General features: G+C 42.0%; 1 protein-coding gene across 1 annotated transcript; it reads right to left on the bottom strand.

The window, feature by feature from the left end:
• Positions 1-14,611: 14,611 nt before the first annotated feature.
• CCN1 (cellular communication network factor 1) lies at positions 14,612-17,950 on the bottom strand. Its single transcript, XM_083359479.1, has 5 exons — positions 17,389-17,950; positions 16,799-17,015; positions 16,072-16,419; positions 15,706-15,908; positions 14,612-15,593 (listed from the first exon to the last, which is right to left on the bottom strand). The coding sequence occupies exons 1-5, from the start codon at positions 17,449-17,451 to the stop codon at positions 15,294-15,296; spliced, it is 1,131 nt and encodes a 376-aa protein (XP_083215605.1). The 5' UTR covers positions 17,452-17,950; the 3' UTR covers positions 14,612-15,293.
• Positions 17,951-67,325: the final 49,375 nt, after the last annotated feature.

Below are 67,325 nucleotides of genomic sequence, written 5' to 3'. Positions count from 1 at the left end.
AAAAGGGGGAGAGTGGGTTATGTAGCTAGCCCTTCATTGTTCCAGGGCACACAGAAATACAAAAACAGCAGCCAAACTTTTTAATGGTTTTCCAGCTTGTTTATTAGATTAACTGCCTGTTCAGAGGATCCCAAGGAATAGGAATGTGAAAATCATTTATATGATTGAGCCCACAATCTGTTTAAGAAAGTATGATCGGCACTCGCTTTAAGTGATTCCCCAGTATTTTACTTGGAAGCTTTCATGGAGATAACTGCTCAGTTTCGTAATACTTTTAATTAATAATTGGGACCCATTAAGGCTGGAGGGTGGGAGGGTCAGGTCTTGCCTCTGACTCATCAAAAGTATTTCTTGACCATCTAATGCTAATGGAACTGTGGTCCTTGTTTGTCAGATCTTGCAGAGGGAGAGACTGAATAAACTGGTCCTCCTGTTGATGAAGTCACTTTTGAACTCACTTGAAAGAAGCAGTATTTGAAATGAACTGAAAAATAATTACAGTATTACATAACTGGAAAAAAAATGGGAGTATCATCTACTGTAACATTTGCTGAACCACCCAGATGTGGACCATATGAGCACCTTCCCCATCATCCCTTTTGGGTTACCTAGTATGGGAAAGCCAAAATGATACGGGGATTGGAGAGAGATTGAATAGCAGCACTGCTGCTTACCCCTTGTAACATTTCAATAGTATTACTATTATTATTGATAGTAATAGCAGGCTATTACGCAACTCGCTATGCTGTAAGAATTCCCTTATCCTACCAAAACAGTACACAAATACAATCCACCACATCAAATTTTCAAAATACGTTTTTTAAAATAGGTGTTCAATTTATTTTTAAATAAAGTCAGGAACTTTTTTAAAAAAGGTACTGAAATGCTTATTTAATTTTATTGAATTTTCAAATTACTTTCTGAGCTAACTCTTCAAGTTTTGATACCTAATTCTGCCTCTAGTAGTTTTACCTCCATCTTTTTTGTTTCTTTTAAACATATTGTATGTACAATTAATATATCTCACTAGTTATAGTAGGACACAAAAATTGGTGGTTTAAGTATAACCATTTTCTCAGGCCAAACATGTAGCTTTTCTCTTAATAGATGCCATTTGTAATTTTTATTTTGGAGCAATATTCATGAAATAGATGCACAGTGATGGGAATCTGTGTAAATCGAATTAATGCAAATTAAAGCCACATAACAGTATTTTAGCAGAAAGTTGCAAAGAATCCTTTTATAACCAGTGATGCTACTCAGTTCAAGCTGTTTTGCATTCTTCCTTTTATGTTCCAAGCTATTTCCCGGAAAACATTTTAAAAAAAAAAATAAAAAGCCACTCATTTTTATTTATATGGTTGCTATGGAATTTGGTTGAACTGCATGCAGATGCAGATTGTGTTAATAAGATGGGGAGGGGGGAAATTGTGTATTCCAGCGAACAAAGATTAGTCTGTATTTGTATTAGAATGTTGCTATGGAAGAACATATGGTTTTATTTCATGAAGATTTGCAATGAAATGGAAGGAAGTCAGCATACAAGAGAAACAGATAAGAAATTACAATAAATGCCACAGAATGTCAATGTACAAATTGATTGCTCGGTCACAGATGATCAAGTAAAGAAATTATCATTTGGATTAGATAGGCTGTTTTCTGCTGAATTGTATGATTGGGTAACCAGCCTCTTAATTCTCCCTTGCCCCATATTACTTTACAAATGGCTTCTTCTTTTGTAATACTTTGGTTGTTAAATCAGCAGTTCCCATATGAGCTGAAGTCCCTGGTTGTATTGGGTCCAACATGCTTTTTCCTGTCATTTCACAATTTGAAGTTAACATAATCGTTACTACTCTAAAATTATTCCTCCCCTTCCAACACAATGCTGTCTTTCTATAGAAGTACACAAGAGTGCAGATACTCCTGCCTAATGGTTAATACTAGCAGGCCATTGAAGTCACCACTTTATATTAATAGACAAAGAAAAGAGTGTACTATTGTCTATCAGATGTTTGTGTTGAACTATGAGACATTGGCATCCTTCCAAGTCTGCTTTCTTCTGAATAGTAATTGAACCACAGGTATTTACATTCTGCAAGTTATCTTTAGCAGGCCCTATTGAGAAACATACACATTTGCTTAGTATACTTTCTGATTAAAACAACAAACTAATTTATAAATGTTTATAGTAATTTATGAATGCTTATAAACTAAGATGCAGATCATTTTTCTTAATTCCCTCTATAACCATTAGCAGCAGATTTCTGGGAATTATCAGAATTCCCTTCATACTTTTTCTATGATAAGATTCAATATATTTCTTAGTCAAATAAGCATACTCTCCAAGTAATGCTGGAAGAATGCAGTCATAACTATGAGGTTTCACACACTCTTCAGGCAATATGTATTGTCTTAGGAAAAAAGAAAGCATTGTCTCAGTATGTACAAATCATTCTTTGCATTAATAGTCTTGGCATAATCCCCTAACTAAAATGGAATGTATGTATATTGTTCCTCTACATTCTTTAATGTTCATTTGAGTACATACATCACACTGTCATGTAAAGATATAAAATTAACTATGTGTAGTTTGCTTCCATAAACTGTGGAGGTTCATAGAGCCATTCAGAAAGGTTGGGTTATGCATACTTAGATTAAGTTGTATCTAATATAAGGGGTAATAGGAAAAGCAAGAGACACTTGTACCAGTCTTTTTTTTAAATCACAGAGAGATACTGCTCTTTGATCCTGGTATACGCACCTAGAATTTGGGAAGCCATAGAAAGCAGGACTGTTGAGAATATGGCAGTCCCTAACTAGAAGATTAGTAATGTGGCTCAGAGCCACTTCTTCGACCTTTCAGCTTGCCCTCTGATACCCTATCTTTGTATGTTTTTCTGGGCTGTTAGCCATATTTCTGTAGTATGTATTCAACTGTACCTACATGTCATTTTTATTCTTCCTAATCCACGGAGATGTTAGAAATAATTATATGGATGGGCTCAGAATTTTTTCTGTCGGTCAGCAGAATAAGTCTCCCAAAACTTAACATAACTTTATCAGTTTGATATGAGAAAAGATGATCTTCACCCCAATGCCAAAATAACCTGAGTTCTGAGAGCAGTAAAAAAAACAAAACCCACACCTGAAAAAACCTTATATCCTTATAACATAGTTAATTAGGCTACTATGGACTATTCCTAACATGACTTCACCTGAATATTGCAGCCTAAGTCGTCCCTCCATCCTACTTTTCTGGTCCCATAAACCAGACCAGTATATGAAAAATGCTATGTTAAATCAGTGTATAAAAAATACATGGATACAACATGAGGACAGAACACACACACACACCCTGCTTACATCCAACAGAAGTTCACAGAAGCAACACATGCACACACATTGATTAGACACTCATACAATTAGGCAGCACCCTGATTCACAAAACACATACCTTAAAGCAGGCATGTCAAACTCGCGATGTTATGTGACGTTGCACGACGTATCGGCTTTTTCCCCATTGCCGGCAATGGGGTGGGCATGGTTTCAGTATAATGCATCCGGCTCATGGGCCAGCAGTTTGACATGCCTGCCTTAAAGAGTGATGCTACCTGCACGTGTGTGTGTGTGTGTGTGTGTGTGTGTTCTGCTCGAACATCTCACACTCTCCCCTAAGATGCTGAATGTAGGCCTTTGGTCACATGGCTAGAGTTCTATCATTCCAAGATAGAACAGAGCCTTCTGTTTCTCCCAAAATGCAGAGACACAAAACCTTGATTCACCAGTTAGGTTTCCCAGCTCTGGCTAGTCTCCAATTCTCCTCCATCCTGCTGTACAGATTCCAAAGAACAAGGCTCAATGCATCCAGTTCCATTATAGGCATGATTACCTATAACTTCACATGTCATTTTTTAAAATAAGAGTAAGCAGACTGACTGCTTCAGAGGTTTCAGCACAAACATAACCATTTCACATTATATTTCTTTTATTCCATCCTTCTTTCCCTCCATGATTGGCTTATTTCAGCAGCTGGTGTACATTTTAATCTGTAATTTCTACAATGCAGATCAGAAGAACTCACTAACAGCTTTGATTATTTTTTGTAAGCCAAACCATTTTATCAGTAGCTGAGAGTCAGGATACTAGGTTCCAACAAACGTATCTCATTTCCAAAACAATTGTCACTCGCTATCCATACATAAAACAACTTTATGTGCTGGAAAGCATCAGCATCTTTGCTAGAATAATTTGGAAGTGCTTACAGCTACTCTCCTCATTATCATCTAATTGCTAATTCATTCTTAATTTGGTATAGACTGCAATGATTGATTTGTATGATTTTAGTTTTCAGCAAAGGCCGAGCCCTGTTCCCACAGTTAACTGGGTCAGTGGGCGGTGGAGGTGAGGATGTGTTGTGGAAACATCAACAGAATAGGGAAAGGCTGCAGAATATGGCTTCTGGAATTCTTTCCAATCCCTTTTCCAGCAGTGACCAAAGTGGAAGTCTGTATTTTCTTCTCTGCTGACAAGGCTTAGAACAGGGGTGTCAAACTCAATTTCATTGAGGGCCGCATCAGCATTGTGGTTGCCCTCAGGGGGCCAGGTGGGTGTGGCCTGGGTGGGCGTGGCCTACTGGGTGGGCGTGGCTAGAGTGTGTATGGCCTACTGGGTGGGCGTGGCCAGCTTTACTTCGTTCGCATCAAGGGTGCCTATGGGGCCCTGGGCAGGAGTGGGACAGATCTGAGGGTTTCTGGCAGAAGGAGGGTCTCTGGGCCAGGGCCAAGGCAGTGGGGGCCGTTCCCTCACTGTTTCCAGGATGGCTTCGCGGGCCGCATGAAACCACTTCACGGGCCGGATCCGGCCCCCGGGCCTTGTGTTTGACATGTCTGGCTTAGAATAAGCCATTTCAAGGGATTTCCATCAAGAATATTTTTTCCTCTGGAGTTCCTGGACAGGTCTGGTTGATTGTCAAATTCAATTTTTCCTTTGTTGATTTCTCCCACCACACCACATTTAGTCCAATCCTGTTCCAATTTTTGGAGAGTCATCCTGCTCACCGTCAGAAACAGTCCATTTATGTAATTATTTTCAAAATTTTGTTGGGTTGGAAGGAATAAAAAGGGGTCCATTGGTCCACCAGACTAATTGATCTTTTATAGACATCATTGCCAAGATACAAACACACCTTACTTGACTCTAACAAGTAATCCTGCAGTGCCTATTACTATTTCCTAAGCCAATCAAAAAAGAGGGAATGAAATAATGTAATGAAATCTTGCCAGTATTCTCTTCGAACAAAGGCTCATGGGATACTGCCTCTCCTTGAAGAAAGTAAGTGGATATCCTGTTCCTAAAATGGTAACTTTTAACACAGTCAAGTTAATGAATGATGAATAAGTAAATTGTGAAAATGGGACCAATATCAAATGAAGCCCATACAGGGTGTGGGAGGGCTGGAATTCAAGTACAAATGATTTTTTGAAACCTGCTTCATATTTTATTATTGAAAAGATGCTTATAATTTTAACTACTTTTGCAGAATAATAATAGCAATAGCACTTTAATTGGTTCCAGTAATTGGTATATAGTTACTTTTGTATTGCAGATGAAATAAATCTGTCTTCTTGCAGTCATCTGACAATTTGTATAGATTGCCTCCAGTTTCTTTTCCATTGTTTGTGCTTATCCAAAATAAATTTGATTAAATGTCACTGCTTTTTTCATGTTCATTCATTTTGAAGCTTTTTCTCTACCAGATTCCAGGGGATTTGTTCCTTTAGTGAGACTTTGCTAACTGCTCAATGTGATTTCAGTTAATTTAAATGCAGAGTGACTTCTGTCATTGCTATGATTATATTAATATCAATATTTGTTGTAAAAAATATACTGACAGATTTTTTATGTACTATTAATTTCTGGATTTTATTTTCATTTTTCTGAAATGCCCCAAACATATGAAAGAGGATAAAAAAATAACCTTATATCATGACTATTATGATTCAGACATCATGATTCATCATGATTATAGTATGAAATTAGGAGATGTAATTCAGAGCCAATTTCATCCAATTTCCAAATCAAGCTGACTTCAAATTGGAAGATGAAATAATCAGATTGGATGCATTTTCATTTTATCAAATCAGTTACATTTTCCAAATCAATTTGGGTCAGACTGAATGAACCCTGTGAATCAACAATTTGAATCAGATCTGCATGTATTTGCTATTTAACTTTTTTTTTTAATCCCATTTATATCCCGCCCTTCTCTGAAGACTCAGGGCGGCTTACAATCTAAGAAGCACAAATCAATGTGCTTAGCAATAGCTTGTGACCAATTTTACATAGTTTACAGTACAAATATATCAAAATTAAGACCAACTATAACCAACCATTAAAAATTTATGTTTTATATTTATTTTATACCCATAAATGTATCTTAACTTTGAGATTAGCTCAAAGTTACCCAGTAATTCCTTGAACCTAAGTCTCCCCACGTGCAGTCTAAAACCTTAACTACTACTGAGTTTGAATCATGGCTAGGTAGAGTTACTTTTAGTGCTTTTGCCTCCAACTCAGGGCAAAGATTCTGGAGATGAATTTGGTCTTCACAGACCCTCAGCTATCTTTCTCAGCTAGATCACAGCTCTGCAACACGCGGCTCCGGGGCCGCATGCGGCTCTTTCAACTGTCTCCTGCGGCTCCCAGTCCTCTGCCATGTGCAGTCCAAAAAAAAAGAAAAAGTGGGACTAAAAAAGTTCAACCAACCAATCAATTCAAATATGCAGGGTAGGTGCATATCTCACCTTGGCTCCACTCTTCAGTCAAACCCTGTTCTGCGCATGCGCGCACGTACACGCATGCGCACACATTTTTTGCGGCTCCCAGTTTTTCCTTTTGTGAGGGAACCGGTTCCGAGTGGCTCTTTCACTGTTTCAGGTTGCTGACCCCTGAGCTAGATCATTTTAGCTCTTAGTTGTTCAAGGTAGAGAGGCGGATATTGAATTGCCAAAACTTGTTCCTTACCAGCCTCTCTCCCCTCTGATACAATTTTACATAAATCAATACATTTGCCATATTAACCAGTCTGAATAATTTCAACACTATCTGGTGTCTTGTTTCCTTGAAAGCATGTACAAAGATGTAACGTACTGCAGAGGTTTAATAAGGTTTAATAAAGTAAGAGATTTACTCTGTTGTGACCAAAATGTTGGAGACAGCACAAGTGATGTGTATGGATATGATTGTGGATAAAACAATTGAGCAAGTGAAGGCCTGGGTGTTCTGGTATTGTGTGTTTTTTCCTGTTTAGCCTCTACAATGACAACATGAAATTCTTCATGTAATTTGTAATCTTGGGAGGAAAGAACGGAGGGAGGAGGGAAGTCCCTGCTATTCAATGATGTCATATAAACACCCAGTAGTAAATCACTGTGTTCCTTCAACTGACATGATTTAGCACATTGCCTTAATGAGAAGGCTTCTCTACTCACTTTGTTGCAGAACAAGGGTAGCCCTTGTGGCTCCCAGCCAATTCAATATTGAATAGAATATTCTCATTTATCCTTAGAACTGAAATCCAAACCCACTCTTACTCCCAGAATTTCCCTTCAATCAGCCCTACACACAGGAACTAAGGCCTCACCCAATGTTAAAAGTATACATCAAATATTTAATGCTTGAAATTGCTTTCCTTCCAAATACTCTTGGGAATTGCAGCTTGGTGATGATTATTACCTTAATCCCTCATAGAATTATAATTCCCAGTTAGGAAGTAAGAGTTAAAACATTTCCAAAATAAATATATGCTATAGGTCTAGAACAATGGGGAAAGGATTGAAGTCAAGATGATCAGAAGTGAAATAAATGTAAGAAGATATGTATTTGAGTGTTGAGACAAGAAGAATGGCATATAAATAATAGGAGAAAACTGCAGGTTGCCATTCTAACCTCAGTGATTTTTTTTCCTTCAGGTGCATAATATTGAGAATGTTATCTGTGAATCTGCTGTTGATTGTAGGAGGTAAAAAGCAAACTATGCTTGCTTAAATTTCAAGAGGGATTGATCTATCGCAGGGGTGTCAAACTCCCAATGTCACCTGACGTGTCGCGATGTATCGTGACTTTTGCCATTGCTGGCAATGGGGTGGGCGTGGTTTTGCTAGGATGCATCCGGCCCATGGGCGGATAGTTTGACACCCTTGATCTATGGGGTTTACGTAGAAACAGAACACCTGACATAAAAATAATTCTTGCTGATCTAAAGTTAGCATGCTAGATGACCTGGCACAACCCAGCTTGATGATAAAGATAGTCCTTTGGTGTACCACAGTTGAAGTACTGGGTTATTTCTCAAAACTCTAAACCAGAGGTGGGGAACAGTGGCCCCTTTATGATTTGTGGACTTCAACTCCCAGAATTCCCGAGCCAGAATGGCTGCATCGGGGATTCTGGGAGTTGAAGTCCACAATTCATAAAAAGGCCATCGTTCCTAAGCAATGACCTCTGCCTTTGTGAACCTTGTCTAAGTGGCCGTGGAACAGGGATATCCTATGCTTCGTGACTTTCTGGGCTGCATCTTCTACTTCTTACAGCAGGGGTGTCAAACTCAATTTCATTGAGGGCCTCATCAGCATTGCGGTTCCCCTCAGAGGGCCAGGTGGGTGTGGCCTGGGTGGGCATGGCCTACTGGGTGGGCGTGGCTAGAGTGCGTATGGCCTACTGGGTGGGCGTGGCCAGCTCTACATCGTTCGCATCAAGGGTGCCTATGGGGGCCTGGGCAGGAGTGGGACAGATCTGAGGGTCTCTGGTAGAAGGAGGGTCTCTGGGCCAGGGCCAAGGCAGTGGGGGCCGTTCCGTCACTGTTTCCAGGATGGCTTCGCGGGCCGCATGAAACCACTTCGCGGGCCGGATACAGCCCCCGGGCCTTGTGTTTGACATGTCTGTCTTACAGTCACTTTAGTGTAGACAAAAGTTCTTCAATCCTGTTGGCTTAAGCATTGCATGATAGCTGAGCATACAGAGTATCTACGTAGCTAAGAGTAGGAAAGAAGGTTAAAGCTCCTTTCCTCCATTCCCCAACTAGGGTACCCCTCTTGGTTTGTGAATGTTAGAATTGTGTCTGATTTTTATGGATGCCCTTGTTTCTTGAAGGGCCAGTAGTCATAGCATCAGTGAAAAGGCAACAGGACTTGTGGGTTATTAGCCTTTCAGGAACAGCAGTTTCTTGAAAGATCATGCCTCTTGCAAGCCCCGGTGATATTTTCTTTCAGTATAGAAGCAAAGGTATTGGATCTTTGAATTCTTGACAAATACAATTGCTTGGCATTGAATCAATGAATTTTTTCAAGAAAAGAAATGCCTGAAATGTCAGAGGGTCAGTTAAGTGTGGAAATAATTGTAGATACACATGCCATGTGACTTCAGGTTACCTGCTCCAATGTAGAAGAACATTTGCAAGTGTACACATTTTCCAGTTTTATCATATGGTTGCTAATAAACAAAATGATGAAGAAAAACTTCTGCAAAATAATTTTTGACTAGGCCAGCAAGAAACCTTTCAAACTTGACAATCTAGGAAAATCTGGCTATAATATTAAACATTCAAGAAAAGGATGTATTGTTTTTTTAAAAAATGTGCATATTTTTATCTTGTTCCTTTGCCACGCTTCACAGTGTGTCATTATATTGTCACAATGCTTGTGTAAAGCAGATTAAGTTGATAATATGTGGGAGTTTCAGACATCATGGGTTTGTTTTGGTTTTCTGTACTAATCTCTACATTATGCTAAATCTTTGGTAAATTGGTTTTGTGCATGTTATGCACTACAGGTAGTACTTAACTTACAGCCATTAATTTAGTAAATGTTCAAAGTTATAACTACTGAAAAAATGACTTATGACTGTTGCAACATCCCCATATTCAGGTGATCATAATTTGGATGCTTGACAAGTGGCACGTATTTATGATGGTTGCAGCGTCCCAGGGTCATGGAATCACTTTTTGTGATGTTCTGACAAGCAAAGTCAATGGGGAAGCCAGATTCACTTAATACTCATGTTACTAGCTTAACAGTGGCAGTGATTCACTTAACAACTGTGGCAAGAAAGATTGTACAATGGGCAAAGCTCATTTCACAACTACCTTTCTTAGCAATAGAAATTTTGGCCTCAATTGTTGTCATTAATTTGAGGACTACCTATACAATCTTACATAAGGATTGTACAGCTATGCTTAAGTGTGTACTACTCTATGCCAGATTAATTAAAGATATCAGAACAGAATTCTGCAAAATGCCAACACTTACGATAAAACATTCTGTTGGGAAATTATTATTTTGGCATGTTGGCTGAGGAATTCTGAGAGTTGAAGTCCACAAGTCATAAAAGGGCCAAGTTTGAAGACCTCTGTTTTAAAAGATGCTGATACAACCAAGCCTAGATTTTATTGTATTCTTTACAGGTTTAATTTGAGAAACAGGGTTTTACTATTGTTTGTTCCTGCTAGAATGAAAACTAATCAAGGCTGTTTTGCCTGGCAGAAAGGATTTCTTCCGATTATTTATCTCATGGATTGTTTTGCTAGGACTGTACAGATATTGTGAGGTGACATGAATTTTATCGAAGCATGAAAGCTAGGAAAATGCATATTTTAACTGTATTACTTGAGATTTGCAACCTACCTTTTTGCCTGTGGGAGGCACTGAGAGCATTGCAATTACTAGGACATCAGCTTTGTCTAAAAGGATATCAAGAGCAGCATAACCATTTTTCTGACAGAGTGGTTACAAAAACCCAGCAACTTAAACAATCACATTTCAACAGACTGAATCTCTGTGCTGAAAATCCCAGCTTATCCATAAGCATGCTGCCTTGTTTAATATATTTCTTTTAGAACAATCCCTATAGTGAAATATGAACATCACCCATACATGTTTTTCAAAAGACAGTGTCATAAAGCAGGAGAGTCCATAGTCCAGCAGGGGATCAGTGAACACTTTAGGTTTAGCCTCTTGCACTTCAGGTTTTAATAACATTGCAGATAGTTGATCTAGGACAGGGGTCTTCAAACTTGGCCCTTTTATGACTTGTGGACTTCAACTCCCAGAATTCCTCAGCCAGGCACGCTGGCTGAGGAATTCTGAGAGTTGAAGTCCACAAGTCATAAAAGGGCCAAGTTTGAAGACCCCCGATCTAGGAAATGCCTCTGCTGAAAACCTTTGGGAGCCATTTGCAGTCTAAATATTGGGCCATAGACCAACTGCTGATCTGGATAAGCAGATTATTGTAGCCCTTAAAGGATTCCGAATTCAGCTCCTGTACATAACAATTTATTCTTTGTTACTGATACATTGACTGCCAGTAAGATTCAGCTATAGAACAGGAAGGCAGAGTTCATTGCTGCAAGGTATGGGTGAAAGAGAAGTGTTTTAATTTAATCTGAAATATAAATTAGATTAAGTGTGGAACAGAAAGTCACAGTGACATTCTATGATTTAACAAACTGCAAAAATTGAGCCAACAAATTCATCCATGTTGTCATAGGAAACCAATTCACAAATAGATCAACATGCAGAACATGTTGTATTTTCATTCTTGGGATTAAATAGAAACCCAGCATGATACGTTCCAGTGAATTTCATACTTCCTTTGTTATCAAAATGTTGCACAGTTTCAGATGCAATTAAAACTCAGGGCCAGATTATCTTGGTAATTCCAGAAATTACCAAATAACCCTGATCACTGAATTAAATGTTATGGAAGCGAGATAAACAATTGAATTGATGGCCAACTTGGTTTTGGTTGGTTTGTATTTCATATTTCCAAACTGCCTATCTCCCTCAAAGAGCTTGTAGCTTGATTTTAAAGTAAGTATATCTAATTAGGTTAACATACACCAGGAATGCATATATCCAAAAAGAAAATCACTGTAAACGTTAAGTGGAGTATTACAAATGTTAGTTGATGTTTTAAGACAATAACATTCTGAATCGGTAGCAACATGTCATGTCCCTATATATAGTAACTGATATGATGCTATGCAGAATGTTAGGTTGGCTAGGTTTAAATAGCCATTGAGCCAAGCAGAGCATGGGGGGAAAGGGCTTGAACAACTGCTGTTGTTTTGAGTCCAAGTTTCTTTATCACACTGGAGTAGGTTTTTTAAAAGTGTATGCTGTCTAAAAGTTTCATGGGAAGACGTTGTAGTATATTTTTTAAGGTTGGAAGGAATTACTTGCTTTCCAGTAAGAATTGTTCCCAACATGGGAGGTGCATTCATTCATTCTTTTTGAAGGAGGCATTCTTTCAGTGATTATTTTAGATTAGTGGGATCCTTAGACAAAATGTTGTCAGTGAGCCCTTTCCCTGAATGTAAATAAGGTAAAGGTAAAGGTTCCCCCGCACATGCATGCTAGTCGTTTCCGACTCTAGGGGCCGGTGCTCATCTCCGTTTCAAAGCCGAAGAGCCAGCGCTTGTCCAAGGACGTCTCCGTGGTCATGTGGCCGGCATGACTAGACGCCAAAGGCGCACGGAACGCTGTTACCTTCCCACCGTGGTGGTCCCTATTTTTCTACTTGCATTTTTTACATGCTTTCGAACTGCTAGGTTGGCAGAAGCTGGGACGAGTAACAGGTGCTCACTCTGCTACGTGGCACTCGGGATTCGACCCGCCAAACTGCCGACCTTCTGATCGACAAGCTCAGCGTCCTAACCCACTGAAGCTCAGCGTCCTAACCCACTGAAGCTCAGCGTCCTAACCCACTGAGCCACCGCGTCCCTCTGAATGCAAATAGATCCTCTTAATTCCTGCTATTCCTCCTTCCATATCTTGTATCCTGCTCTAGGGATGAGTAATCCACTGACCAGGAGAAAGGATAGGGCAAGCAATTACTATCCCTGTTTGCTCTTCTTGAGAGAAGGCAGTGAATAGGCAGCATGAACACACAATTAGAAATTAGAAAAGGCTGAGCAAGAGATCTACACTTTCATAATGCCCAATGAAGCCTCCTGCAACTCTTCAAATGTGTGTATTTTGTTGCTTTTTGACTTAGTGATATGACTACCCTGTCAATTAGGGTAGGCTTAGCATAGTTTTTCACTCTGTTTATATTCTGGCTTCCAACAGAGGCCAGTCAAACACCTCAAAAGGCTATAAAGTAGATGTCAAATGATGGTTCTTGATTACCGTAAGGTCTACTCAAAGCTACACTGCCATTCATCAGGGAGGATTCCCCTTAACTAATATGGTAACTAACCATAATAGATTTGTTCCTGTGGATTTTAAGCCATTAAAGCTTACCACTTTTAAGGCCTTATACTCCCACCATTCCTCTCCAGGTTAACAATGGAATAATGGGTATTTTGTAGGTCCATCTCTTAAAAATGACTACTTTCCCACAAGGGCCTTGGGAATCAATTTTATCTGTGTAACAATATTAGTGGATAGAACCTGAAGACCATATTGTAGGGTAAAGTTCCATTCTGCAGGCAACTCAGTTAGCTATGTTAGATATTCTGTATTCCATTCCGGTCTCATCTGGTTTCTTCTACTGGGCTACCAGCAATCTACCATCAGTAAGCATACCTGGTCTGTATTGGGTTGTGGAAATTTCTTTCTAAATATTAAACTGTTTATATTTCCAACCTCCCTCAAGCAGACTGGTGCCAATGCTCTCTGCATTATTGGCCACACAAGACGTTTTGCAAAATAAACCACTTGATAATACATCTACATCAGAATTAGAGTAAATGAAGCAACTCATGTGCTCCTGTTTAGACTGGGTAGCTTCTAGATCGTGTGTGGCTTATTCACCAGACCATTAAACCCTATTAGATAATGTAGAAGAATTTCAAATCCATCAGTCCTAATCCTTGCAACTGGGGGTTAAATATTAATGAGATTTCCTGCTCAATTATTATGGAAATTAATGAGCAAAGAACAACATTGCCTGGTATAAATGGGACAAAAATGTTTAAAACTAATAGTTCCTTCTGTGCCCATCTCTTTAGTTATTTGCCTGATCAAAGGTACATATTTTTGCAGGTAAAAGGGAAGTCAAAGGCAAAAGGAGAGGCTGGCTCTTAGCCTACAGCAAAAAGTGAGATGAATTCCTGACATTCTTTTCTTTAATGTGTTTACTTTTAGTAAGACCAGTAATTGCTTCACCCTCATTTAAATTTGAATTTAGTGAAACCACCTCCTGCAGACTGTAAAAAAGCACACAAAGAGCCCATTCACTTGCAGGAAGTAACCGGTAGAAATCATACAAAACACTGTCCTGCTTAGTTACTGCTGTCTACTTCACTGAATCAAGAGTAGAACATATTTTAAATTAACAAGGTCTCTACCAAAAAAAGCAGCGGTTGATCATCGTAGTTTTCTTAAGGCACACCCCGATTAGAGATCAAGAAGTGATCTGGGAAACAGTAGCGTTGAAAGAGGACGGGTAAAGAGAGTTTCATATTATGAAATATTCCTAACTCTTCCACTCAACATTTCATCCCTGAAAGAATCATTAGCTCCAGGGCCCTGGAAAGATGGCAGAAATTTTGTATTTATGGTGAGAATGTTTATTTGAAAGCAAGACTCATTTATATGTTAAAAGTGCTACACAGAAGATGGAGTTATGGTCCTGCTTACCCCCCCTCCCCCATCAGTTTGAATCATATTGACTGAAATTAGGTAAATATTTCTTTATTAAATGATTAATTCTATAAATAAAATTTTCTTAATTCATTGAATATAAAATTAAATTATTTACAACTTATTCCAGTATTACGGGGTGTTTTTTCCCCTCCAAGAACAAAGCTACATTTTGATAAATAAAATATTCAGCTTTAAAAACGACCAATTTCTGTTTGTAGATATGAAATATGTAGCTGATGCTTATAGCTGCCATAGATGGGCACTCCAAAGGTGCCCACCTTGGAAAGGAGTGTTAACTTCCAACATGACTTTCAAACAACAAAAATGTTATGCTGAACAGTAGAAACTGAAGTGTTTCACTGCCCAAACAGACAAAACTTTGTATAAACAGATAGAAACAGAAATCAGTAATCACAAGTGCTCCAAATTGAAGCAGTAAGTTTGCTCCAGTACTATGAAGCTTTAAGTATGCTCAAACTGTTGCAAGAGTAACCAGTCACAGAGTCCTTTCTCGTTGTTCTGTGTTGCCCTCCACTGGGTAAAGGCATCAATTCAATAAGAGTTTTTTTTTCCCCACTGGTACTTCAAAAAACAAAGTCAGATATTAACTACAAGCCTCCTCCTTAAGCCTGCACACCTCACAACTTAGTCCCTAAATTTGTGGATGTCGTTGAATAGCTGGTAATTGGGATATGCCTCATTTCCATGGGGACAATTATAGCTGCATTTGCAAGACTGGATCATCATGACATTCTTGTTGAAGGTCTCTCCATCATCACAGTGGAACTGGACCTTGATAGTCCTGGTCTGTTGAGGAGTGCAGCATCGCCCATCCACACAAGAGCCACAATACTTGGGGCGGTACTTTTTTACACTTGAGCATCCTGCATAAGTGAACTTGACTGGAGTTTGGGTCTTTCTGGTCTTAGTGCATTTCTTTCCCTTCTGGAAAACAAGAGATTGTGTGGTTAAGCCAAAACTCTTACTAAAAGACACACCATCCATCCAACCTGGGAATGACACAAAAACAGTGTGACGATAAGGAAGACCCATTTACCTTCAAGGAGTCGTAACTAGGCTGCCCACATGGCCTCACTTCACATATCCTGGTCTCTTTAACTAGCCTACAGCCAAGATTATCATTGGTGACACGTGTAGAGACTCCAGTTCCACAGGTCTTTGAACACTGAGACCATGACGTTGTTTGGACAATGCATTTTGGATTCTCAAATGAATGGCTGTGAATCTCAGTTTCAAACACTAAAAGACAGAAGGAAGCAGAGAGTATAAGTTTCTCATACTTAGGAGTCCTTTGCCTTAGCATGCATAGCAAAAGCCCATAGACATCAACAGATAACTCCATCCACCCACTACCCACCCCCTTCTAACACAGGAAAGTGTGTAACCAATATTTATAACTCACCTGGTAACATTTTCAGCTTTCCTTTTATCATGGATATTAACTCATTTTTTCTGGTCAATTCTCCTTCAGAAGCATCCACATCAAACCCTTTGCCAAAGAATCCTTCCAGCTGTTCCAGGGTATCTTTGGAGTCACCACAGACCCATTCCTCACAACACTGGCCAGGAACCTTTACTAGTCTTGGGTTAGGACAGCCCAAATTTGGAAGAGAGAGTTCTTGCGAGCAGAGTGGGACACAGCCAACAGCTCCATCAATGCATGTACACTGGTGTTTGCAATTGGGCTGAAAGCTTTCTCCATTCTGATAAATTTTGGAGTTGTATTCACAGGGTCTTCCTTCTGACTGTGCTGTAAAAGTTTTTAAAAAGAGGGAAAAATCGTAAGTTGAGCTCAAGTCTTCTGTAGCAGAGTGGGTTTTCTCTCTCTCTCTCTCTCTCCTGCTCTATTAATTCCAATTTATGGGTAAAGAGCCCTACAATCCCCCAGAGCTCTAGGCTAGAACAATAAGTTAGTCAGGAATCACTTTTCCTTATGTGCTGTTACTGCAGTCCAGACATAGTGAATTGCATTCCAGACTGCTGAAGTAATATGCCCTTCTGCCAATCTACCAACAACAAAGCATAACCATACATGGACTGAAAATTGCTAAACTTCACCACTACGAGAATGGGTTAGTATGTATCTGCATGAATGAGATATTAAAAGAGCCAAGCTGCCAGCTTCTTACCTCTGCAGATCCCTTTCAGAGCGGTGGAACTGGCGCCAAAGTTGCATTCCAGCCCCTTGGTGTGATCACAAGGCTGCCTCTTGCTACAGTCCTCATTGAGCTGCTTGGCGCAGACTTTACAGCATTTACAACCATCCAGAACCAGACCCACTCCTGGAGCGCATTTGGGAACCTCCAGAGGACATTCACAAGTGTCTGGGCAGGAAGAAGAAATCACCTGCAGAGGAGAAACGAAGGGACCATAGCAATGAGATATAACCGCTACTGTAAACAAGAGAGTTAAATAAAGGCCCTCAAGCTTTCCTGCCATAAATAAGCAAAACATTCAGGAAGTTCACTCCGTTATAGCCAGCCATTCCGCACTTTCTTCCTCTGGAAGTTTACTGAGCAGGCTTACTGGGGAGTCATTTCTTAAACCTGAATAGGAGAGCCCCTGTCCTGACACACACATTCACACACGCTGTGCAGGCAAACACGCGACTTTACCGATCGAAAAAGAGAAGGGCACAACTCTCGCTGAAAATAAACGTGGGGGTAGGGGGGGGAAGAAAACCTGCCCCAATTTAAAATCAAAACCAATCCATACCTACCCTGTTTACTAACTGGAGGATGGCAAAAGCCAGGATAAAACAGCTGGTTCTCCGCGAGTTCATCTTCGCTCGTTTCCAGACGCCTGGGGATATTAACAGTCCTTGTTTTTTTTTGCCTTAGCTCAAACCGAAGGCGGCGGGAGGGTGGGTGAGTGGAGGAACCGGAGCAAAACAGCGGGGTTTTTTCAAGACAGTCGGAGTCCTGGAAAGAATGCTAAACGCCTCGCGGCTGCTCGAGCTCCTTTCTTTTTCTTTTCTTTCTTTCTTTCTTTCTTTCTCTTTCTTCTTCTTCTTCTTTTTTTTGTTTTTTTTTGCTTTGAGAAAGCCAGAGAAAGCACCAGGTCTCTTCTCGGCTTTCTGGGCTTCCGCCTGACGTTTCTCCAAGCCCTTTCGCCCTGTCTGAGCAGACGCGGAGTGGGAGCTGCCTTTATATACGCTGCCGCCGCCGCCGCGTGCTGCAGCTCCGCTGACGTCGAGCCAGAATTCTAAAGCATCAGGAATTCTAAAGCATCTCAGGAATGTTTCCTTGGCGCGGTTTGCATCCAAGCTCCTCCCTGTCTAAGGAGCTTTTTTATGGTGGAGGGCGGGAGGGAGAGAGAGAGAGAGAGCAAAGGCTTTCTTTCTTTTCTTTTCTTCCCCCCCCCCGTCCCCCACTCTCCTTAGTTTTCAACCTATTAAACCAGGGGTCTTCAAACTTGGCCCTTTTATGACTTGTGGACTTCAACTCCCAGAATTCCTCAGCCAGCAAAGCTGGCTGAGGAATTCTGGGAGTTGAAGTCCACAAGTCATAAAAGGGCCAAGTTTGAAGACCCCTGTATTAAACCATCATATACATCGGTTTGGTTTTCCTTCCCTTCACGTTACATTTCCTCCACTTGCGGCCTGGGCAAGCAGTGTCTTTCAACGAGATTGTCCCGCCGACGGGTTGGCTAAGTAGCCTCAATGCTATGGAAGCTTTTAGGGAAGAAGGACAGGAGGGGGGAAGGGGTGGGAAACGGGAGATGGGAAGGGTACGGGGCAGAAGAGCCATGCAAATCTTTTTCGACGTCTGGGTGTGATCCAGGACTGGAACGAAAGGGTGTATCCCAAAACCTGGTGGCGTGGTTTTAAGCTTTATGAATGGGGTTGTGCGGAGAAACTCTTACACGCTGGTCGGCCCCGTTTTCTTAAGCATTTGGAGGGAGAGGTGGGAAATATTTGTTTCTCTACCCTTGCGTTTGGGGGTTGTAGTTACAAGCCAGCCCCTCTGCCAGGTCATCGCAGGGGATACGAGTTAGCAAGCAAACATTCTTTAACAAATCTGCGTGTCTTCCGATATTTGTTATTTATTAGATTTTTTTAACCTGCCTTTATTACTTTATCAGTAACTCGAGCTGATGAACATACTTAATACTTCTTCCTCCACCTCTTGTTCCATACAACCACCTTGTGAAGTGGATTGGGCTGAGAGAGAATGACTGGCCCAAAGCCACCCAGCCAATTTTCATGCCTAAGGTGGAACTAGAACTCATGGTCTCCTACTTTCTAGGCCAGCACCTTCACCACTACATCAGCCTTTTGACTGGGATGCAATATAAGGTCTCCTGCCTTGAGCAGGGAGATGGATTAGAAGACCTCTGAGGTCCCTTCCAATCCTATAATTCTGCGTTCTAAACTGCCCTTCATCTTTGCATCCATACTGGGATGAAAATTTTTGGGATTAGTTTTCCACTTTGATTATAATACACTTTGGAAATCAAGGTTTAAAAAGACGTTCTTGATTCTTACAGCAGGGGTCTTCAAACTTGGCCCTTTTATGACTTGTGGACTTCAACTCCCAGAATTCTTCAGCCAGCATGCCTGGCTGAGGAATTCTGGGAGTTGAAGTCCACAAGTCATAAAAGGGCCAAGTTTGAAGACCCCCTGGTTTACAGGTTGAAGGTGGGGAAGGGACAACAGGTTTCAGTCAAAGCAAATGTGAGAGCTTCAAAGTTGTGCAAATAGAACAGTTGAACTCACAGTGACCTTTACTCCAACCCTAAGTAAATATAATAAACACCTACATTGCATGCCCCAATTTACACATTAGTTGTCAAAGCAATGGTTTTAAAATTATGAAATAAATTGCTTTAACTATACCTACTTAAAAAAAAGCTTGATATGTATCTTGGACTTTTAACACATGTCTATATTGCATTACGTTCCAAATGCCTATGACTTCAAAGCTCCACTATTTAAAATTCTTCAGAATCCTACGTTTTGTTGAGGGTCTGAATGGGTTGTGGTTTTTTTGCCTGTCAGTAATATAAAGCAAAGGGACGCGGTGGCTCAGTGGGTTAGGACGCTGAGCTTGTCGATCGGAAGGTCGGCAGTTTGGCGGGTCGAATCCCGAGTGCCGCGTAACAGAGTGAGCGCCTGTTACTCGACCCAGCTTCTGCCAACCTAGCAGTTCGAAAGCACGTAAAAATGCAAGTAGAAAAATAGGGACCACTCCGGTGGGAAGGTAACAGCGTTCCGTGTGCCTTTGGCGTCTAGTCATGCCGGCCACATGACCACGGAGACGTCCTCGGACAAGCGCTGGCTCTTCGGCTTTGAAACGGAGATGAGCACTGGCCCCTAGAGTCGGAAACGACTAGCACGCATGTGCGGGGGAACCTTTACCTTTTTAATATAAAGCAACAGTAGATCTTCAGAATATTTCCCCTCTTAATACTTAATATTTACTTATAATTAATGCTTTTTGCTAACAATTCTTCTTTGAGGCTGGGGGAGCTGGTTGTTTCTAGCTTTTGTTATTACCATTTGACTTCATGGCTGTAAGTATTTCCAGATGGTGATTCAGACACTAGACGTAACAATATTTCCATATTTGGTAGAGCAGTAGCTTGCATTTTGCACATTTTTCTACTCTGTTATCCAACCACAAAGCATTCCTGACAGCTTCAGATACTGTTAAATATAGACTTCACTTCTGTTCCCAGGGCAGGAAATACTGTGGAATTCCTGATGGGGTGTATTTCCACCTCCCACCCACCCCCTTCTTCAGTGGTCTGCCTATTATGGTTTAGGAGGAACAGTATTGGGAATAATAATTGTGGTTTGCTGATGTGTGTGTGGGGGGGAGATTTGCTCCTTTTATGTGAAATACAGGAATCCCACTTGAATTTGTAGCTATGTACATTTTTATTTCAATATGCTTCAAAAAGAGGTCTTGTGTTTGTTTTCAACAATTAACACGGAGGTCTTATGTTTGTTTCCAACAATTAAAGCAGACAAGAGCAACATTCAGAAAGCCCGCCACTTGCAAAAAAGCAAGTGATTAACAGGAGGGGGAAGAGGGAGGCGATGTGAGAGGGAAGCAATGGGATCGACCTGGCTGCCTTGTTGGTGTCTTACATGTGCTACTCAGTCACAGGGGGGTGGCCATGGAGGGGAGGGGAACTTACCCCTCGCCAGCCCTACTGCTGCTTTGGAGGAGGAAAAACCAAGCCCTCTGCTCTTGCCAGAGTTTAAGGAGGTGTAGTGTATGGAAGGAGACCTGCCACAGGGGCTGTGAACATGTGTTGGGGTAAGTGTTGCTCCTGAGTCCTAACTTGAAGAGATGGAGAGATAATACAGCACTGTATATGTCTGTTAGATATTGGAAGGAAGGAAGGAAGGAAGGAAGGAAGGAAGGAAGGAAGGAAGGAAGGAAGGAAGGAAGGAAGGAAGGAGCAGTTTTCTTGAAGTTTAGAAATGATCAGATTTTCTTTTTTTTTTCTCTTTGGGGAAAGGAGTTGGGAGCCTCTGCAGCCAGGGAGGTAGGAGCAGTATAATAGAGCCAGTGTCTTGTATAGGTGGAGGCTCAAAGCTCCAGTCTGACTCGAATCCAGTGGTGTTTCCACAAACAGACTTAAGGTTTGGTCTCAGACATAATCATATTTTCAAGTTGGTTCTAGGCATCTCTCTGTGCCCCCCCCCTTCCCTTCCACCTCCAGCACACAGTCTCCTTCCTCCCTCTGCCAAAGAGCAGACGCTAGGCTGATGGATAAAGGTGCATCTTCAGGTGGAAATTCCCCACTCGCCATCTATTTCTGCCCTGCTGAAGGCAACATGAGGAAACCATCTGGTTCGCGAGGCTGCCAAAGGGGGTGGGGGAGAAAGAAAGAAAGAAGGAAAGAAAGAAAGAAAGAAAGAAAGAAAGAAAGAAAGGAAGGAAGGAAGGAAGGAAGGAAGGAAGGAAAGAAAGAAAGAAAGAAAGAAAGAAAGAAAGAAAGAAAGAAAGAAAGAAAGAAAGAAAGAAAGAAAGAAAGAAAGAAAGAAAGAAAGAAAGAAAGAAAGAAAGAAAGAAGGAAAGAAGGAGCGAGGCTCAGGATAAAATAACTGTTTGGGTTGCTTTTTTTCTCTCTCTCTCTCTCCACAATGCCTGCCCCCTCCTCTTGTTCCAGAACGAATACCCTCCCCAAGGGAAAACGCTGTTTCAGCTCCCCCAGACCACTGGCAGCCAAGGGGCCGCCTAAAACAGGAGCTCGCCGAGAAACGGCCGAGGCTGCAAAGCCGCCCTTTCAGCTTGCCCGGCTTGTGCGGTTGCTCCGGGCGATGGGGAAGTGGGGAAGAGAGCGAATCTGCTTCGCCCTCCCTGCTCTCCGAGAGTCAAAAGACTGAGAAGCGGGGAGTGGGATGCGAAGCGGAGGGTTGACGCTCCGGCCAAAGTGATTTCCGGCTTGGGCTGACCGAACTCCAGAGGTTTTCCAGCCCCCGCCATATTTGGTGAAAGCTTAGAGGACCTCGTCATCGGCACTCTGCTAAGACGATGGCGTAGACGAATGGAGCTCCGCCAGAAGAGCTCAGAAGGGCCTTGGATTGCATACCAGAGATACATGTCACTTGAGAATCTCTAACATCATGTTTAATCTCTCCCTGGAGTGTTAGGAATATTGCTTCCTCTCCTGACGGAAAAGAGGGCTCCTAAGGCAGCCATTTCCTGCCTTGAAGGGCTCTAATGAGTCCTTTCTAGAGTGTTTCAGGGTTCATTTGGTGAATCCAAGCCAAGGACTGGGAAATAGATGGACGTTTTTTGCGAGAGAAAGGAGATGGATATTTGGTAGAACCGATTGGTTTATTTTATTTGTTAAACCTACACCCTCTCTTTCCTTCAGGAGCTCAGAGCAGTTTTGCAGGTGCTGGCTCTCTCCTCCATTTTCCTCACAACAACATGCTGGGTGCCAAGATGGTGTAAAAGAAAGTGACTGGGGAAAACCACCTAGCAAGCTTCCGTGGCTGGGCTTGATCTGGCTTCAGGTCCCTTCTGTGATACTGTGCCATTTGGTGAGGCCCAGAAAATGGGGCTTCCTTATTCCGCACCTGCTTGATGGAACACCCGCTTCCTGTAGATTCAGATGGCCCTGAGCTCATCAGTCTTCTGGCAGGCTGTGAAGACCCAGCTTTACCTCCCAGGTCCTTGGGCCAGGCTTTTAATGGAACCCAGCAAGGTTGTATGGAATATGTAGATGAGTTTTTTGTTGTGGTACGTTGATGTTTTAGTCTGCCTGCCTGCCTGCCCCCCCCCCCCTCTCTCTCTCTCTCTCTCTCTCTCTCTCTCTATATATATATATATATATATATATATATATATATATATATATATATATATATATATATATATATATATATATACATAAAAAGTACAGCTAAAGGTTCCCCCGCACATGCGTGCTAGTCATTTCCGACTCTAGGGGCTGGTACTCATCTCCGTTACAAAGCCAAAGAGCCAGCGCTTGTCCAAGGACATTCTGTGGTCATGTGGCCGGCATGACTAGACGCCAAAGGCGCACGGAACGCTGTTACCTTCCCACTGTAATGGTCCCTATTTTTCTACTTGCATTTTTACGTGCTTTCGAACTGCTAGGTTGGCAGAAGCTGGGATGAGTAACAGGCGCTCACTCTGCTACGAGGCACTCAGGATTCGACCCGCCAAACTGCCAACCTTCTGATCGACAAACTCAGCGTCCTAACCCACTGAGCCACCGTGTCCCATATATATAACGTTCCAGTGGTAGATGGACAGCCATTTATATTTGCTGAATAAAGCTGGATATCTCTGTGCCAGTACAACAGCTTCAGTTCTGAAGAATGTTGCATTTTACTATAATCATTTCTGCTCTGCTTGATCAAGCAATTAGAGGAATTTGACTGGAAACATCACTGTAGAATCACCAGTTAAGCACTGATTAAGAAGTCTGAGAAGGGCACTTAAATTATTCTTGAAATAATGTGAAAACCTATTCTCCAGCTCTATAAAAGTACTTAAGACGTAGCTCCAAATCTCAGGAACATCTGTCAGAAGCAATTCCTACATAAAGTAGGGATGCATTTAACCCCCTGGCATTTTTACATTACTTTGTTAAATATTTGTCTTGCTCCAGTTCACCACACTCTTTTCGTGGATGGTACTTGGTCTTTTCTTGTGTGCAGAAAATTTAGGCATCCTCTCAGTGACATCAGGGGAAATGAAAATGCTATACATGCAAGACTGTTATTTAGATGCAAATAATTAGAAGCAAAATAATCCTTTTCCACAAATGGCAATTATATTGTAATCTAATGAAACCAGTTGACTTTATGTACATAGGGACATTTTTCAAGCATCAACAAAGTGAGAAAGTTTGATGCTATCTCATCAGTCCCAGATTCTGTATGAGGAATTGCCCTCTTCAGGGCCAAGCTATAACTTTTCTAGAGGCATTCCACATTCAGATCCATCAATCTGGTGTTTTTTTCTTCTCTCCCTCATTCTTGCTAAGCATAACCATTTTTCTTAGTTCATCCACTCATATAATACATCCAGAACATATAATTTTTGTTACCTAAACATTATTCCAAAGGAGCAGTTAGCCTTTATTTTTTTCAGGACTGATTGGTTCTTTTTGTAACCCATATAATCCTAATACTTATTTTCAAATCCATAATCCAGAAGTGAACTTTCTTATAATCCAGAATGAACTTTCTCATTATCAATGGTCAGTTTTTACATCTATACATCATGATTAGGGAAACCATTGCTTTAACTATTCTAATATCTATTGTCATAGACACTGCCTTAACATTTAACATTTTATCTAAACTTGACATTTCCTCCTATATTGTTCGTTGTTGCCTATGCTTGAGCCCAAGAAAATAAATCTAAATATCACTTACACCTCTTTACCATCGGTTCTCAATATCAAACATGCTGGTTTACATTATTTTTGTCTAGTTAAATTTGTAATATTTTCAGATTCTAGTTTTCACATTCTAGCTTGACTTTCTTTATGAGTTTTTCTAAATCATCTTTACTTTTAATTAATAAGAGTGAAATAATGTAGTCTCTAATCACATTCAAACTCTGGTTTTGAAGAAGACTCCTGAGAATACTGTGCACAGCCAAGAAAAGTAACCAATGGTTTATTGATTATCTCACTCAAGGCAAAAATGACCTTGCTCAGATTACGATAGCCTCCTTTGGACACATTATGCAAAGACCTAGTTCTCTGAAGAAAGCTGTAATGGTGGGAAAGGCAGAAGGAAAAAGAAGCGACCAATCAGCAGCATGATGATTGGACTCAGATACAGTGGCCATGATTGCACCATCGGAAGACCTGAAAGATCAGGTTAGGGACAAATCATGGTGAAAATCTATCTGTGTGGTTACTAAGAGTCAATGCTAATTTGATGGTACATAATTAATTTGTTAATTTGCACATTATCTTCCATCTTGTTCTTTTTATATAGCGGCTTATACCTACCCCCCCCCAAACTCTAGGTTACATAGTCTCATTCCATACTTGTTGGCATTGTGCTGCGAGTCCTTTAACTGCTTATTCTGCAGTCTGAAATAGTTCAAAAGCAATGCCATTTTAATGCTTTTACAGTACGGTAAGTCTTCTCAAATAATGTTGTCCACAGCAAATTGCAATGATACCCAAAAGATGATGTTTACCTAATGACATCCTAATGCTGGCATTGAATATGTAACCAATGCCAATCAAATACTGACATTATATTTTTGTGTTCTGATGTCTCATGCAGTTGTCTAAATTATGGTTTTATATAATGACACTGCCATGCACTCATTGTCACTTGATTCCTTTGCCCTTCCCTCCAGATGCCCATGTTCTCATGTTTCTCTTTCTAGTAGAGTCATTTATGAATAGATTCTCTAGAAATATTTCTATCATTTCATAATCTTTCATAATCTTCTTAAAACAACTTTATTTTCCTACTTTCTTTAATTTTCTAAATTTAGTTTTTTTAAAAAATAAATAATTTTTTTTTAAAAAAAGTTTTGGTTCCATGACTCACTGGGGGGGGTGAAAAGCTGGGAAAGATAGTTAAACATGGAAATTCTTAGGAAAAGACAGTGGAACTACAGTATGACCTCAGTATTTAATGTTAATGTGGTTTCAGGTTTTCACTCCTTTCCTCTGATTAAGTTAATTCTTTTGGATGAAATACGGTATATAAATTTATATTTCCTATGTAACATCTGTATAAACAGGACTAATTAAGAACTGCTTAGAGGTTTTATTTTGATTGCTCATTTTTACTTTAAACTTTTATCCTTTGCAAAATTCTAGAATCATAACAATGGGAGAATAATAATAATCTTTAATATTACTAATCAACAACATCTGCCTATCAAAAGTCCTTGGGAAGGATTCAATAGGACACAAATGCCAAATCCAGTCTAAGCCTCTGGCACTGTGCAACCAACCATAATAATTTATTAAACGTGTATGCAACCTGAGTGTCAGCAGCTCAGGGCATCTCATAACAAATAAAATCAATAAAAAAATAATAATAAAAAGTACGATGAAGTAGGGGGTCTTCCTCTCCAAAGGCCTGGATGAAGGACCAGGTCTTTGCGGTTGTTCTAAACAACAGCAAAATGGGGGCATTCAGATTCAGGGAGACGTCTTGCCTGATTTTCAAACCTGGTGCTTGCCACCAGGTAAGCTATTCTCATATTTATATCTATGACACTTCTGGGAAGATCTCACAATATAGATTATTTTGAGTAATCAATTTGTACTGGGCTGTATATGTATTTATTTTCAGATTGCAAATTGATGTGGAAATCCCTCAACCATTTGAGATATGCCTAGAGTCCCCCAGTTTGAGTGGAAGTCTAATTCTCCCCCTTCAAATTTTATGAAACACGAATGCATCTTGCACTGTGTGAGTGAGAAATTTTACAACTGGGGTGGTGGTGGGAATTTCAACAGCTCTGCAAGTCTATGAGGTTTATTTAGTAGCATAGATTCAGACAGGTTCATCATTAGTTAACCACATCATCCTCAAAATCCCCCAGCAACCCAATGTTCTTTGTATCGCCTTGAATCTGGCCTTCTCTAACCCTGCATCCGTGATTTACATAGCCTTATCTTACTGCTCTTTACCACAAAGCACCTGTTCTTTGTAAAATAGATAAACCAGGAAAAAAAGTTAGGACAATATGTTACTATGCCAATGGTTCGTTCTATTGCGACAGTAAGGGTTGGGTTATACTAAAGTTTGCTAGTGAGGAAAAACTCAAAGTCCACATGGTATAAAAATAAACAAATTTTCCAGGCTATTATGGAAGTGAACACTCCTCAAATCGAAGTTTAAAGAAGCAGCACAGCCTCAAACCACAACTTTCCACCCTGCAGCTTGGTTTCTACTGGCACACTGGACTCTTGTTAGTGGTTTGAGCTTGTTCTTTTGAGCTCATACTCTTGCTTTTTTTTCTGGGGTTCTAATCATATGTGGGGTGTGTGTGTGTGTGTGTGTGTGTGTGTGTGTGTGTTTGTGAGAGAGAGAGAGAGAGAGAGAGAGGGAGAGAGAGAGAGAGAGAGAGAGAGGGAGAGAGAGAGAATATTGCAGCTCTCTTGGACTCTAAGAATGACAGCAATACGACATTCTCCAGATTCCCATTCAAAGCTAATGTTAGAAAGTTCTCCCTGTCAATCCTTCTGAGTTTCAACATTTCAGCTTCTCAATTGTTAATAATTTTGGAAGGAACTTTCCATTCTGTACTTTCTATAACAGATATACAAATGTCCTGTGTTCAGATTTTTCTAGGCTGGAGTCTGAGTGTTTTAGACTGTCAATGTTCTAATGTCAATGCTCACTGGAGATTTGAGATTTAATATCTCCATCAGACATTCAGCCAGGGAAACCTAGATATAAATATTTGTCAGTAGATTGCAAGTATTGATTGAGATGAAAATGGAGAGTAAGGAAGTATAAACTAGACCTCCTATGAAATTATGTTAAAGTATTTTAATAATAATGTCAATTCACCTTAAAATTAATTGCAGTGTTAAAATATCATGCTGCTGTGAAGGAGATGGAGAGGGGCGTTATACATTATTATGAGTAAATATATTTTTGTGATAATTGCATTATCATAAGAATTTATTCCCTTTTCCGCAAGCTATTTTCTAAAACAAGAGTCCCCAAATTCCTCAGCTGGTTAACCCCTTCATAAAGTTTCCCCAAACATTTATTATATGAAAATAATGTAATGAATACTTATTTAACTAATTGTACTTATTTAACTAATTGTACTATGAACAAGGGACGCGGTGGCTCAGTGGGTTAGGACGCTGAGCTTGTCGATCAGAAGGTCGGCAGTTTGGCGGGTCGAATCCCGAGTGCCGCGTAGCAGAGTGAGCGCCTGTTACTCGTCCCAGCTTCTGCCAACCTAGCAGTTCGAAAGCACGTAAAAATGCAAGTAGAAAAATAGGAACCACTGCGGTGGGAAGGTAACAGCGTTCCGTGCGCCTTTGGCGTCTAGTCATGCCGGCCACATGACCACGGAGACGTCCTCGGACAAGCGCTGGCTCTTCGGCTTTGAAACGGAGATGAGCACCGGCCCCTAGAGTCGGAAACGACTAGCACGCATGTGCGGGGGAACCTTTACCTTTACCTTTACTATGAACAACAACAATAATGCATAGTACTATTTATCCTTAGGGGTCAATATTGATCACACTGGAGATCTCTTTTGCCCAAATACGTCAATATATTTGAAAATAACTGTAGTTGTCAGGTACGAAAAACTAGGTCCACATATGAAAATGCTAATTAACTGATTTATTTACAGGAGCTGTGGTGGCAAAGTGGTTAGAATGCAGTATTGCAGGCTAACTCTGCCCACTGCCAGGAGTTTGATCCTGACCGACTCAAGGTTGATTCAGCCTTCCATCCTTTCGAGGTTGGTAAAATGAGGACCCAAATTGTTGGAAGCAATACGCTGATGTTGTAAAGTGCTCAGAGAGTGCTGTAAAGCACTGTGGAGTGATATCTAGGTCTAGTGCTATTGCTATTATTACTAAAGCCTATGCACAGGAATTTCCTCAGTCTATGGTTAACACCTGGACAGAACTAGTTGAGAGTTAGCAGTATTCAGGGATGGGGGTGGTGGTGGACTTTGTTCTTTTGTGGCTATGTAATGATTCCAAACTGATATCTTTTTTAACTCCTCCCCCTGGGTCTGCCAGTCTGTCTCCTATAATAATTTGGACCAATAGCCTTTCTGTTCCCATAGTTTTTATTGCTTGTCTTCTCTTACCACCATCCAATGTACTATGTGCTTATTCAAGCCCTTAAGAGAAGCTTTCGGAAAGCTTGGCTGAGCATGTCCAATTATACACACAGAATTCTTGCTGTGGTGTTTTTTTTTTGATGGAAACCAACATTGCACAGCTTTAAGGCTAACATTTATACTACGAGCTATATTTTAATAAGAAGTAGTATGCAAATGTTTTCAATAAATAAATAAATATTAGAAAAATATAAACACATGTCAATGCTTATTTTCCCAGTTTAAAGTCCATAACATCATTGCTTATAGTGATTGTGAGTCTAAATGCCATACTCGTAAATAGAAAAGGCAAGTAATGGTCAAAGAACATGTTCATGACATTTTGAATTTACCCCTGGCATTTTCTTTAGAAATTCAATATTTTAAACCGAAAGAGATGCTCAGTTGCTACAGTCAATTTTAGTCTTTACTGGCAAATATTTATTTTGCTAGTTTCAATTCTCCATTGAGAGTATTTTTCCTCAAGGATTCATTTATTGTAATATATTGAAATACCTTTTTTCATTTCCTGTAGTATATAACATTTATGATAATAATTTTCCTGCATAATTCAAAATCATTTGAAGTTTTTTAAGAACAAAAAAGGTGCTGTTTTTTTCTTCTTCAAGGAGCAGAGAATCTAATTTTACACATGATGGGACTGCAAGACCAGGACAAACAATAGGAAAAATAAAATGAAAAAGGACCAAAAATAAAACACATTAGGTAAACTTCATTCATCCTTTCAAAGCAAAAAATATCACTATGTAACTTGGGTGACTGCTTCTTCACAGAAGAGGTAACATTAATATTTCTTTGTGCTGAACACTCAAAAAGCACAATTACATATTTTAAACAATTTCCATATTTTAAAAGCTAGAAAATAATTATATAATTCTGACTAAATTCTGTAGGTTTTATTTAAATATTTAATTTTTTTATTTTGGGAAATGTTCATTGAATCTCATCATGAAAGAATACAAATCTTTTTTAAAATATGAAGTAATCTTATGTTTGCATTACAAAATGTAATTAAATGACTGTGTAATGGAAGTATACTAAATTATTACAGGTTCAGCTGTCAAATTGGCCACTGCCCATGTCAAAACTATGTCTCAAACACTGTACTATGCCACTCAAAAAGCTAAAGAAAGTTCAAAGCATAACGTACAAGAGCCGTAGCCAAGTGACAATAATGTATGTGGATCCTCCTACAATGTGAATGGCTAAGATTGTTGGTAATTCCAAAAAATTACTTTTTTATTGTCTCTAATAATGGAACAGTTTATAAACTTGAGAAATAAGTAAATCCATTCATCCATCTGTCCATCACATTTTTCTTACAAAGAAGTCGTTTCAGTTGATGCTGTTCTCCAGTATTCTCCGAAGCATAGTGGTTCTTAACTTTAGTGAAGATTTTTTTAATAATCTCATCAGTGGTGGGATTCAAATATGTGAACAACCGGTTCTCTGTGTGGATGCTGCTCCTGGAAGTCCATCCTGGGCCGGGGCAACAAAAAAATTAGCTACCAGTTCTGCCAAAGTGGTGCGAACTGGCTGAGTCCCACCACTGAAGAATTTAGTTCCTAGTCAAGCTCTGTGAGTTCCATTGAGGAATCAAAAAATAAAAATAAAAATTCCACTGACACAGATTTCACCTAAACCAGCCATAGCCTTCACTGTCATACTCATACTTTGACTTATGAATAAAGTCTGGTCATGCAGGGAGGGATTGAACAAGCATAGTCAATGAATGAGTTTCTTCTGTCAAACCTCAGAAAAATCTCCTAACACTGCAGGGCTTGGTCAATTTGTAACAGGACTTGAGTGAAGAGATGTGTCACTATTAACATATATGGAATCATTTCATTTCAGGAAGCCATGGGCTTGTACTTGTTGACAAGAGGCTTGTATAAATAGAAATAAGCATATGAATAAATAACTTACTCTGGGCGTGTCAACTATGTCTTTCAGTTTTATTTCACTGGAAATAATATCCAATAATATCTTAATTGTAGTTTTTATGGCACTCAGGGATAGGAGATGGTGTTGCATAAATAATAAGCAAGTGGAACATTTAGCAAAGCAATTCATCCTCATTCTTTAATAAACGTGTTGCTCTTCAGACATCTTCTAGGTAATAGTCAGCAATCTTTTCCTCCCAGGTTCAGTAATAACGCTTAATTTGTAAAAAGCTTAAGCGAAACATTCAACATTTTCTTTCTTCTATCCCCTTTCTTTTTCTTTTTCCAACTGATATTTAACATTCTATAGCTTCTCAGTCTTTATTAAACTTGTTTTTAATCTCCCACCCCTTTTTCAGATTTATTCTATCTCTGTTAAATATGCCACTTTATTTTCTATGTCTCTTACTGCCCTTTTTTCAACTACAATTTGCTACCTGCTATCTAATTTTACTATTAAAAAGTGGTGAAGCAATGATAAACAAGGTAGAGAAAAGGCTCTAAAAATGACAATATATTTTTAATGTGTGTGTGTGTTAGTTTTTCTCTCTTTGTTTTTGTGCTCTTTAAATAAACAAAACAGAATTTTTAGGAATTGATTCATAGAATCAATTCTCCATGGTTTGTACATTGGTAAATTTTATCATGTTGAGTGACAGATACAGCAGATGGACGGATGGATCAGTGACAGAAAGACAGATAAACTTCATGCATGCATTAGGAAGAAAGGCATCTCTGTTTCTTTAGTTTTATAATCTATTTTATACAGTTTGAAAGAACTCTTTCCACTGTTTTTTTTTAATTTCTGTCCCACTGAGACTAGTGGTACTTTTTCTGAAGTAAGTGTGCACAGTTCTTATGTTTTCCTTTCCAGAGTGCATGAAATAATTTTCATATTCACTTCTCCAAATATTTGCTTTATATCCCAGGGCAAGCAAGAATCTGGGTTTTAACTTTATCTCTTTTATGCTTTTGCTATTCCCTGAAAGTTACACATGTTTTTACTGGCTTCTATTAAATTCTAAGTTCTAGCTTAGAATTTAAAAGTTTGCCCCAGGCATTTCTAAATATAATGTTTTCAGGGATGTAAAATGTTAGGGTCTTGTACTTTGGTGTAAATTCAAGAGCAACAGCAATATGTATGTAATTGTTTTAAAGCAGGCAGTTTAAAACCTGTTGAGATATGCACATTTAAGTAGAAAAACCTTACTTTGGCCTGAATACTGATTAGTGTCAGGAACCTACATCAGCTGGAACCTTTAAATAAGAACAATCCTTGACTCCATTTGGTGAAGAAGGTATGTGTTACTAAAGGTCAGGCAGGATACAGTAAAGCAAAGCTTGCTGTGCATTGCTAATTAACTATAGTCAATTTTACTGCCACGCATAGGAAGAGGTGGAAGCAAGTCAGATAATTAATTCAGCTTTTATTAAATCAGTGCATTTTGTGCTGCTGGAATTAGAAGGTTTGGGAGGTGGAGAGGCTCTTTATCTGGAAATGGCCATTATTTTTAATCAGCTGTTGGTTAGAGAGCTAGGGATGAATGTTTAGGGCTCATGTGTTAGAGAGCCAGGATCCAGGGGACTGCAGGAGAGAACAATCTGGGCTGCATAGAGCTACAGTGGAAATTGAGGGCTGCATGGGAAAAAGACCTTCTTCATGCCTGGTTAAACATATTTCTTTCTATATCAGGGATGTCAAACTCTCAACATCACATGACGTGTCGTGATGTATCGCAACTTTTTTTCCATTGCCGGCAATGGGGTGGGTGCGGTTTCGCCATGACACATCTAGCCTGCAGGCCGGGAGTTTGACACCACTGTTCTATATGGTCAGTGATGCCATAGATACTTTAGAAGAGAGTATCTTCTATCACTACATTGTATTTTGGGTGGCTATACGTCAAAAACAGAACATGACTTTCTCCTTACCGTGTCCAAAAGTTCTTCTTGTACCATAGGAAGATGAAAACATTTATTAATAAGAACATAAAAAATAGTCAGCTACCAAGAATTACGGTATTTAATCTTAGGATCTTGCTCCACACCACGTTCAACCAGATTTATATCAGAATTCTGCAGGTAGCATTTTAATCAAGTAATATCTTCTGGCTATTATTTTCCAACAATTGATGTTCAGTGGCAATATTCCTTAACTTCCTATAGCTAAATGCCTTGCATAGATTTATTTAATATGCTTTTAGAGCTATCCACAGAAAATTGCCAACAGCTCATTGTATTGCTTTCAAATACATACATTAATATGTTATCATAATAATTCTGTCTTTTAGGAATACTAACCCTAATCTGACTCTAATCTAAAGTGATCTGATTATTTTATATTATTCATGTAATTGTTATAAGGAGGTGGAAAATGTACTTCTTGGCCATTGTGAAATGTATTGCCAATAGCTGCATCTGGTGTTCAGTCTATATATGACATTGTGGGAGATACTGTAATATCCATGAGGTGCATATCATCTTTTCCTTGTAGGCAGTAACTTAAAAGCCATCCTTGAAGCCAGTTCGTACATGTACATACAACTGCTGATTTATTCCCATGCATAAATTACAGCTAAACTGTGAGAGCATTAAAAAATATTGAGCATTATCAGGTGCTGTGAGGTTATATCAATCTTTCTACTATGCTTTGTCTTGATTGTGCATTTGCTCGTACAAATTATCTCTTGAAGCTTCGGAATATGGAAAATTATCATTTACCTCACTGTTCTTATCATCTAAAAGTACTTTGGGTGATTTCCCCCCCCCCCCCCCATTTCCATTCACTATACTTTGAGCAAAAACAGCAGTTGGTCTTGGAGCAATTTAAAGACTTTCATGTTTGCCATAGTAGAAGCTTTCATTTTATGCCTTAGAGTTGAAGGTGCCACAAAACCTTTGATTCTTTGCTACATCAAACTTACTTTCTTGAAATTGATTTGAAGCATTTACAGGGTTCCCCCTGTAAATATTGTAAGGCTATCTTTGGAAAGAATGAGTATTTGCAGTGTCAGTGGTCTTCAGTTTTAAGTGGGTTTGTGTCCTTTGAAAGGAACTTGACAGTTTCTCAAAAGGAGAAATGTAAGCATCTCACCTTCTCTGATAAGATAGGAAAGACATGCTGGCAGCCAAAAAATAATATATGTATTTTAAGAACTATTATTGCTGCAGGTGTTCTGTTCAGGAATGCACATGCACCTGCTCTTCTAGGTACTATTTATTTATAAATTAAATGAATAATAACCTCTTAACTTGACTGATTTCCAAATCATAATGATATTTCATACTTGAGAGAGGTATTTTGTTTTAGCTAAATAAAGTTAAAGGTAGAAATTTGAGTTTTGGTGGGGTTTGGGGACAAGATAAATTTTACAGTTGTCTTATCAGATTAAGGCAGAATAGTGGCTCAGAGGTTAAGACATTGGGCTTGTCGGCTGGAAAGCCGGCAATCCAGGTTAGAGACCTGAGCTCTTCATGATAGGGTGAGTGAGCTCCCATCGTTGTCCCAGCTCCAGCCCACCTAGCAAGTAAATAAATATGTACCAGTTTGGTGGAAAGTAACAGTGGTCCATGACGTCATGCTGCCCCCATGATCATTGAAAAATCTTTGGACAGTGCTGGCTCAGTGTCCTTGAAATGGAGATAAGCACCTCCCCCTATAGTTAGCATGACTAGCGGAGTAAAATCCGCAGATATTTCTTTACCTTTTTTTAACCTTAACAGATTAAAAACAGGGTATAGCAAAGAAGTCAAGCTGTTTTTTTAACTACTACAGTATTTGACTATACAAGGGGAAATCTTCACTTTGATATATTCATGTAATAATCGAATCCTTCAGGTTTGCCTGAAGATGTCCTTCAAATGTGTTGTGACTCCCAGAATTCCAAGTACACTATAATTCTAATACATCTATGGGTGTTCAGATTGGGAACGATTGTGGCCTAGTTATCTTCAAAATAAGGTATGTGTGTGCAAACCATGTCCCTTTGAATTATCCAATATTTTAAAAGGCCGAATAAATGTATTTTATTTGCTTCCTGAAACATTAAATATAATGTTAATTGTGGCAATTCTATTTTACCCCTGTGTATATTATGGTAGTTATTTAGCAGTACATTCCAATCTATTTACTCGAAAAGGAGTCCCATTAAGTTTAATAAACCATCTATCCCCGGACACTTGGGAGATAATTTGGGTTAGAAATGTTAAATTTACTCAGGCTCAAAATTTAAGAGAAAATTTTTATAAAATGTTTTATAGATGGCATCTGGATCCCAAGAAGTTGTCCAACATGTATCCTAATTTACAGTCTAAATGTTGGAGATGTGGTAGTTTAGAAGCTACCTATTTTCACATGTGGTGGACTTGTAGAAATATAAAAGCTTTTTGGATCAAAATTTGGTGGAACATTCAAAAGATTTTTAAGAGAAATATAAAGTTTTCTCCACAATTGTTTTTACTGGGTATTGTTGTAGATTGTGATGTTAAAGAAACTAACTTGATGTTGAACATGATAACAGCAGCACGGCTACTGGTGGGACAATATTGGAAGAAGGATAGTTTGCCCACTATAGAAGAATGGGTGTTTAAAGTTTCGAATCTTGCAGAAATGTCTAAGATTTCTGCTTATTTGAAAGATCATTCACAGGAAAGATATATTTCAGTTTGGAGGAGATGGATAAATTATATTCAGAACAAATATGGGACTAAAAAGTTCCATTTAGCTTATGAGTAGATTTTAGTGGGATATTGTTATTGGTACTTTGTTTGTAGTTATGTTAAAGGGGAGTTAAAGCACATTATGAATTTGGTTAATTGTATATTATGCATAATTTTTATTTAGAATATGATTATTGTAACTATAATCCTGTATTTAGCTCTAGGAAGTGGGGGGGAAGTGGGTGGGTTTGGGGTGGGAGGGATTTGGGGATATATTGTAAAATTTTGTTTTTGTAAAACTCTTTAATAAAAAAACAAAAAAACAACCATCTATCCCAATAAACCAGCGGTTCCCAACCTTTTCTATACTCTGTACCCCTAGAACACTTCTGATATTTTCTCATACCCCTTACCATTCAAACTAACGGAATGAATTATGCATATACACTATAATTTTGAAACTTCTAAACCCAAGTTTTTGCACCCCTGGAATATCATCTCGCACCCCCAGGGGATAGGAGCAACCCTAGTTGGGAACCCCTGCAATAAACAGAGACAGAATTGTCATGTTTTGGGGGACTTCAATCTACCATCGCTGGGAGGATCATCTGAGTTGGCTCGGGAGTTCATGGCTTCCATGACGGCCATGGACCTGACGCAAGTAATTTCGGGACCGACTCATGAGGGAGGCCACACCCTTGACCTAGTTTTCTTATCTGGACGGTGGTTAGATGATCTTGGTGGGGGCTCTCCAATTATTATGCCCCTGTCATGGACCGATCATCATCTCCTGCGGCTGGTCTTCCGTTTTGCCACCCCCCGCCGTGGGTGTTTGGAACCAATTAAATGGTACCGCCCCAGACGCTTAATGGATCCCCAGAGGTTCCAGGCAGCGCTGGGGTCCCCACCTGCCTCCCTTGCTCACAGCTCGGCAGATGCCTTAGTGGAAGCCTGGGAAAGGACGGCCACTGAGGCTCTTGACCGAGTTGTACCCTTGCGGCCCCTGACCCGGTGCAGATCCCGTCGAGCTCCATGGTTCTCTGCGGAGCTTCGGGAGATGAAGCGTCGGAGACGGGGCCTAGAGAGCGGTTGGAGGTCCAGCCGATCCGAATCCGACCGATTGCGACTAAGAGCCTACATTAGGTCTTATCTCGCTGCGATAAGGGAGGCGAGGTCTAACCACTTCGCCACCCTTATCGCGTCCGCAGATAATCGCCCGGCCGCCCTGTTTAGGGTGACTCGCTCCCTCCTAAATCAGGAGGTGAGGGAGGATCCCTTGCAGGGTCGTGCCGAGGAGTTTAACCAACATCTGTCGGACAAAATCGCTCGGATTCGGACCGGTCTGGACTCTGACTGGGCAGAGTCTGACGATCAGGACACTGGCGGTCTTGTCGATATCATCTGGGAGGAGTTTGATTCTGTGACTCCGGAGGAAGTGGACAGGATCATGGGGAGGCTGAGCACCACCACGTGTTTATTGGACCCGTGCCCTTCCTGGCTGGTTTATGCAGCCCGGGAGAGGACACGCAGCTGGTTCCAGGCAGTTATATCGGCTTCTCTGAGTGAGGGTAGCTTCCCCGCCGTCTTGAAAGAGGCGGTGGTGAGGCCCCTCCTCAAGAAGCCTGCCTTGGACCCAGCTGTATTAAACAACTTTCGTCCTGTCTCCAACCTTCACTTTCTTGCGAAGGTTGTTGAGAGTGTGGTGGCGCATCAGCTCCCTCTGGTCCTGGATGAAGCGGATTATCTAGACCCGTACCAATCGGGTTTCAGGCCCGGGCACAGCACGGAGACGGCATTGGTCGCGCTGGTGAATGATCTCTGGAGGGCTCGGGACGGGATATTCCTCTGTCCTAGTCCTATTAGACCTCTCGGCGGCTTTCGATACCATCGACCATGGTATCTTGCTGCGGCGTCTCAGGGGATTGGGAGTGGGAGGCACAGTTTTACAGTGGTTCTCCTCCTATCTCCAGGGACGTTCGCAGTCGGTGTTGGCAGGAGGACAGAGGTCGACCGCGAGGTCTCTCATTTGTGGAGTTCCTCAGGGGTCGGTCCTCTCGCCTCTCCTGTTCAACATCTACATGAAACCGCTGGGTGAGATCATTCGTGGCTTTGGAGTTGGGTATCATCAGTATGCTGATGATACCCAACTTTTCCTTTCGACCCCAAACCACCCCAGTGATGCCCTCAACGTGATGTCCCGGTGCCTGGAGGCGGTTCGGGTCTGGATGGGGAGGAACAGACTCCAGCTCAACCCCGACAAGACTGAGTGGCTTTGCATACCTTCATCCCGGGTTTATTCGGATGTTCCACCTCTGGCTATGGGGGGGTGAATTATTACCCCCCGTAGATAGGGCTCGCAACTTGGGAGTCCTCCTAGCTTCACGGCTCACTTTGGAAGACCATATAGGAGCTGTGACTAGGGGGGCCTTCGCCCAGGTTCGCCTGGTGCGCCAGTTGCGGCCCTATCTTAGCCGGGATGATTTATGCACGGTCACTCATGCGCTCGTGTCCTCTCGTCTGGACTACTGCAATGCTCTCTACATGGGGCTGCCCTTGAGGACCACCCGGAAGCTCCAACTGGTACAGAATGCAGCCGCGAAAGTTGTGTTGGGAGTCTCCCGATACTCCCACGTTACACCGCTGCTCCGTGAGCTGCATTGGTTGCCAGTTGTCTTCCGGGTGAGATTCAAGGTACTGGTAACAGTGTTTAAAGCCCTTCATGGCATGGGGCCGGAGTACCTTAGGGAACATCTGCTGCCGGCATCAAGCTCCCTGCGCCCTGTGCGTTCCCACAGAGAGGGCCTCCTCAGGGTGCCACCGATCAGAGAATGTCGATTGGTGGCCCCCAGGGGGAGATCCTTCTCTGTGGGCGCTCCGGAGTTGTGGAACCAGCTACCGGTAGAGCTCCGGATGGCGCCCGATCTTCGCTCCTTTCGTCGCGATCTCAAGACGTTTCTGTTTGTTCAAGCCGGCCTAGCCTGATGGGGATTGGTGGGGTTTTTTAATTTTGTGCTTTAATTTTAACTAGGTGTTTTAGAATTTTATTCCAACTGTTTTAATATGGGCAATTATTTAATCTGGTTTTAATGTTTGTATTTAGTATTTTATTCTGCCCTGTGAACCGCCCTGAGTCCTCAGGGAGAAGGGCGGTATATAAATATTATTAAATTAAAATTAAATTAAATTAATGTACATCTTTATTTTTATTTTATGGTAGCAATGGGATTCCTTTTTGTTTGTTTGAAAATATTTGCTTCACAGCTGAGTAAGTTCCCCTGAACCTTACGCATTCCCTAGAACCACAGCAAGGAGACTGGACGCTATATATTTGAACAAGTCTAGACATTTTTATACCTGCTCCAAGAGCCACCAGCAGGAAATGTGATTGTGGTTGAAATATTTGTAGGTATATTGACATCATGGCTAGTAATTGGAGGAAAACATGGTAATACTCCACTGGCATTTTATACTTAAGGTAAAGGTTCCCCCGCACACGCGTGCTAGTCGTTTCCAACTCTAGGGGCCGGTGCTCATCTCCATTTCAAAGCCGAAGAGCCAGCACTTGTCCGAGGACATCTCCGTAGTCATGTGGCCGGCATGACTAGACGCCAAAGGCGCACGGAACGCTGTTACCTTCCCACTATAGTGGTCCCTGTTTTTCTACTTGCATTTTTACATGCTTTCAAACTGCTAGGTTGGCAGAAGCTGGGACGAGTAACAGGCGCTCACTCTGTTACGCGGGATTCGACCCGTCAAACTGCCGACCTTCTGATCGACAAGCTCAGCATCCTAACCCACTGAGCCACACATGTGCAGGGGAACCTTTACCTTTACCTAATGTAAACCTGTTTCAAGCTATCACTATAGTTCTGGAAATGAGGTGCCTGGATTTTTACACAGTGCAGAGTAGAATAAAGACTTCATGAACTGTCATGCTTCTTCTAATACAGCTTGAAACTGTGTTAGACCTTCTAGCAATGTTCTCACACTTATGGGTCATGTGTAATAACTTATATATCTTCTATTGAAGGACTTCTTCTTCCTCACAGCCTAACATGTCCAGACACAACCATTCTGTGTTATCCACAAATTGTATAAACATAGCTAGGTCATTAATAAAAATATTGAACGTAGAGCTATCAATATTGAATGCATAGGGCTAGCTTTTGTGAATTGTGAACTAGCTTACTGTAGAGCAGACATGTCAAACACAAGGCCCGGGGGCCGGATCCGGCCTGCGAAGTGGTTTCATGCGGCCTGCGAAGCCATCCTGGAAACAGTGAGGGAACGGCCCCCACTGCCTTGGCCCTGGCCCAGAGACCCTCCTCCTGCCAGAGACCCTCGGATCTGTCCCACTCCTGCCCAGGCCCCCATAGGCACCCTTGATGCGAACGATGTAGAGCTGGCCACGCCCACCCAGTAGGCCATACGCACTCTAGCCACGCCCACCCAGTAGGCTACGCCCACCCTGGCCAAACCTACCCGGCCCCTTGAGGGCAACCGCCATGCTGATGCGGCCCTCAATGAAATTGAGTTTGACACCCCTGCTGTAGAGCCATTCAGATGATACATTAACAATTTGCCAATGAGAATACAATATGAAATCCTACTGTATTTAAAGCTTTGCTCTTCGTCATCTGTTGATATTTCTTTGTTTTAAAAAAGCAGTGTGAGCCTCTCTGTTTTTGGTCTTCTTGCTTTTGGCATATTTGAAGAAAGCCTTGATGTATTTTGTCTTCTTTGCAGGCTTTAGCTCATTTTCCTGATTGTCTTCCTGATATCATTCCTATATTTCTGACCTGAAGCTCTGCAGACTCTCTTGATAATTAGTCCTTTAATTTCCAATAAGCAATTGTTTTTTTATTATTTCAACTTCTTATTATAAAATAAAGATATTTTATTACAGATGTGCTTACTCTTTATTGTCAAAGCATAAAGAAAAAGTGCACCTGAAGCATTTTTCAGTATCATATTTTCAGTGTAGTTAGCTCATAAGTTAAAGATGGGATCCTACATGAGTTATTAATGTGGTGCTAAAATATTACATTACTATGGTGACAGTTTCTTCTAACAGATATGAAAGAAGTGTCTCCTGCATATAAAAAAAACATTAATTGACTCAGAGCTGTCAGCTTTCGAAGCAGTTCACTTTTATATACCATTGCACTTTTGACCTTTCTCTTTGCTAGGTAATTTAGAGTCCATTCTATTTCACACATATAAGTATTGCTTTGATTTCTGGGAGCTTATTTTACTCCTGATCTAGTAGCAGTCTGTATTCAAGCGTAGACTTCTTGATAATTCAGTAAAACATAAAGTTTTGCCAAGAATATAAAAAGCAACTTTTGTATCGGAAGTTGGACCAACATAGTTTAACAGTTTGCATGTTCAGCACATACGTGTATATGTATGTGAATGTAACAATATAATAACATACCAACTTAGTACTGGAAATTTAAAATTTTAAAATTAGATTCTTAATTTTTTAGTAATATCTTTTTAATGTTGAATCTGGGGTTTTTTTGGGGTGTGTGTGGAAATTCTGAATGTAAAATTTATTTCTCCATATTTATCCTGATTTTTCTCTGCAATGCATGTAGACAGTCTGTTTACAATCAGCTCCATGTAGTAGCACAATGGTATACTGTTTGGCTTGTGGTCTGAAAGGAGAATGTTCTAAAAATATTAAAAAGTTCCATTCTTTAGATCAGGAAAATGTGCTGTAAATACTAACTGGTGGAAAAACTTCCTTCTAAGAAAAACAACTCAGAACTATATTTGAGTTGTGTCATGTTGATAGAAGAGCAGAGACTAGTATGTTTCCAGATTCAGTATCATTGTATTCATAGGAAAGAGAATGTAAGAACAGAAGAAAAAAAAGCAGTCAGATTACAACCCTTAAATAAGTAAACTACAAACATACAGCATGCTTTAGGAGAACAGGAAAAAGGAGAAAGGAAGATAGTAACTTTGACTGATGTTTGACTGTCTCTGGAAAACCCTGCTTGCTATCTGCTACTCCCATACAAACAGAGTTGTCACTCCTTAAAGAGGAAGTGTAAACCTTTGATTAATTATTCCATGACTTTAAAGATTCTGTTCTCTTTATATTAATTGAAAGTAACATCTACAAGTTCACTCCCCTGTGGTTTCTTGGCACCAACAAGAAGTAAATTTGCCCTTTATATGATATGCCCATGCACATTTTAGTTGTCACATTCAAATTATCCTGACCACACCCTGACCATTATGAGTTCTGAAAGTCTTGAATATTTTTCAGTTTCCATCCCATCATTATCACGACCACAGCCCTTACATTATCATTGTGTTTATAAGCTGATTTTACATGACAAACTCTGCTCAAAGTTGCTACTTAATAAAACACAAATAATAATGTTCAACCAAATTGAAGTAATAATGTTTATCAAGTGAGTAGTGAGTCCTATAAACATGCATAATAAATATATTCCAAACTGTATCAAAATTGCAACTTAAGAGAAAAAACCTAAATAGTTTTAGTTTCTATCATAACCTTCAGTAAGATTCCATTCTGTTAGTTCCAGGCACCTTGCTAAAAGGCCAAGTATATATAAGTGATATACTGGAAGAATGCTGTCCATGGGGTCGCGATGGGTCGGACACGACTTCACAACTAACAACAACATATATAAGTGAATTTCTGTTAGTAAGAGTACCACCAAGATCATTTACTTTAAATTTTTATTTATTTTATTTAATTCCATTTATATCCCGCCCTTCTCCGAAGACTCAGGGCGGCTTACAAACTTAGCAATAGCCTTCATTCTATGTATATGCCTGCTTATACCTAGATGTAGAAAGAAGAGTCAGTCAATCATGCAATCTTTTTGTTCTGAAGGACTGCAACAACTATTCTGAGTTTTCTATTCTGAAGTTTGGGATTTTGTACCTGTATCTGATGCAAAAACTATTTGCATAAAAAATCACTGAGGCTCATCTAGAACCATATTCTAGTTTTCTCACACTCACAAGTATGGAATCTACATTTCAGAAATGCCTCTTTTAAGCTCCTAGATCAGCATCCGATATACAGTAACTTCTTTTGGTAGCTGGATTGCTGAAGGTTGTGCTGGTCCAGTTTCCCCCCCCCCACACACACACACACATCCATGTACAGCGAGAGTCTATAGGTATTTATTCCAACCCCCCAAACAGGTTCTCAGCACAGCAAGAGTCACTGGGTAACTGAGTCCAATGGGCACACACAAAGTCCAGGAAAGCACTTCACAACCTGAATGTGTCAGGATACATGGCACAAGCACACGAGTGACAGAACTGGGGCACATTGCTCCAGCAATGCTCAAGTCTCAGGGTGGGATTAAGTAGGCAACGGCGGTGCAGCCCTTAATGAGAAACGACGTTGCCTCCACACAAGTAGTCTAGCTGACCAGTGTTATACCAGTGTTATGTCACTGCTCTACTTGTCCTTGGATCAGAAGGAGGAGGTGTGGACTCCATCCTCATTGCTAATGGGCATCAGCTGCTCCTGGTCCTCCCCTGGAGCCTCCTGGCCAACTTGTTGCAGCTTGCCTTACTCAGCCTGTTGCTTTGTCAGGCTAGCACTCTCCAAGTCCCAATCCTAACCAACACTTGGCTCTGTGCTTTCCTCTGCCGACTTAAAGTTGCTCTCCTCCTCTGAACTCACATCTGTCCAAGGGCACATCCATGACAAATTTGGCAAACTTTAATGATCTAAGTCAGGGGTCTTCAAACTTGTCCCTTTGATGACTTGTGGACTTGTGTTCGCATCCCACCAGCCTCAAGGTTGACTCAGCCTTCCATCCTTCCGAGGTAGGTAAAATGAGGACCCAGATTGTTGGGGGCAATTAAACTGACTTTGTAATAATGCCGCTTGGGGTGTGTGTGAAAGCCCTAATAAGCAGGCATATACATAGAATGAAGGCTATTGCTAAGCTTGTAAGCCGCCCTGAGTCTTCGGAGAAGGGCGGGATATAAATGGAATTTTAAAAAAAACTTCAACTCCCAGAATACCTTAGCCAGCGTGCCCAGCTGAGGAATTCTGGGAGTTGAAGTCCACAAGTCATAAAAGGGCCAAGTTTGAAGACCCCTGAGCTAAGCTTAGCTACTGGACTGGCTGTAATGACAATTTTCAGATTATGTTACATGAAGCAAGCAATTATCCTATGATCTTTTACCAGAGCACTGCCTACCGATGGCGTATGACTGGGTTAAAGAGGCTCTTTGAGTTCATCCACACTGTCTGGTTGACCCTTCACCAGAAACAGACAACATCAGTCTCTATTAATCTCTCAGTCACTATCCGAGTAACCTCAAGGTGTGTTTTTCTGCTCCACTTCCAAAGTACACTTTTTGCATCCCATGTTACCTTACGTGTTTGTTTTTTTAATTCCATTTATATCCCGCCCTTCTCCGAAGACTCAGGGCGGCTTACAAGCTTAGCAGTAGCCTTCATTCTATGTATATGCCTGCTTATTAGGGCTTTCACACACACCCCAAGCGGCATTATTACAAAGTCAGCTTATTGCCCCCAACAATCTGGGTCCTCATTTTACCTACCTTGGAAGGATGGAAGGCTGAGTCAACCTTGAGCCTGGTGGGATGCGAACCTGCACTAATTGCAGGCAGCTGGTGTTACTTAAGGAGGCATTAGCCCACCAAGTGCTCCTGTCAGTTTCAGAAAGTATGACTCAGTATATTGTATGACAATCCTAGAAAATTTTTGCCTACTTCACAAGGGCAGCAATTCCTAGTAAACTCTCAAATACCATTTAGAACTTCCTTTTGAAGTGTTGAAATGGAATGTGTTAGGTATACACCTGTCCGGCCACCTGATTGGCCCAACCGCGCGGCAGGAATCCCTGGACACTGGGTTGGGTGACCAGGGCTAGCGCGGGAGATCTGAGCCTGCGGGTTGGCCAGCGCCAGGTACGCCTGGCATATATATACAGGCAACAGGGCAGGCAAGGCCAGTTCGGCCACGTGTACCTCAATAAACAGTTAACCGCAGTCCGCCTCTGCGTGATCACTCGCCCGACCGGACCAGACACAACAGAATGAATGAAAACTATTGACATGTTTGTTTTAAAAATCTGTTTTTCTGACAGTTGCTGCCTTGTTACCTAATAAGGAAGATGCTACAATTAGAATGTGCAAGAGCTGTTAACAATTATATGGGGAATTTGCTGAGTCTTCTGAATATCCTGGTTTATTTTTTTTTTGTTACATCTTGTGCTATTATCTTATCAATGACCCTATGACCTCAGACTCGTCTTGCTTTTTTGTACTTCTTTGTCCTTGAGACACAGCTGTAGCTGGAATTTGTAGATACTATATGATCTGTAATCAACTCAAAATCAAAGGAAATATACACAGAGACTAGAGCTGTATCTCTGCCTTCTGTTTAAGAACTATGTAAAACAGTTTTATTTGTAGCAGCAAGATAAATATTTATTTATCTTATTTATCTACAAATAAGATTTTTTTTGCCAAGTTGGAAGTCCATGAGTTAGTTAAGATTTATTTTATTCAATCTTCCTCCTCAGTTGAAAATTTTGCCTTCCCCTGGTGTCCCTCATGTTGCGCTGAAGAACCGAGTTTGTAACCCTAACTAAGGATTGGCAACACCTTATCTGTGGTAACTACACCCATGCTATTCTTGGTCTTGAAATTAAGCAGGCTAAAAGCTTTGCAAATAAGGAGCACATATGCAACAGAGACAGAGTTCACATGAAATAGCCAGCCCATAGTTAAACAGAATCACTGATTCTAATGCAATCAGGCAAAAAAAAAAGAAAAAAAATGCCTTGTCTTTGTTTTTCTTTTAAGATAGCCTAGCAACCTCTCTGTTCGCGGTAAGAATTAAAATAAGATGGGCATCTCTCTCTCTCTCTCTCTCTCTCTCTCTCTCTCTCTCTCTCTCTCTCTCTCTCTCTCTCTCTCTCTCTGTAGATATGACTATACTTTATGTGTGTATAATGAATGGAAAGGAAATATGAAATTTGTATGGTAAGTATTGCACTGATGAAGGTCAGAGGACAGCAAGGGCTGATATTTGACATGGTCTACTGAAACGGTAGTAATTTTGTCTTCCTGAATCCTTGGTCTGTTTTGAAAGCCCTGAAAGTCAGGGACACTGCGGGAAGATGTGAAAATGAGTGCTTTGCCAGCCTCGGTCTGGATGTTGCCATGATTATAATGGTAATGTGGTTTTTCCTGAGTCTTTCTCTTATCTGAATGGAAGGAACTAAAGCCTCTTGATATTTATGGGATTTTACTAGATTAGTTAGAAACTTTTAAAGCAAAGAGGCAGTTAATCCAGTAGCGGGTGTGTGTGTGTGTGTGTGTGTTAAAAGTGCCACCTCAGATAAAACATTTTAGGAGTTGAGTAAGTATGAATAAGATCCTTGAGTAAGAAATGGTTTCTTATGTGAATTTGGGAATGAGGCCAAGAGTGTGTCTAGGTTTTAGGGAAATTTATTAGTTGAGGTCAACTGTATTTCTAGGACTCGGAAGTTAGGATGGCAAAGAATTTGGCAGCTGAGTCAGGCGCTTCCTCAGTCTCTGTTTTCCTTTTAGTTGAGTTCCCCCCCCCTCTCTCTCTCTCACACACACACACAAACAAACACACACACACAAACACACACACACACACACACACACACACAAACACACACATTTTAAATGTGCTCCTGGTGATGCCATTTTCATTTTTGAATGTTGTGCTTTTAAATTGTAGCACATGGGCAATAATTCCCCATCCTGAATGCAGGAGCCAAGCTTATTGTTCTCCTGGGAAGCTACCATATGTTAATGCCAACCCAACTCCTTTTAGAACTGCCTCTCTTTTCTCTTACTGGAAGAAATTGCATCTAAACAAATATACTTTAGGCAATCGCATTTAACTCAAAACACAACATTTGCTTATTTCTTTAATTTTATTTTGAGTCAGGCCATGGTTTTTAACAGAAACAGAAGACTAGATATTTCTTTGAATGGGTATTATATATCTATATAATTGTGTGTGTGTATGTGTATAATATAAGTATATTATGTAAACTATTCTCAGTATTTGCTGTGCTTTTCCTAATGCATATTTTTAGCTAACTGGCTTCCATTCTGAGTTTTCCTTGCACAAAAAAATATTAGCTTGACCTTCTTCTATTTCTTAGTTTGGATCACATTTTATATCCACATTATAAATTCTGTTTTTTTCTAACTCCTTCCATTTTATCCTTTAAACACATGGAAAGTTTAATGGGTTTTCCTATGAGGGTTGCTAAAATCCAGGAAGTCACAAATGTTGAGGTGGCAAGGGAAGGGTCAAGTTTTTTAAATCTCCCCCTTTTAATTTGTATACAAAAAGAGCAAAGAAGTAGAAGTCATTATCGCTTTGGCTTTTCAGTAATTTAAATCAGCCTGGCGCCACTGTACTATTTTTCATTTCCGAACAGTCAATCTTTTGCCTGAGATTCCCATTATTGGTCTTTCTCACTGTAATTCTCTTTCTTTCTGTTTATTGATGTTTCTGTAATTTTTCAAGATAATTAAAAAAACCTGTAAAAGTCATAACGAAGAATATGTGAGTTAAAGACTTTAGGATTAACTTTAATAAATTGTTATTGATCAGAGCACTTCCTGCACATTATCTCAAATGTTTCAAATTTCACTTGTTGGTATGTCTTTTCATGCTATAGTTTTCCTTTCAAATATTTTAAATACTTGCTGCCTACTGGGTTTCATCTGTTCACCTGCCCCTTTCTCTATATTTTCTGCCACATGAAACATGCTGTTCTATAAGGAGAAGTCTCACCTTCACTCATGTTTTCATAAGCAAAATCTTTCTCCTCAGGTTAATTTAGTGGAACTGCCTTGGTCATTGACCAAAATTTGGCACATGTAGTTGCTGGTTTGTTAGCTTTTTTAACAAAAAAATGTTCTATACTCTTCTGTTTTGCATCTCCATTTGCCAGTTATGCACTTTCTGAGAACTTTAATCACACATGCTCCATCTCCACTCATGGTCCCCAGGCCTACTGAAAAAATCATGACTTTTGGAAAAACAACAGGATGGGGGCCAATTGAACCTTGGGGGGAGGCAATGATGTTCCATAGAGAAGGGGCACTAACGAGAAGGGCCTTTTTTGCGGTCCCACCAGATATACATCTCTAATAGATAAGACCTGCAACATACTCTGCCTTCCCATTCTGTAGGTCAGGTAGATGTAAAAGGGTAGAGGCAGTCCTTCAGGTAGCCTGACCCCAACCATGTAGGGGTTTAAAGATGATAACCAGCACCTTAAATTGTACCCTAAAGCAGATTGGCAGCCAGTGCAGCTCCCACAAAAGAGGTGACACATGCACAAGCCTAGACGTGAGTAAAACTGTTCAGGCCATTGCATTCTGAACCAAGTGAAGCTTCCAGATACTCTACTCTTCAAGGGCAGCCCCATGTAGAGTGCATTACAATATCATGCACTGTAATATATATCGTTTCTGTTTGGGGAGGGAATCTTTTCCTTTATTATCTTTAAGCTTTGCTAATCTCATTTTCTGGCTTAGAAATTCTTTAGTTCTGTATATGGTAACATGGTTAGGATTAACATGGGGAAGATATCCAATACCAGCAACCAATTGGAGCTGTCTTCAATTTACTATTGAAATCCCTCTCTCTAGTTCTATCCTCCTTCTGGAACATAACTTGTGAGGAGGTGCCTCATGTTGTTACACATTGACTGGCAGTTCTACCACCCAATCACAGGACATGCTACTTCTAACTCCACTATAGCATATAAATAAATAAAGGTTCATTGAAGCTTTCTTGATGATGCACTGAATTAAGTACGGGGGAGGGGGGGGAAATCTTTAAACTGTACATGTTTTTTTTAATCTTTTACTGAATTCTAAAATATTTCCAATACTCTTTATTTGGACACAGCTCCCTGTTTTGTTCACAGTTTTTTGCTCTAGCATGTTTCAAATCTATTTCATTAAAGTAACAGTTTGTTTAGAATTACCGGTAAATGGCAGACAGAACAAACAGAGAACATTAAGTATCAGACTCCATAATTTATTCATTTTAGTTTAAAGAAGCTGTAGAGATTTAGGGCTTTAATTCAAAAGGGTGAGCACAAATAAACTATTGTGATTTTTAATAAATTAAATAGCATTTACAAGGCCACGTTTTCTTCTGAGGATGAATTAATATTTGTGTTCGGGTCCTTGTGGTGCCTAACTAGCACAGTGGAAACAAACATGGTTTTGAAGTCAGAGGATCTATGTTTCAGGCTCAGCTGTCTTTACAATTTTTGCTTACGTGAGGAAAGTGTTTTGCTTCCTCCTCTCCCCACTCCCTGCAAGTCATGGTTATCTTGAAAATCAAATTACAAAAAGCAAATATTTTAGTCAGTCTTTAGGAATATTGTAATGTTACCAACAGAACTGAATTGCACATAATGTTTATAGTTAAAGATCTGTCCCTTTTAAATAGGCATAATTGTATGTAATTGTTCTTAATTATCTGACAGGCTGAGGGTGAAGAGGTGATGTCTACAGAATAAACTGGGCTCATCTGAAGCAGAGAGGTACTATTATTTTAGTCCTGGGAGAGACATTCTAGAGCATGGGTGTCAAACTTGCCGCGCTCATGTGACATGTCGTGACATATCGCAACTTTTTTTGCATTGCCGGAGCTGGGGTGGGTGCAGACTCCGCATGATACAACCGGACCGCCAGCCGGCAGTTTGACACCTCTGTTCTAGAGGCAAGAGCAGAACATAGATTTTAAAAAATAGAGTTAATATAATTACTCTCTCTATATTTAATTATATTCTATCACATTAAACATTGCATATTTATATATTAGTACCAACTTTTAAAAAGACTCTGGAGGCTACACCCGAAGCTGTAGGAGTGCCCTCCAAATATTTTGAATTCTAAGTACAATAAATCCCAACCATCAGTGATACTATCTAGGAATTAAAAAACATGTAAACATCTAGAGGGCATCACTTTACCAACTGACGTATAAAGCTGTCATGTGTACTTATAAGGCTCTTGCTACCAAGTTTTAGTACTATTGGCTCTATTTCAGAATTAGAGCATAAATAATAATTTACATACAGAAGAACCAAACCACATAAAGAATGTATTACATAAGCAAGAAATTAAGCACCAAGAAAATCTTGTAGGAAATATTTGTACATTTTGAGCAAGGGAATATGCCACAAACCTCAAAAGAAGACAACACACATATAATTATCTGTTTCTCATATGCTCACTAACACAGCACATCTAACTACATACACACACCATAAACATGCAGGCAAAGAAACATCTCTCTTCCTTTGTAAGCATCAAATGGTACAGAAAAATAATGCAGAATGCAATTGTACATTTCCAGAGTAATTTATTTGACTACTTTTGCAAATTGTACTGAACTAGATAAAGCATAACTGATGAGACCCATGCTTCAATACATAGACTTGGTGCATAATGGGACATGTATTGTCTACCCTGCCATGGCATAAATGCTAGTCCAGGGGTAGGCAACCTTGGGTCTTTTATGAGTCATGGACTTCAACTCCCAGAATTCCTGAGCCAGCATGGCTGACTCAGGAATTCTGGGAGTTGAAGTCCATGAGTCATAAAAGAGCCAAGGTTGCCTACCCCTCTGCTAGTTTGGATCCATTGCCAACTTATTCCTTGTCCTTGTCTTCTAAAATTACGCAGATTTGCATTATTATTATTATTATTATTATTATTATTATTATTATTATTATTATTATTATTATTATTATTATTATTATTATTAGCTACATGGACAGCCAGGTGGGTAAAATAGAGAGACAGTTCAATTACCTTTGGTATTAATTTCTTGGAAACATTACTAATCACTAATCAATAGGCGAGCATTCTCCGAGCTTTCTAAGTTCATCCAACTTTGGGAATAACATGCATGGATTCTGATATTGGAAAACTTTTAGGAAGACTTTCTTAGAAGATATACAAGATGGCCCCTGTAAGATTTATACATACATACATACATACATACATACATGTATATGTATAAATGCTAATGCCTCCTTAAGTAACACCAGCTGCCTGCAATTAGTGCAGGTTCGCATCCCACCAGGCTCAAGGTTGACTCAGCCTTCCATCCTTCCGAGGTAGGTAAAATGAGGACCCAGATTGTTGGGGGCAATAAGCTGACTTTGTAATAATGCCGCTTGGGGTGTGTGTGAAAGCCCTAATAAGCAGGCATATACATAGAATGAAGGCTACTGCTAAGCTTGTAAGCCGCCCTGAGTCTTCGGAGAAGGGCGGGATATAAATGGAATTAAAATAAAAAAATAAAAAAATAAATGAAACCTGAAGATTTAATTATTGTGGAGAAAGTGCTGCTTTCCATTTTTCCTTCCTCTCTTTAGAGCTTTACTCTTCTCATAAATTTTGTGCGTATGAGAAAAGAAAATTACATATACTTAAGAATATAATTTAATGAGGGTGAAACAATCAGTATCTGATCTAATTTTCAGCTACTCCGGTAAAATGCTATAAATACACACACTCCTGTATTAATATGGAAAGGGGCTGTGCGCCCAGAAAGTTTCTTGGCAGCTTCTGCTGTCTGGTTAGAAAAGGAAGCAAGCAACAACATTTGAACATTCAGTTCTGAGACTTGAAAAATCTCTGGATTTTATTATGGACTCAACAGGGTTTTCATTATGCATGTGCCCAAGCGGAGTGGGTTATGCAATGGGGATACAGTGCCATTGAACATGTTTGCAATTTTATGCATTGTTAAGTAATTGAAATTAATAGACAATTTCAAATGGTACCCAGAAAACAAATGCCAGGTGGTCTTGTTGAGATTAATTGACAGAAAGAACAATGGTGCATCCTGAATGGAGATCTTAATCTGTTCAATTGTACTAGCAAATTCTGCTCTTGTTCCGCCAACTTTAATGGCGGGTTAGATATTTAAGTAGATGTCAGGTCTTGTGCTCATTGCAACCATGTCTCCAAACAATTCCACTTTCTGCTCCTGTCACCCGTATCCCATGTTAAAGAGCCCTGTAAATTGCTGATAGATTAGGTCAGGGCTTTTTTTGTCATAGAACGCTCAGAACGGAGTTCCGGCACCTTTTTGGGATGGAACCTTGTAGGGTAGGCAAGGCAGGTTGTATGACATGTGTGAGTTCCGGCACCTTTTTCTTTTACAAAAAAAGCACTGGATTAGGTAGAGATGAAATCATTCTATACAGTCTTTTCCAGGTAGGGACTTATAATATATAATCCTGCTGTATCAAAAGTCATCAAATTATGGAAACAATAATTAAAAAATATCTGCATTCAATATCAAAATGCAGAGTTTCCCAACCTTTCTGGTTTTGTGGACCGGCAGGGTGGGGGAAGGGATGGTTTTGTGCAAGCAGCGGGCACGTGCACATGCTCCATTTGCTTGATCAGTGGGCATGTGCGCCCGCCGCTTGCACAAATGAAGTGTGCACTCACGTGCTTGCCTGCCGCTCGTGCAAATGGGGATGCGTGCACAGGCAAGCGCTCACCCACTACTTCTGCAGCCTGGTTCTGAAGGGCCCAGGGCCAGTAATGGGCTGCGCCCTGGGGGTTGGGGACCCCTGTCAAAATGGCCTCAGTGATAATAGTGAAGAGCGACAAATAGTGAAAGAGACTGTGTTGGAGACTGGAGAGCCAGTTTGGAGTAGTGCAGGGGTGTCAAACTCAATTTCATTGAGGGCCGCATCAGCATTGTGGTTGCCCTCAGGGGGCCGCATGGGTATGGCCTGGGTGGGCGTCGCCTACTGGGTGGGTGTGGCTAGAGTGCGTATGGCCTACTGGGTGGGCGTGGCCAGCTCTACATCGTTTGCATCAAGGGTGCCTATGGGGGCCTGGGCAGGAGTGGGACAGATCTGAGGGTCTCTGGCAGAAGGAGGGTCTCTGGGCCAGGGCCAAGGCAGTGGGGGCCGTTCCCTCACTGTTTCCAGGATGGCTTCGTGGGCCGCATGAAACCACTTTGCGGGCTGGATTCGGCCCCCGGGCCTTGTGTTTGACATGTCTGGACTAGTGGTTAAGGCACTGAGCTAAAAGCCAAAGACCGTGAGTTCAAGTCTCATCTTGGCCATGAAAGTCAGTTGGGTGGCTTTGGTCCAATCACAAATTCACCTCATAGGAATGTTGTTATAGGGAAATAGGAGAAGGAAGATGTGTTGGATATGGTCACTTTCTTGAGTTTTGTAAAAATAATAAAGGCAGGGTATTAACTAAAATTTCACAAAGAGTACTGAAGGGTAAAATGCATAATCTTGTAGCCTTTCCCAATCTAATGAGTAATTATGGCTTGGTAAGATGAAAATGGAAAGCGATAATATCTGGAAGAAGGTTATATAAAAATACCTATTACAACTCTCATTAAACTACCAGCTGATCTTATAGACTGTTTAAAATGGCCAACATTTTGCCCAAACTCATATCAGTATAAGGCAGGCATGTCCAAAGTCCGGCCCGCGGGCCATTTGCGGCCCGCGGGGCGGTTTAATACGGCCCGCAACAGCCCTCCCTGCTGTATGTAAATGCGGCCCTCCCACGGCCCTCCCTTCTGATTGAGGGCCGCCCCTTCGGGAGCTGCTCCCACCTCCCCCGCCGAGGGGCCGCCCCAGGAAGCGCAGGCCGGCCCAGCTGCCGCCCCCACCCCGCCAGCCAGGCTCCGGGGCTCCACGCGGCTTCCTCCGCCTCCTCCTCCTCCTCCACCAGGCCTGCTCGGGGCCCAGGGCGGCTCCAGTGTGCAGGGGAAGCGCGCGGAGAGCGGATCGCGCCCTCATCCCGGCCGGAGCGCAGCCCAGAGGAGGAGCCGCTGGGCCGGGCATGCCCTGAGCGGCCGGGGGTCTCCGGTCGGGCCATGCGGCACTGTGGGTGAGGCGGGGGTGGCCGGCGGGGGTCTCGGCCTGCCCGCCCATCCCGCTGAGCACCTTCCCTGCACGCCGCGGCTGCCCATGGCGGCGGCTCCGGCCCCGGCGGCGCTGGGGCTCCCGGGCGCGGGGGCTCCGGCGGTGCTGGGCTGGCCGCTCTGGTACCACAAGGATCTGAGCCGGGCGGCGGCCGAGGAGCTGCTGGCGTGGGCCGGGCGGGCCGGCAGCTTCCTGGTGCGCGACAGCGAGAGCGTGGCCGGCGCCTTCGCCCTCTGCATGCTGTGAGTCCGGGGACCCGCGGGCGCCGCCTTGGGGACGGGCCGCAGGAGGGAGGGAGGGGAGGGGAGGGGGCCAGGGCACGCCTGCAGAAGACTCCCCCCCGAGGCTGGGCATTCTGTGGTGGCGGCCCCGGAGCCTGGAGCGGGGTCTGTCCAAGCCTCCGATTTCTTTCTTTCTTTTCTCTTTCTTTCTTTCTTTCTTTCTTTCTTTCTTTCTTTCTTTCTTTCTTTCTTTCTTTCTTTCTCTCTCTCTCTCTCTCTCTCTCTCTCTTTTCTTCTTCCTCTCTCCTGCCTCCATTCTCTCTTCTTCCTTCCTTCCTTCCTTCTCTCTTTCTCCTTCCCTCCCTTTCTCCCCCCCTCCCTCTCTCAGCCCTGCCTGGCGCTGGACTCCCGGGGGTGACCTTCCGCCATGGAATCCGAGACGACTTTTTCAGCTGCAGAAATGTCAGCCTCCCGGGACGGGCTGGGCGACCCCCCGGCGGGGAGAGGTGACTCCCCTCCCCCTTCTAGTGGCTTTCCCGACTCCGGCCGCGCCGATCTGCCGCTCCTCCGGTGGGTTGAAGGGCCGGCTGCCTGGCCAAACCGTCATGATCCTTCCCCTCGCCCCGGGCTTGGCGCGGCGTCTGTGCCGGTGCAGCGAGGCTGACAGTGCGCACCTGGCCTGGCTGAGCGCATGGCGGTTCGGCCAGGCAGGAAAAGGTGCAGGAAGCGGCCGCCGCCTGGTAACGGCGCCCCGGCTCACAACGTGGAGGCGGCGAGCAAGCGCGCGCTCAGGGCGAGGCGGCCACGGTCCAGTGAGGGAAGAGCGCCGAGGGAATGGCCGGCCGGGCTACGCTGCTGCCGAGCGAAGCTCGGCCGGGGCGCACGCTCTGCTCTGCCTGGTGCCAGCTCAGAGACTCCGCCCGCCAGGCCCTTCTCCCGCTCAGCCAGGCCAGGCGCGCACCGTCAGCCTCACTACACCGCCTCCACGTTGTGAGCCCGGGCGCCATTACCAGGCGGCGGTCGCTTCCCGCACCTTTTCCTGCCTGGCCGAACTGCTGCGCTCCTCCCCCCCGCCCCAGCCTTGGCGCAGCGTCTGTGCCGGTGCAGCGAGGCTGACGGTGCACGCCTGGCCTGGCTGAGCGGGAGAAGGGCCTGGCGGGTGGAGTCTCTGAGTTGGCGCCAGGCAGAGCAGAGCGGGCACCCCGGCCGAGCTTCGCTCAGCAGCAGCGCAGCCCGGCCAGCCACTCCCTCGGCGGTCTTCCCTCACCAGACCGCGGCTGCCTCGCCCTGAGCGCGTGCTTGCTCGCCGCCTCCACGTTGTGAGCCCGGGCGCCATTACCAGGCGGCGGCCGCTTCCCGCACCTTTTCCTGTCTGGCCGAACCGCCACGCTCCTCCCCCCGCCGCGGGCTTGGCGCGGCGTCTGTGCCGGTGCAGCGAGGGCGCGCCTTCTTTGCCACCGGAGCTGCCCCGGCTTCGAAGCCCTCTGGCTCCCCTGGGCCTTGGTGACATCCAGGGAAGGGCAGGTGTGTGTGTGTGTGTGTGTGTGTGTGTGTGTGTGTGCACGTGCGCGCATTCTGTGTTTCACAGCCATTTTATGGGCTGGGATGTGGGGAGCTGGACAGGGGTAGGTAGGGCCCTGGCCTAGCAGAATTTGTGAAGTGGTGGAAGTGTGTGAGCTGTTACCAGACAGTCAAAGTAAGTTTGACAAGGTCAGACTCTCTGGTAACAGCTCACACAGTAAGTTTTTTAAAAAAATTATTTAAAATACATTGTGAAAACTCAGCTGTCAGTTGATCTTATGTTATAAAATGAAAAGTATGCCATTTGCAATTAACTTGGCATAAAATAATTCATTTGCATTTAATTGTAATTGTTCAAAGAATGTTTGGAAAAATGTTCGGCCCTCCAGCATGTTCACTTCATCCAATCTGGCCCTCTTTGAAAAAAGTTTGGACACCCCTGGTATAAGGGAAATGCAATTTTATATGTTCCCAGAATTATAGTTGAAAATAAAACAACACGAGCAATACTGAAATAAGCAGTGCCCAGTCAATCACTTGCAATTTAGGGCAATAGTGATTTTGCACTGTGTGTGTGTGTGTGTGTGTGTGTGTGTGTGTGTGTGTGTGTGTGTGTGTGTATTGGAGATCATTTTGATTTCCGAGCTTGGTAATTTGGCTGCAAACATTTCATCTCCATTCAGGGAGGGGGACATCTTCAGTGCACTTTGAATTGTGCTTGTCTGTACTGGCCTTTAAATACAAGCCATAGTGCTACATAACCTGCTGATGAAGAATATGATATCAAGTTGTAAACAGCACACTAAGACTGAATAAAACTAGCATGAAATACCTATTCATGTCTGCAGAAATATTTTGACAATTAATACCAATTCTAACAATCTGCTTCATTTTAACTAGTAAATAATCTCTGGTTAGATTTTAGAAGTTTGAGACATGGAATAGGGATCATTTCTTTTAAAATCTAAACTGAAACTTTCAAATGACGAAACAAGCACCTTGCAGACTGCCAATTTAATTTTAACAACTGCTATTAGCTTCTGGTATTCCTTCCTTCTGCCTAACGAGTTTCTCAGTTGACTGGCAGCTTAAATGCTGTAGGCTGTCACATGCCAGGGCAGCCATGAACCCCGAGAGCTGAGGACAGCTGAAATTCTATATCTTTCAGCAGCTGATACAAAGGCCTAAGTACTTAATTATTCAAAAAACATGGAAACGTTTAATATTTTTCATCACAATTAGTTATTTCCTGATGTTTAGCTGCTATTATTATTATTATTATTATTATTATTATTATTATTATTATTATTATTATTATTATTAATTTTATTTGTATACCGCACTGCTCCCGAAGGACTCAGGGCGGTGAACAGGGCAATACATATTAAATAACAATATACAAAAATTAAAAACAATTAAACAAAATGCCCACGAATAAGTTAAAACACATTAAAAAGTAGGTTAAAACAGATTAGTAAAACCCAACCCCATCCCATCAGGCCAGGCCAGCTTGTTCGAAAAGGTAGGTTTTGAGATCACGGCGGAAGGAGCGGAGGTCAGGCGCCATCCGGAGCTCGACCGGAAGATGGTTCCATAAATCTGGCGCCCCCACAGAGAACGCCCTCCCCCTGGGGGCCACCAGTCGACATTCTTTGACCGGTGGCACCCTGAGGAGGCCTTCTCTGTGGGAGCAGAGGGAAGTTGATGCCGGCTGCAGGTGCTCCCCAAGGTATTCCGGACCCATGCCATGTAGGGCTTTGTAGGTCATTACCAACACCTTGAATCTCACCCGGAAGACAACTGGAAGCCAATGCAGCTCACGGAGCAGAGGTGTAACATGGGAGTGTCGGGAAACTCCCAACACAACTCTCGCGGCTGCATTCTGTACCAGCTGGAGCCTCCGAGTGGTCTTCAAGGGTAGCCCCATGTAGAGAGCATTGCAGTAGTCCAGACGAGAGGTCACGAGGGCGTGAGTGACCATACGTAAGGCATCCCGGTCTAGATAGGGCTGCAACTGGCGCACCAGGCGAACCTGGGCGAAGGCCCCCCTAGTCACAGCTACTATATGGTCTTCTAGAGAAAGCTGTGAATCTAGGAGGACTCCCAAGTTGCGAGCCCTATCTACGGGGGGTAATAACTCACCCCCCATAGAGAGAGATGGGATATCCTGAATATCCCGAGATGCCGGTACGCACAGCCACTCGGTCTTGTCAGGGTTGAGTCAAAGCTTTGTATTCTACAGTCTTTGTATTCTACAGTCTTTCTATTCCACAATTGTATTCTACAGTCTTTCTATTCCACAATTGCCCTCCTGGATAGTTTAGATCAGGGGTCCCCAACCCCTATAGACTGGCGCTAGTCCACAGCATGCCGTGGGATGCAGGCAGCACATGAAACCACGCCCCCTCCAGTCTGCGGAAAAACCTCTCTCCACAGAACCAGCCCCTGGTGCCCCCAAACTGGCTTCTGGTTTAGATCATTACTTCCATCTCCACCTCCAGAACACCTGTTTTCCCTGCTGGTTGGGGGTGACTAAGATTGACTCAAAATATTTTGTGCTTGAGATAAAGAGCAAGATGGTATCATCTCCCATTCTAATAAAAGATGGGATTCACAGTAATGTTGCCTTCATCGATGGAGACTTCTTCCATTGTACTTTGAAGGCAATGAACCATTTTAGAAATGTAGGATAGGCCGTGTGTAGTACTCAGTCTTTTTTTTCCCCCAGTACAGTGCTGTTCCCTTCCAGAATCTGCTGTCAGTAGCAATATTCTCACTTTTCCTAATGATAGGGCTAGTCCCTGGTGGTTGCAGGGGTGTCTCTTACAATATATTTTTAAAAACTTCAGCTGCTTGGGCCAGGAAAGTTAGAAGCATAGGGAAGCAATTTTGTGTCACATATATTGTGTTCACATTCAAGTATAGTTAATGCAAATGTATACATTTTCCCAGTGTTTGCATTTATTTCCAATTTCTTTTGTTATACGGTATAGAATTTCAGATATATATGCAAACATTTCCAGTTTCAGAGATCTGAGCTAGTAATGCAAACTTGTTTACAAGTTTAGTTTTAAAAAAGCAAGAATATAAGCAAAGCTTCCTAGGATTGTAACGCTGATGCTTTGTATTAAATCCTGAACTTTTTCTGCATTGGTGTGTCATCTTACAATGCATACAAAAGGGATCACAATATGCACATTTCCAAATAATGCAATTACATAAGTAATAAACATTAGTGAGGCTTGATTTCTGTTATTCACTGCAGCAATCATAAGAAGGAATTTGACAACTCCCTAATGTTACAGGCAGGATACTTTTAACTTGAATCATTCTTGAGTTTCTTCAGACAGTTGTGTTCAAACGGATTCCAACCATCTGTTAAATGTTAAGGAGCATCAGTAGAATTAAGTTTCACCCTTGATTCGATAGAGGGCCACTATAATGTAGTCTTATTTAAAACAGAACTTTTGAAATCATTTCCCCCCCCCCAAAAAAAAACTTTCAAAATTTAAAAAAAATCAAAAATTTTGAAATCTATTTCAATGGGTCTGAAAGCATATTTAGTGAAAAGGATCTTTCATAACCAAACCATTTTCAAAATCAGTTTTCATATCTCTGTAATGGAGTGAAATTCATCTTTTTTGAAGCTTAGGAACTTTGAATTATTTTGACAGATACATGAATATCATAAATAAGAAATACACTGAATTAACAATTGGAAAGGAAAATGAAAGGGAAACAGAAAGGGAAAAGAACTGAAAAGGAGAAAAGCAGGAATGTAAAATCTCAGTAACTGGAATTTGGCCAAATTCAGGTAAAGCAATGATTTTTTTCCCCCATAGTTATTTCAACTGCAACATACTTGTGGCCTATATAGGCTAAGTAGTAAGTAAACAATGGCAATTAAACATGTTTCTCAAGATGTAAAGAATGTAACCAAATCAATACCAGCTGGGAATACCTTTAGGCTATCTTCTCCTGTATGAACTTGTCTGTCTCTTGCTGTGTCTGCATTCCTATCCTCATCTTCAATAAAATTTAACCCCTCCACAAAAAAAAAGAGTTCATGAATTTGCCCTATATTGAGCATCTTGGATTCCTACTAAATATTCTCCACAGTAATCGTGCCCATGCTTTAAATAGTCATTAGAATTTGCCATTAGAAATAAAACAAGAAGAAATATTGCTCAAAGCCTTGGTGGAGCAGTGGGCTAATGCCTCCTTAAGTAACACCAGCTGCCTGCAACTAGTGCAGGTTCGCATCCCACCAGGCTCAAGGTTGACTCAGCCTTCCATCCTTCCGAGGTAGGTAAAATGAGGACCCAGATTGTTGGGGGCAATTAAGCTGACTTTGTAATAATGCCGCTGGTGTGTGTGTGTGTGAAAGCCCTAACAAGCAGGCATATACATAGAATGAAGGCTACTGCTAAGCTTGTAAGCCGCCCTGAGTCTTCGGAGAAGGGCGGGATATAAATGGAATTAAAATTAAAAAAAAAAATTAAAATGCTCCGATTTTGTGGAAGAATTATAGAATTGGCAAATCCTATTCATGGATGGTAGTAATGACAGACCTCACAAAGAGAAAATATTGGACTCCAACCAAACTCTGGAATTCCATGCAAAGAATTGATGAAGTAGGATTAGTGAAGCTTGACCGGAATATAGGTCATGGACAGAACAGCGCTGACTTTCAGTTACTACATCAATGTATTTTTATTCCTGTCATAAAAAAATGTTTCCAAAAAGAAATTTGATTTGGTTCACCTCTAAACTACATCTGATGTTGGAATCATATTAGAGCCATTTAAGGATGGCTGGAGATAACTTAGTGCTGAATGTGAGCTAGTGAGGAGGCAAATGTCTCCTGTATATGATAAAATTTGGGGGGGATTACCTATACTTTAGGGACATGGTGGCTCAGTGGGTTAGGACGCTGAGATTGTCGATCAGAAGGTTGGCAGTTTGGCGGGTCGAATCCTGAGTGCCGCGTAACAGAGTGAGCACCTGTTACTCATCCCAGCTTCTGCCAATCTAGCAGTTCAAAAGCACGTAAAAATGCAAGTAGAAAAATAGGGACCACTATGGTGGGAAGGTAACAGTGTTCAGTGCACCTTTGGCGTCTAGTCATGCCGACCACATGACCACGGAGACGTCCTCGAACAAACGCTGGCTCTTTGGCTTTGAAACGTAGATGAGCACCGGCCCCTAGAGTCAGAAACGACTAACACGCATGTGCGGGGGAACCTTTACCGTTACCTTTACTTTTACCTAAACTTTATACTCTGCTCCTTAAGCTCTCTTTTCTAGGTCTCACAGATTCCTACAACTTTGAGATGGTGGTATTTAAAAGAATGGGAAATTGCTGCAGTAAAAAATTAAACAGGACAAAAAGCTTTGAAAAATTGTAAAATCAAGGATACAGTCATCTAACTGGTTATAATTTTTTTAGTTAGATCATTTTTTCTTAATAAAGCAATTTTCTATATAGAAATATTGAATATAAATATTATACTCAAATATTACCCAAATGTTTTTGCTTATTTACTTTCTTGCTTCTCTTTTTGTTCTTGCATCATTTTTCCCCAAGTGAATTATGGTTTCTAGAATAATCCAACAATTGTTGTACCAAAATAACAGTAATGAAGTCAGGCTTTATAACATTTCTGTGGTGCCTGTGTGATGTTATAAAAAATGCTTTATGTCACTAATTTATTTTCCTTTCTAGCTCTGTAGCTATAGTTTTGGCCTTTGGTCTTTTTATTATTCAATTTTAAAAAGACACAGAAAGGGCAGGAAAAGGGAAAATGTGACGAATTGTAGTGAAAGCCCTCAGATAGGCAAACTGTAGTTAGAAAAGCAAGGAAAAGTTCAAAATTCTTTTTACAAACCCTTCTCTACCAGCTTACTTGTAACCAATGTGTGGCTCTCAGCCTTTCCAACCTGCCCTCCCCCGCAACTGTCTTTCTGTAAGTAGTACCAGTAGTAACAGGGACCTTGCTACAATCCCAAAACAACTGAAATACTACTTGAACACCATTGGCATTGGCAAAATTATCATCAGTCAATTGCAAAAGGCAGCCTTCCTTGGAACAGTTTACATCCTGTGCCTATACTTTTAAAACCATCAAACATTCGCATCTGCCTGTCCCAGGACCTTAGGAAGGACTTGATAGGTGGATGAAAATACCAAATCCAGTCTAAATACCTAGCTGACTGTGCAATGAACCATAGTAGTAATAATTATAATAATTGTACTGTAGGCACCTGTCCAGCCGCCTGATTGGTCCACCTGGCTGGCGGGAATTCTTGGACACCGGGTTGGGTGACACCTGCATGGTGGGAGAATGCAGCCAGCGGGTTGGCTAGCGCCAGGTAGAGACTGGGGCATATAAGGGTAACCTGGGCAAGCACGGCCAGTTCGGCCACATGGAGCAAAATAAAGTAGAGTAACCTTAACCCTGTCTCCGAGTCATCTGTCGCGGCACCAGGACACAACAGTGGCGATGAAGGTGGGATCCCGGTAGCGCAGCGGAGCAAACAGGGATGCGACAGTGGAAGCGTGCGGAGCAGGAGATTTAAATAGCCGTCAGCGCAACAAGAGCCGACTCCAGTGGCAACGGAATCGCAGGCGGAGGAGGCAAGAATTGCGCAGGTCGGCACTGTAAGGGAATTCGACACGAGGCACCCCGAAGAGTGGGAAGAGTACGTCGGACAAGTTGAAGGCTACCTGTTGGTCAACGGCATAACAGACGACCAGAAAAAGGCGGCAGCGTTACTGACCATCAGCGGAACGGCGGTATACCAGGTAGCTGTGGGGTTATGCCAGCTGGCAACAGTCACCAGCGTGTCGTATGCAGACCTCACGGGGAAGCTGAGGGAGGGACTCAACAGGCAAAGGGACACAGAATCCAAATGCGGAAGCTGTGGGGGAAATCACCCCCGTGCGGGCTGCAGGTTCTGAAACGCGAAATGCAGAAACTGCGATAAAACCGGCCACATTCAAGTGAATTGCAGAAGCAAACTGTGGGAAAACCTCCACGACATCGACGCCTGGGCCCCAGGTAAGGTAACCCCCTGCTATAGTGGCAAAGAGACCCGAAGGCAGCAGGCACAAACCCCTAACCGGGGAAGGGTAGATTCTGTCAACCAGGTGCTAAGCCCCAAATTAAAAATTGACGTCCGCCTGCAGGGCATCCGCTGCAGGATGGAAGTTGACTCGGGGGCGGCGGTATCCATAATTTTGGGGGAAACTTTGGCACGGATTGAGGGAAGAAGCGGGCGCCGCATCCACATCAAACACACGCACATACAATTAGCAGATTTCCAAAGGACACCCATTAAAGTAAGGGGAATAGTCACCATCGAAATTTGCTTTAAGAGATTTAAAGGCCTATTAGAACTACTAGTGACAGAGGGACAGAGAGCCAGCTTAATGGGCCTCAATTGGTTCGGGCCATTAGGAATTTGGGTCGGGGGAATTAACTCGGTACAGCACCGAACCCTAGAATCCGTCTGCAATAGTTATGCAGACGTATTTGATGGATCTCTAGGGAAATACAGGGGCCCACCAATAAACATTAAGTTAGACCCCACAGTACTCCCCGTAAGGATTAAAGCAAGGAGAGTCCCCTTCGCCCTAAAACAAAAAATAGAGACCGAATTGGACAGGCTAGTGGGCCAGGGAGTACTGGAACCTGTAGAAGGGGGACCCTGGGAAACACCTATTGTCACCCCCCTCAAACCCAATGGCGACATAAGAATATGTGCCGACTATAAGGCCACCCTGTACCGGGCTTTAAATCAGCATGCTTACCCCATCCCGACAGTGAAACAGGTCCTCGCGGCCATCCAGAAAGGCGCCATCTTTGCTAAATTGGACTTGGCACAAGCATACTTGCAATTAACAGTTACCAGGGAAGCAGCCGATGCACAAACGATAGTCACCCACAAGGGGGCATTCCGAGTCAACAGATTACAATTTGGCATTGCAGCAGCTCCAGGCATATTCCAAGAGGTCATGGAAAGAACTCTGAAAGGTATACCTGGGGTTTGCCCATACTTGATGATGTGCTGATAGCAGGGGAAAATGAGGAGGTACTAGCTGATAGGTTAGAAAAGGTACTTGGGAGATTCAGAGCAGCAGGACTCAAACTGTAAAAGGAAAAGTGCTCCATAGAAGTAGCATCCACAGAGTTCTTAGGGTACAGGATTGATGCTCAGGGCATCCACCCAACAGAGGAAAAAATAAAAGCAATAAAATCAGCCCCAGCCCCCAAAAACAAAGTGGAATTACAAGCATTTTTGGGACTAATAAACTTCTATCATTCATTTCTGCCTTACAAAGCTGCCATAGCAGAACCTCTGCACAGGCTGCTGGACAAAAAAGCCATGTGGAATTGGCAGGAACAGCACAGGAGAAGTTTTGAAACACTGAAAGAAATACTATCTAGCAATTCCACAGTCACTCATTTTATTGAGGGTAAGCCCATATGCTTAGCGTGTGATGCATCACCATATGGGGTGGGGGCAGTAATCAGCCACCTGGATAGCGATGGGGAACAAAGACCCATAGCTTACTACTCTAGAACCTTGACTAAGGCAGAAAGGAACTATGCCCAAATCGATAAAGAGGCGCTAGCAATCGTGGCAGGAGTAAGGAAATTCCACGATTACCTATATGGAAGGAATTTCACCATACTCACTGACCACAAACCGCTTCTGGGGCTGTTCACAACAGATAGACAAACCCCACAAATAATGTCCCCAAGAATGTTGAGATGGTCAATATTCCTCTCAGCATACACATTCACCATCAAATATAGACCAGGGAAAGAGATGGGCCACGCTGATGCATTAAGTAGGCTACCCTTACCAGAAACAGACCCAGACCCAGCACCAGCGGGGCAAATTCTCACAATAGAAGAACTCCCTGAATGCCCACTAACAGCCAAAGACATTGCCAACGCCACCACCCGGGACCCAGTACTAAGCAGAGTGGCAACATGGGTCCAAGGGAGGTGGCAAGGAAAAAATCCGGGACCACAATTCCAGGCTTATTTCACGAGAAGGGACGAGATGTCATCGCACCTAGGATGCCTCTTATGGGGAAATAGGGTGATAGTGCCAGAGAGACTAAGAGATAAGGTCATAAGCGAACTGCACGAAGGGCATCAGGGGATAGTGCGCATGAAAGCCCTGGCTAGGAGTTACCTGTAGTGGCTAGGAGTTACCTGTGGTGGCCAGGATTAGACAAATCCATAGAGGAGCGGGTAGCAGGGTGCTACCAGTGCCAGAGGTCCAGGCCCGAACAACCCCACGCACCGGTACACAGGTGGAAGGCGACACACAACCCATGGTCCAGAATACACATAGACTACGCAGGGCCATTCCAAGGACAAACATTCTTAGTGGTGGTTGACAGCTACTCCAGATGGTTAGAGGTGGTGCCTGTTAAGAGCACGACGTCAGCCAAAACCATACAGGTGCTGAGGGGACTCTTTGCCACACACGGGTTACCTGACGTAATTGTATCTGATAACGGGCCTCAATTCACCTCTACTGAATTTCAGGACTTCCTCAAGGCCAACTTGATTAGGCATGCAGCGACGGCACACTTCCACCCCTCCAGCAACGGCTTGGCGGAGAGAAACGTGAGATCAACCAAAGAGGCGCTGCGCCAGATCATTGTAGGTGACTGGCACCAGAGACTGGCCCAGTTCTTGCTGGCACAACACACAACACCGTGCACAGCAACGGGCAAAAGCCCAGCAGAGATGAGGTGGGGTAGGAGACTCACAACCAAATTAGACAGACTCCACCTGGATAGGGCAACAGTTGAAACAGAACAGGACTCCACCGCCAGATCCTTGAACATTGGGGACTTAGTGTGGGCCAGGAACTACGGCCAAGGGGACAAGTGGACACAGGGAGTGGTTGTGGACAAGAGGGGGCCGTTATCTTACATCGTGGAAGGGGAAGGGGAGCATCAAGTCAGGAGACACATTGACCAACTGAGAAAAAGGACCCCAGAGAATACCCCACGGGCACCCAAAGAGACGCAGCAACAACAGCTGCAGAGTAACTTACACTTCGAACCACTCCCAGTCCAAACACCCTGGCCAAACACCATGGGCACAGCCGAACAACCAGAGGCCGGACCACCAAGGGCTCCAACAACAGGATCCAGGTCATCAGAACCAGTCAACAGGGCAGTGCCAAGAGAGCTCACCGAAATCTTGCAGCCAGGGGGTCACCTGCAGAGTGGGGAGCAGCCAGCGTCAATGGGGGTGGTCCAAGGAAGGGAGGCCAGGCCAGACAATCCACCGGGTAGATACCCTGCCAGGGCACACAGGCCTCCGGCATACCTAAGGGATTATGTAAGAGAGTGAATCAGGAGGGTGGTAATAGCAACAGGGTTATAGATTAGTTCACATCTGGGGGGAAGGGGTGTACTGTAGACATCTGTCCAGCCGCCTGATTGGTCCACCTGGCCGGCGGGAATTCTTGGACACCGGGTTGGGTGACACCTGCACGGCGGGAGAATGGAGCCAGCGGGTTGGCTAGCGCCAGGTAGAGACTGGGGCATATAAGGGTAACCTGGGCAAGCACGGCCAGTTCGGCCACATGGAGCGAAATAAAGTAGAGTAACCCTAACCCTGTCTCCGAGTCATCTGTCGCGGCACCAGGACACAACAATAATAGCAATAATAACAACAACAACAACAACAATAATATAGCTTACATCATGCAATGATACCTCTCACACTATGAAAACAATATCTGCCTATCTGAGGTCCTTGGGAAGGACTTGATAGGTGGATATAAATGTCAAATTCAGTCTAAACATCTGTCTGACTATGCAACCAACCATAATAAAAACAGCAGTAAACAATTTACAATTGTTTAAAGAGAAGATTTAATTCTTTGGTTGGCATTTCTGCCTCTAAATCCCTTCCCCCATTCCATACACGTTGTGTGTTTGAAGTGTGCTTAGTCCTAAAACCAACAAGAAATTATTTTGAACAGAAAAATGATGGAAAAAGAAATGTTGAACATTTCCTTTTATGAACTAATTTTCCATTCAGCATTATTTCTGCCTGAAGCACATATACACACAAGTATAAAAAGTGCGTAAATTCATTGCTATATGTCGTCTGTAATCCCACTTTTTTATACATATATGTATATACTCAGAAAACTTCCTGATACCAAGTAGGCTTTAGGTGAACAAAACGTTGGTGAAATCTGAGTGGTGGCCTCTTCAAAGTAAAGTAGATATAATGAAGTGATATGTGACGTGATTTTATTTGTGTTTTTTAAATTTCCATATTGACCACGCAGAACAAATTATTCTTTGTCACCTGAGTTGCAGCTAAGAGAAAAGGGTTAATTCCACATCTTCCCATTGAAAGGCAGAGTTTAAGACTCTTCCTGTTCTATGTAAAAGTTCCTACTTATCCATCTTAAGACATTATGCCTGAAATGTTTCTGGGAAATACCGCTGGTCAGCCTCGGTGCTTCTCCATTCATGTGATCTCTTCTGAGATAAAAGAAACCCATATGAAATTGCAGTTTTGAGAGGACAAGAAGTGCAATAAAACAGTGTTGAAATTCCAAGTAGCAGCTGGAGGGTGCCAAAGGACAGATCAAATAGCTTGTTGTGCTGATTGCAGGCTTCTAAAAATGCTTGTCAAGGACAAAGCTGTAAACAAATCTGAGATTTCTAGAGCATTTTGGGTCAAGCACTGATATCTGACAGGAAAAAACCGGTAACAGAGAGTTATTTTTATTTCTTAAAGGAAATATTTCTCATACCTTTGAGGAAAATCTTAAGACATTCGTCATGTATAGATTTCATACATATTCATAGCAGTTCCAATGGAAGAGAATATATGTACCATAGTTCAGGATTGAATTGTGGAGTCCTTGGTTATTTGTTTGCTAACGTCTCATTACCCAACTAGATTAAATCATCTGAGCGGTGAGGTTTGTTCCCAATTTATAAAGGGCATTGCTGGGAATT

The sequence above is a fragment of the Vipera ursinii genome (genome assembly GCF_947247035.1).
Source record: "Vipera ursinii genome assembly, chromosome: 3".
NCBI classification, from domain to species: Eukaryota; Metazoa; Chordata; class Lepidosauria; order Squamata; family Viperidae; genus Vipera; species Vipera ursinii.
This window is presented reverse-complemented; position numbering and strand designations above follow the sequence as displayed.

What these genes read in the sequence shown, in the direction of transcription:
- CCN1 (XM_083359479.1), bottom strand. Translation starts at nt 17,451, where the DNA reads ATGAACTCGCGGAGAACCAGCTGTTTTATCCTGGCTTTTGCCATCCTC. An exon ending in TCTGAAAGGGATCTGCAGAG is followed by an intron (nt 16,420 to 16,798) that starts GTAAGAAGCTGG and finishes AAACTTTTACAG; the next exon opens with CACAGTCAGAAGGAAGACCC. An exon ending in AAAGCTGAAAATGTTACCAG is followed by an intron (nt 15,909 to 16,071) that starts GTGAGTTATAAA and finishes TCTGTCTTTTAG; the next exon opens with TGTTTGAAACTGAGATTCAC.